Source organism: Acipenser ruthenus, chromosome 14 (assembly GCF_902713425.1).
Source record: "Acipenser ruthenus chromosome 14, fAciRut3.2 maternal haplotype, whole genome shotgun sequence".
Lineage (NCBI taxonomy): Eukaryota > Metazoa > Chordata > Actinopteri > Acipenseriformes > Acipenseridae > Acipenser > Acipenser ruthenus.
In genome coordinates, this window is record NC_081202.1 from 7,324,064 (window position 1) to 7,396,152 (window position 72,089).

Here is a 72,089-nt window from a genome sequence, read left to right on the forward strand (position 1 = left end):
ACAGGCGAGATTTATGGAAGTATTTCACTGTCTATAAAAATACAGTGAAGAGCGATCTGCAATCCAGCAGGTTTACAGGTTTTAGGTTGATGTTATTTAAGCAGTACTCAGTAATGGCATGGTTGAGTGCTTGATGTCTAATAGTAGCAGCATCTCATTATACAAACATGCTCCAGCAAGTAGACATGTATTACTGAGCGTGCAGAGCATTACATTGCTTAGATAAATCATAAGAATCACAATAGAGCAGTATGGCTTGGTGTAAACATGTAAAACTGTCATTTGAAGGTCCTTTTTCATTTGGACGGTACAGCATTGAAAGGCACACATGTGCAGGACAATGTGATGATGAAACTACTTTGTAAGAAATTGAAGGCCTTGCAGTTATGTTTTTTTTCATAGTTCCTTTTTTGAGATGCAGACTTTGTCAAATGATTGGAAGGGCGTGGAGACGATGTTGTGTATAGTCACAAGAAAGAAAGCAAGATGTGTTTCCCTGCCACATTTATTTCAGTTCCACCACCTCAAACCTGCTTGCCGCTATCACGATAACATTTTAATTCTAGCTGCTGTCCATAGATAGGCTTTTAAAAAATACCAATTAGCTAAGACAAAGTGCTTATGCTTAAGGGAAACCCAGTTTGTGGTAGCAGACCATTCAAACTGTTTTTTAGAGATCGACAATGAGACACATGGCTAGCTTCACAAAACTCTACACAAGAACACAAGTAAAATAACACTGAATAGGCAAAATGACCTGCTCATACAGTTCTCTCATACAGGCTCTGGCAAAGAAAGCAACATATGCAGACTGATATGGAGTAGAGAGTTGTTCTTGTGTCAATGAAGTGCAGAAAATATATTAGGAATGGACATTTCAATTACACAAAAGCAAAAATGATACTAAAGTTAATTAATGGTGGGTAGCAATTGTAAACCTAGGCTGTTTTTTAACCAAGTCTCCATACAGAGGAATAACAGTCTCCATACAGAGGAATATAATAGTCAAATCAATAACAAAATAATTGGAAGTAAAACTAATTATTAACCCAACACATAATTAAAGGTGTGGTCCCAATGGTTTTAAAACACATTTCCCTACCTTTAATACAGGGTGATGTAAAGTAAAATAACTACAATTTCTGACTCAGTGCAATCAGTCGGGTAACCACTAATAATGTTTCAGAGTAAACAAAATAAGCACTTTACCAGAAAATCCACCCCATTTAATTTACAATTACTACGTCTCCAATCAGGAGAGGTTACCTTTCCTGATGCATTCCATTAAGAAAGACCACCACAACATTTTTAATCAACAACACCACCAAAGGGGATAGCTGAGGTGTCTGCTTTTTATTTAAATTCTTATAAACTTTACCTCAAGTTTAAAATACTTGATAATATCTGGGGGCTCAAGGAGTAGGTTTTTTTAACTCCTCCAAAATGTTACAACACCACCAAAAAAATAATAATATATGTGAATCAGAAATACTTAAGAGCTAAACCCATATGTTCTATACTTTTTTGGAATGGTTATTTCGTCTGAGAGAGTTTTAATGATTTTTTTCCTGATACATGTAGCTGTGTTATCAGAGGGGCTCCAGGGAGATCAGCCTACACCAGTTCATGGTGTTCAGTTGTTGGTTAATGTTATGTAAAATACTAGAGCTGGGAGTGTAGCTTTGGGTATATTTGGTAGGTGGATGTCAAAAGGGCACCGGTAAGTTAGACCAATGTGGGTGTAGAATCATTAAGTTCTATTGGCAAGTGTTAGACTATTGCTGCCCTGTTTTCTGTTGAAGAGACCATTTGTGCTCTTCAAATATAAATCTGTGATATTGCGAAAACAGTCATGATTCAGAGTGTACCTAAATGTTATTCGTTGACCCTTAATTAACAATGCTTTGTAGAGTACCAGTAAACATTTCATGTAAACATTTCATTTCACCTATTTCTGCGAAAGAAAAAAAAGCTGTTAAAAAAACAGAGAAACAATTCAGAAATTTAATTTATTCGTAGTTGTTGTATAGTGTGTTTTATGTTTTTTCTCTTGACCCACTAGCATTTTTGTTGTTGTTGTAGATAACTATGTTTTTCTGAGTTTATTTTTTACTTTGCCTCATGGACATTTTTATTTATCTTCCCACAACAAAATAGGATTGAAGGTTTATACAGTACTTGGGGACCATTAAATCTGTCTTCTATCTGTTTCATTCTTTGAAGTGCTAGTTGTGTCTTAATTTGGTGTTGGTTTGCCTTATAATTGATATTAATGACAACTTTACCTTATTCATTTCATATTCACTTGCTATTCACAGACATTTAAAGCAGCGTTAATAAGACAAACAGGATGAACTGGTACTAACGCCTTTCACTCTACAATAAAAGGTTGCTCCAAAACTATTGTTTAATGTGTCTGTCAGTGAGAAACATGCTTGTGGCAAATCAAAAAGCAGATGTCTACTGATGAGCAATATTTGTATATTACTGTTATATATATATATATATATATATATATATATATATATATATATATATATACTGTATATACTGTATATTGATGAGTGGATCTTTTTGTGTGATTACCCTCGGGAATAGCATTATGATTTTTATTTTACTAGACTTGCACAAGCTGTGTGAGAGTTGTGTGCAACTGTTCAGCAACATGGGAAAGCAGACGGATCTCAGTGACCTCTCAGTGGGCATGATAGCACTTGCCTGTGCAACCATCTCATCTCTCAGCCATTGCCAATCAAGGAATTTTTTTTTTTAATACACAAGGATTTTTATAGATATTTATCAGATTTAGTAAAAATGGCAAAGCTGAATGAAGCAAGAGAATGATGCAGTGTGAAGGTGCCTTTTTAACATTTTTACACTTAAACAGTGGACGTTATAGAGATATGGATAAAACGCTTTAGAAATATATATAAATTGGGGGGATAAACTTTAAAAGCACTTCAGAGAACAGGAGATTGAATTGGATGAGTAATGTGATTATGTGATGATTATGCATGGATGAGTCCAATAGGATCCCAGGGTCTGTTCTCTTTCTCCACGATTGTTTCAGCTTTCTTTACCTTTGTCTGCCTGCCTGTCTGTCTGGGAGAATTTCAACAGTGAAAGGATTAATGGAAACAAAAGATGGTTATAAACTAATGGGAATACAAAGAAATGTGTCAGACAGAGTGAGGACACCACCACAAAAGGGGGATCTACAGTTCTATAGGAACTATAGGAACTTTGTAATGTATTTAGAACACTGCAATAATAATAATAATAATAATAATAATAATAATAATAATAATAATAATAATAATAATAACTGCATAGTTTTGTATTATGTATTTTAAATTGATTTTTATCCATAGCTTTCACTTCTTTATACAGTAGTTTGTTTTAAAAATGATTCATTGTAATGAGAAACAAACCCCTGCTTGCAATAAAAGACACTGTAAGTCTTTCACAACCAGGGAGACTGTGTACAGAATTAATGGTGGTGCAGTGGGCTAATTCACAAGCTTTCTTAATGCCGTTTAACTATGGGGCCTAACTTCACAACCAGCTCAAGTAATAAGTGAGTTTGGGTGTCATACCTAAGTCCCCATTGGTCCTTAGTCCACACCACAAAGCTATATCACAGTTCGGCAGAGTTGGGTATAGCCAGAGGTCTGGCTTGAGATGTGTTCAGGGTTAAATAGGAGTGGGAGTTCTGGGTAGGAGGTACGCTCACAGAGGAGAGTGTGCCAATTTTACAAGAAAAATAACGCAATAACAAGTCACTATGGTTACTACTTCTGTTATACCAAGACATGCTTCAGGATATGAAAAAAATATAATTTAGTGTTATTGAACATAAACAAGATTAACATTAAATAAGATAATCACAGCTACAATGAATGATTATGTCAAAATATTAATCTGTACTTAAACAGAAACTTGTTGTGCTGTGTATTCTTTGCTCATTTTAGCTCCTTTGAGAAACTTCAACATGGTTATTAAACATATTCTCAATACCTATCACTGTGCAGAACCGTCGACTGCTCACCAGAGTTCAGCTGGTAATATTGTCTTAAAGGGCACATAGCTAGCAAAATATTTCCAGAAAATCTTACATAATATGACTTATAGCCAATTCGAAGGACTCACACAAGTGTTACTTTATTATTATTTTTTGTGTACCAAATGTTGAATAAAACATTGTCCAATGGTCTTGTACATTTTGTAGTTCTGCACTGAAAACACACGAGGAATAGGAAAATCAGCTATTGGTTACTGTGATGGGGTGCCAGCTCGCCCCTATAAATTTGTGTTTTGTTATTGTTGTTATTTTTACTGTTTTCATTATGTTTTTATGATTCTTGGTTTGTTTTGGATTGGCAGGGAGGGGGTTAAATTCCTCCCTGTAAAAATACATGTGAGAATGTGGCTGGATGTGGCCTTAAGTGTTTAATTGTTAATTATTAGTTAATTGGGCTCCAGCCACAGACTAAAAGACAGCTGAAACCCTTTGTTAGGGAGAAGAGTTTTGGGGTGTGTTGGTGTGTTGGTGTGTTGGTGTGGTAGTGTGGTAGTGAAGGCGAATGCCCAGCCTACATTTCTGTATTTTGTTTAAACCTTTTGTTTGGGCCCTTGTCCCTATTTATTTGATTATTTTTGTTTAATAAAGATCATTATTTTGCCCCTTCCACTGTCTCTGAGCCTCAAACCTCTGTCATCCTGCCACAGTTACTAAAAAGAAAGTGACATCCAGCATTGAATTTAGAATTGCATTTAACCCAATCTATGACAGATAGACACACACATATATTTGCAGAATCTGACATTATCAATAACTTAATCATTACAAATTGGATAAGCGGCTCTCCAGATAGATGGAAAAAGTGAAGTATAACCGCCTCCACTATATTCCCTTCCTAGGTGAACCTCCACAATAAACACTGCATGCTACATTAAGTAAGAGATGGAAGGAGCAATTTATCAAGAGACGAAAAGTTCAGCAAGGGGGATAGGAAGAAGCTTTACCTGCAATGAAACAAGCAATCTGTTACACAGGCACCTAAGAAAAATGTGAATGATTAAGAAAACAGACAGACTATCAAACAAACACGAAGAAAGAACTAGGGGAAAAAAAACTATTTACATTGTAGGACTATATAAAATACCTCCATTAGAAAAATGTAGGACACCCTGAAGAAGTTTTCTACTGGTCCCTGAAGGACAAGGTCCAGCTGTGCAGGTGTTTGCTTGAGCTCATGGGGAGCCTGGCCAGTAAGGGTGCACTATAGCAGGGTGAGGTCTCTGGTGATTCAGTCAGAGCTACTGCGGTGCTCCCTGTGGAATATCTGGTGAAGGTTGTGAACTCTGCATAGCCAGGATGCAAACCTGTGCTTCCCTGACTATCGCACTGTGCACACCATCCTGTCAGGCCTTTACCAGGAAAACTACTGGGGAAACTGAGAATAATCTTTTGATATTTAAACCTAGCCCCTCCCATTATAAAACTATTATTATGATTTTTTTCTTTATTATTATTAAGAAGTTGGGCAAATATTTACTGGTTTCTTACTGGATAAGCAGTCGGTATAACATTCACAAGGGATTTTAAATTCACTGTGAGCAAGCATAACCAGCTCTTCAACTATGTCACAGGAACCAGCAGGACTAGTTACAAACAGGAAATTACCAGCTGTGACTGGCAAGAACCAGTGCTGGCCATCTATAGAATTTCAAACAGCACAAGTAGAGTTATATTTGAACTAAAATTCCTGGAAGATGTAGACTTTGAATATTATAAAACTGAGACCCATTTGAAGGAAAGGCAAAAACATCCCCCACCTATTTATTAAGAGAACCTCATTGATCCCTCTTCACACTGATGATGGTTTCCAATGACAGCTCTGTGATTTACTATACCTTAGAAACACTGTAGGTCTTTCAAATCTGGATTTTTTATTTAACATTTTTTGGATAAAAGCTTGAAGCTCTGCAAAAGTCCAAATGTTTGGCTCTAATTGCATATATCCGTCTTCTCTCAAAGCAGTAATGGGTTTCATCATTTTGGTAGAATTTGATTTCCACACAGGTAACCAGGGAGTCAAAATCATGAATCTTCTATTGAGATCAGAACCTATGAATAATGCTTTGTGCTCCACAAAATATTTTTATTACCAGAACTACTGTGCAGATAAAGTATTTAGATTTTCATATTCAATTATTTTTCATTTTTTTAGAATTAGGGTTTTCTGCTCCTAAATATATTAAGGAAACATTTTATAATCTGCATTAGCTCTGCCTTTAAAAAATTCCATATATATTGTAACACAGCAGGAAGGGGATTAAAATCCTCCCTGCATAAAAACATATGTTTATTGTTTGTTTAATTGTTTTAATATTAATTATCCCCTGCACCTGGCTATCACTGTAAATTAGAGCCAGGTGCAGGGTATTTAAAGAGAGCAGCCAGTCACTTCAGGGTTGCTGTGTGATGAGACTGACTGTGTGTTGTAGTCCTGAAAGGTACTGTATGAAGCCTTTTTGCATTCATGTTTTTGGGTAAACCTGTGTGTTTTGTTTTTCAGCCAGTAAACAGCTTACCTGCCCAGTCATTAGTTTAGGTTCTTGGTTGTGTTAGTTAGTGCTTGAAAAGAGCTAGGTGTTTATTTTTTGTTTTATTTATTTTTGTAAATATTAAAAGTGCATGAAAGTGCTTAACCTTCAGTCTGTGTTTCCTGGGTCTATTTTTAAAGGGGCAATGAATGAGGGAGTGCAGCTTGATCACACATTTTTTATATATATATATATATATATATATATATATATATATATATATATATATATAATCTCATTCAAGCTTTATGTTTTAAAATCCAATTGATAGTCTCAGTTGAGGGTTTCATTTCAACATATGCAGCTATTCATTTCTTATGAACAATTTATTGATGTGAGCTAAATTAAGCATAAGTCAACCTGTTTAGTATGTCAAACTCCAGTCTCTAGTGTCCCAAAAAATACATTAGTTAAATGAATTAAGAGTTTTGTATTTTGTGACGCATGAGACTTGAGTTAATTTGTTTCTTTTTACATTTTCTCCTTTCCCATTTAAGACCTAAGTCATAACCGCAATAATAACAGGAATAATTGTTTTATTATTAAAATGACAAACCAGTAATAAAGATTGCATTATTCAGATGAGATATTGTAATGGGGAAATGATTTTAACAAATTTAGTTTTAACTTAAGTTTGGCAATCTTTTCCATGAATCCAGTCACTATGCTCTATTACTGACTAAAAAGACTGCTTTTAATGGATCAGTGCAAAAGGTACAGGATTATAACTTGTCTTTCTTTTCATAAGGCCAGTATGACATTGTACAATATCGAATGGGATTTGATATGATTGGATTTTGGGGTGCTTGGGGTGACTTGACAGCTCAGAACTACAGGCTCAGAGGAGGGATTGGTCTATTTCCTTTTGACCTCGCAGTGACCTCAATCTCTTCACTCGGAGCCAGTGAAGCAACAAGCTGGGATCGAATGGAGCAGACATAACGGGATAAACCAAGTGCACAGCCATCATCATTCACAAACTATTTCAAATAAACACACGCTGTATTCTGGTGAGTAATCTAAAACATGCATATATCATGAGCTGAAACCATAGGGGTTTTACGTTTGCAAAACTGAAGGACCGTGTTGAATTGGACGCAAGGTGCAGTATGCGATACTACTAGTTTATCCCCTTTGACAAGTCGTTTACTGTAGAAACTTGTTTAACGTTTGCGAGAGGTCTGTCTAACGGAGCAATGTTAGAACTTTTGTCAGCTGAAGTGTGGCATTTGTCTTGCTTTCATTTAAAAAAAAAAAAAAAAAAAAATCTGTTTTAAAAGTAATTCTGAAAAATAAAAAATAAAAGCCGGTGCTTTTTGTATGATGCGGTGGCGCTCTGGAAATGAGAAGTGTGTTTTCTTGTACACAATGGTGGAGATGCAGTCAATTCCAGAGCATACTGCCTCAGCAAGTGGAAAGTAATTAATACAGCTGTGTTGTTGTTGCAGGAAAATAAACTTCATACATATTCTCGTCAGGGATTATTGCTTACTGAGTTAGTTATCGTAGGCTGTATAATGTAAATGCATGCGCATATTTTTTGTGATCCCAACAGATTGCGTTAAATAACGACACGAAGCTGGCTACACTGCATCCCGTAGGATAAAATAATAATAAAAAAAACACTAACAGACCGAAACAGACGGAGTGAATGGTACTGCTTCCTGTGCAGGACTGAAAATTGAATGACCAGGAATGTGTTATATTCTATGGTAAATTACATGTTTTGTTATGTAAAGTTTACACACAACACGGTTGCAAAAGTTTAGCTGTGCAATATCAAACACATTTTTATTGGTTTGTGATTTTTTACCCCCAAATGTTTTTTCTGAAGTGCCAAAGATTGCTGTCCCGTTGCAGAAACCTATTAGCTGGGTTAACAACAAATATCTCGCCTAGACACTGTGTACCGATAGTGAATACATTTTTGTAGGGCCAAGCCATCTTTGCACTTGCTGATTAAAATGCTTTGCATGTAACGGAACAGCTGACTATTCAGGAAACCACAATATATAGTGAACAAGAGCCACCCCCAGTTAAGCACAGATTTAACATTGGTCAGCTTGAATATGTTTAAGTGTATAGCATGTTAATAAACTAAGCTGTGTCTCAAATCAAGTTCACAGCAAAACCAAATGATGTAGTAGTGCATTCCCTGTTATTGTTCAAATGTGGCGTCACTCCTAAATAAATACATAAACATTTACCGCAGAAGCTGACAGTACCACTACAATTTAAAAAGCGGAGGGTCGATCTTTGTGATTAAGCAAAAAAAAAAAAAAAACCCTTTACGGTAATTGCTTTTCTTATTGTTGCACGGGGGATGGTGGTGTACTTATCAATGATAATCATAGAAATCACTCAAGAACTGAATTGTTTAAAAGGGCCTTCCACGTGAAACTGATTTGTGCTAGAAGTTGGTATTGACCACATTCGTTGACTTCTAAGAATCCAGCCGAAGTCATGGTGACCTACTTATTTTGTTTTGTGATCAGGCTATATGATTAACGGGGAGTCTCATTTGGGCTGTTTAACATTAATTAAAATATCCAAATACATGCTTGCCTATTCTCGTTATAGACTCAGTGTAGTTCTGACTGTTGTGCAGGTAGTCATAGCGGTGAGCAAGAACTCATTAAGGGCTGTAAATACATTTATACAATAACTGAACGCGCGACGGGAGATAGAAAAAAGGGGAGCAACATTGTGGTAAGAGAAAACGTTATACACTAGACTGCCTCGTTAAGTACTGTACAAGCCTTTTTATTAGTGCTGGGACAACGTTACCTTTTAAAGAAAAAATATTTAAAGAAAAATCCTTTTGATAAATTGCTATATGAACTAATACATTTCAAGCAGTATTCGAATATTCAAATATTTGCCCCAGCAGTACTGCACATTAGGACCCAGTCACCTCAGTTCCATGTAACTTTATTATGTCACTCTACTGAAAAAAGACACCAAGTGTATTTTACTGTAAAATCAAACATTAGGACCCACGTGTACTGTGTTGTTGTTCTTTGTCTGAATTGACACTCTGTTAAAATAAAAGATTGACTTTTGAATGTCCAAGAACTACAGTTTTAAACTGAATCAGACATGGGTCTACAACTGTATTCCAGACAATCAGCTGTTCAGGTCATCGCCACTGTGCCTCCGTTAAAGTAGCAAATGATAAAATGATTAAAAAAAGTTTGTCTGCATTAACTTGTCAGGTTGGAGCCTTATTCACAAAAACTGGAGGTGAAGATTAGAGCTGTCTATATCAAATCAATCTATGTTTGATACTTCAATGGGGAAACATCTGAGAATAGGCCAGTTGTTAATTGTGTAGCAGAAACATAGGTCACTACAGTAATAGGAGGATTAAATCCAGACACGTTTTTAAGTTAATTAGATTTTGACCCACTTTTACACCACAAAGGAATATTATAAAATGTAGCAAACTAAATATATCTTGACATTTAAAGACTTTTTAAAGTAATTGCAAGTTACTGAAAAAATTGGTCTATTTCCATATGCAATGTTCTAGTTGTTTAAGAACTAAGTGGTCACACTTGAGACTCACTTTTTTTCTTTAATATATGTGTTACGTCTTGTACAACTATCTAGAGAAACCTTCCAGTGCGTTATCCAATAGTTGTGATGAAACTATTTAAGATTTTTTTTTTTTTGCATGGATCAGGAATGTCTGCCCAATCTATTTCACACTTCTGTTTTTTTTCTTATCAATAATCCAGTTTTTTGTTGTTTATTATTTTAAATGGTTTTTTTAAATAAATTTTAGATCTATTTTTTACCCATATTTGTGATGCCCAATGTTGCCTCACTGCTGCAACCTTTTGGCCTGTAATGTGTGTGTTGTTTTTTTTTTTTTTTTTCCTTTTTAGGAGAAAACATGTCACAATTGTATAGAGGTGACCAATATGACTGGGTGGTGGTCTGCTTGAAGTATCTTCTCTTTATATTCAACTTCCTCTTCTGGGTAAGTTTTGATTATTCCTTTTCTAAAACATGTATGTATTGTTTTAAATGAAGTGCTTATGAACAAGTGAAGGTGAGTGAACTATGGCCCTGCTATTGCATCTCACAAATTACCTAGATGTTTTGTTATGTGGACAAATTTCCACTGGGGACTAATCTGAGATGACAAACCTCATTTATGACCCAAGCCAGATCCAAATACTGGTCTCCTGAGGTCTAAGGGACTGTAAAGTTTACTGAACTAAGCCACTGCGCTGCCTATTTTAATTGTAACAATGAAAACTCTTGAATGTATTTTTGTATTACTAAATATTCTACCATTGAATGGTTATGGTTGATGTACATAATTTGTAAAACGCACCCTTCAGCCATGCATGAGGCAGGCTAATGTGATGATCACTGATTTCAGCACACAGCTGCTGTAAATGGAAACCTAACATACACTGTATATGGAGTATCTAGCTATCATTCTTCACTCAGCTCACATTTGCTTTTACAATACATTAGACTAAATATTGTACATACTTACTATCGGGTTTCACTTTAGCAGTGCAACATGTAACAAAAAATAATCGTTGAACCTAAATGCTACTCACTCATCAGTTATTTGTTCTATCCTGTACTTTATTATGATACATTTTTTTTGTTAAATTACGGTTCCTGGCAACCAGTTCATTTTATAGTGTAATTATTAAACAAGTTTGATGTGTGTGTTTTTTAGAAAAAACAGGGACCCTTATGCAATGATTGTGTCTTGTCTGTTGCACTCTACAAGGTAAACTCCAACTGCTTTGATTTTACACTCATTTTCATAAAAATGTTGCCATTCCCAGTCAACATGCAAACTAAAACACACCTACAGTAAACCTGTGCAGGGCCTCAGCCCTGCCTCAACCATGCCATTCATATCATCTGAGAATGTCAACGCGAGATTTTCGTTCTTGAGAAGGCCCAAGACAATGGCAACATTGATAAAAGAATAACAGGCGAGTGTGAAAATACATCTATAGACCCTAAGTGTTATTACTGGTCCTGAATTCTAAGTGAAAGAGAATACATCCATAGACCCTAAGTGTTATTACTGGTCCTGAATTCTAAGTGAAAGAGAATACATCCATAGACCCTAAGTGTTATTACTGGTCCTGAATTCTAAGTGAAAGAGAATACATCTATAGACCCTAAGTGTTATTACTGGTCCTGAATTCTAAGTGAAAGAGAATACATCCATAGACCCTAAGTGTTATTACTGGTCCTGAATTCTAAGTGAAAGAGAATACATCCATAGACCCTAAGTGTTATTACTGGTCCTGAATTCTAAGTGAAAGTCATCATCCTCTTTGGGATTACAATGAATTGTCTGCTTGGTTTCAGATCTTGCCTTACTCTTCATAGTTATTGATCTGTTACTTTTCTCTTTGTTCCATGGATAGAAATGGGGATCTGTAGTACAGTACAGTGTCTAGTATGACATGTTTAGTATTGCTAACATTTAGATTCTGCATTTCATTGAATTCTTTAACTGATCCCATGTCTGTCTGTCACATTCTATGTGGTGAACATAACTGCCTTGATTTTGCTCCAATCTACACCAAATGTGTACTTAATTATATGCTCCTGGCTCCTGATTGTTTTCTATTACAGAAAACAAACAAACAAAGAAACAGTTCTGTCTGATGCAGTATGCTGAGATTTACCTTACAATTTAAATCCAAATTCACATAATGAAATTGCACATTGTGACTTTTAAAGTATTTTTTAAAACATTTACAGTATACATATTAAATGCTGAAGAAAGGTAAATAAAAAAAAAAAAGCATGCACCAATCAGCAGCTACACTGACATCTGTTTCATCCAATGGAAGCACCGAATGGTTTTTTGCTCTTGTTTGATTGGGCGATTCAGATGACTCTGTCCAACCCCTCACTATCCCTGGGGGGAAAAAAGGAGGACTGACTCTCGGAGGGGGGAGGACTGACTCTCGGAGGGGTGACGACATCACAAAACCAACAGACAATTCAGCAGGCTCGGGACTGAATGGCGGGTAGGAGGTGCTGAGATCAAGACTTCCTCTCTCACATGCTGTTAGTAAATGGTTAGCAGTTTTTTGTTTTTTTTCTCAATAATACCCTGTATAATTCAATACGCTCACAGTTTAAGTATGTAGTGTCATGATTATTGGTGCATAATCATTGCTTGCCGAAAGAAATGTATCATTAAAAACAATAACCACCTCAACATTACCCATAAGGGCCAATTAAGAAAAGAAAGCTGGTGCTTAGTACTGTGTGACAGGCTGTTTTTATATTGCATTGCTGCTTATCCATCGTGCTTGATTAATAACACCTTTTTGACTCTTGAATCTCTCTTTTTGTATTCCTGTACATGGAGTTCTGTTAATGTGTGCATTTAAAATGTCGCCAGGGTCACTTTTAATTATCTGAACAGTGGCGGAACTAAATACAGATGCATTTCCCATATTAACCCCACCGGTCTCCTTGATTTGTTGATCCCCACCACATTAACATTATTATGTACAATGAAAATACAGATTCATGTTTGAATGGGTTTTCAGGAGCCAGTTGTAGGGTTCTTGGTAGGTTTAGAGCGTGAAGAAATCATTCAGTACCGTGAGCCGCCAGTTTTTCTCACAGTATGTATACTAGGAGTGTTTTTGTTTTTTATTAATAAAAAAAATACAGTACAGTCGACTCGGTGCTGCTTTATTTGGACGCCGCGGGAGATATATCCCGAATAAGCGTGTGTCCCAATTAAACAACAGGCATTTGAAATGACCTTAGTCACTTTTTTTTAATTTTTTTTATTTCTACTTGAAATAGACTGAAATCGCATATTATCACAAGGCGAGACACCTGCAATGTTGACACGCCAACTTTCTTTGCAACAGCAGACTGAGAAACCACAGGGGACTCAAACTCCTTCAGGGGTTCAGTGTGGTTTACGCAATTTACACAAGTCACAGTGTAATCACATACTCACTGCGCTACGCGAACCTGTCTTGCACAGAAAAGCAATCTCCGTTCATCATTCGAAAATACTGTATCCCAATTAAACAAAGTGACGTCCCAATTAAACTACATAAATAACACTGGGAAGAACAGTCTCCCAGAGTTGTATCCTATTTAAGCAGACATTCTGATTTACCAGTATCCTGATTTTAGTACTGTATATCGTGGTGTCAGAGTAATCTGACACCATGATATACAGTCATTTCTCGGACGTTTGATAAACACTTGTCGGTCATTTGGGAGAGGATTTTTGGAATGTGCAACAGCCCCCCTGAAACCATTTTGCGGCCCCCCCAGGGGTCCCTGGACACCAGTTTGGTAACCCCTATTTTAGTGGACTTGACCTTACTTAGTGGTCTTGCTTTTGCTGTAGAGTATCTCAGGTAATATGATTTTAAATCGAGCTGTCATTCTCCTGTAGATGCCTTCCAAGCTTTAGAACCTTGATACTCTCACTGCAAAGGTAACTTAGTTGATGCAGCCTAATCGTCCTGTACAAAAAAAATCCTGAGAAACATTTTCTGTTCATAGCTTTAATATCCTCCGGCAATAATTAAGTAGCAGGAATGCCCACGCCATAGTATATTCATGCCTAATTGATTGTACTTTAGGTATGGGTTTTAAAAAAAAATGTTACAGCAATGTCATATGCCAGCATTATGTAGTTAAATACTGTCTATCCGTATGCCACAGCTATGGAAACCAAACCTATTCAAAATACGCACAGCTACTGTGGAGAGAAGTGGTAGACAATAGCAATTTGTCCAGTTTTACACAGTATGACCTAAAAGTGTGTTATAAATGACACTGCTTTGAAGATTAATGGGTACAGTAACACAATATGGTGCGTATTTCACGAGTATTGTCAAACTTTATAGATTACATGTTTTTTGGGGCCCTAGTTACAAAGTTTATTTAAAGTGTTCTCAAAGTCACTTCATCAATAGCAAACTTGCCAAAACTGTGTTTATTTTAGCCTGTGCTTAGCTAGCAGTAGAGAGATGGAGCTTTGAGTTGCTTCTGTAATCTATAAGTGCCCTGATATTGTAGCTGAGAACACGGTGTAGTTGATGGTATAGTATATGGTGGCAACTAATGAGAGTATAGCATGATGAACAACAAAGTCATATGGATTCAAGATGGCTGTGGCTAATGTTTAATTCAAAAACCTGAACTGAAAAGTTTAAGGGACTTTCTGGCATAACTTTGTGGTCGCTGGCTCCATAGCTTCAGCACCCGGGTTGATACAAGTCTGCAACACATGAAACAAAATACAGCATTCTTTCGCTCCGCGCGCGTCTGTATGGCTATGGCTGTGCAGTAGCCTCGCGCTGTAGCGCAGATGTTTTTTGAGCTCCACGCAGCTTACCAGGGCACGCCCTCCAGCCAATCTACACCTCCCGATCAACTCCGCACCGGGCGAGTTTACCTGCTCAATTACTTCCCCAGCAACTCGTCTCCTACTGCACATCCCAGCTGACAGGGATGTTTAGTCATTGTGAGAGGTTTATAGGCAGTTTGATGCTGGGGTTTTGTATTTTGAAGTGCCGATGTATAATAAAAATAGACCCTGCTCTTATTGTCTTGTGACTACAGTTTAAATGTGGTGTTCTTGTCTGGAACATAAACAAGTAACACAGTAGCCAAACCTTTTGTTGATGATTAAATGAATGCAACTCTCTATACAAGACCACATTTTATGGGCAAACTTTGGTATTGCCACAACTATCCCAATTATTTGAATGCCATTCCACTAGATAATGTAGGGCAGATTTGTCAACATCTTTGCACTGAAAAATCTAACTATTGGGATATATATATATATATATATATATATATATATATATATATATATTATTTTTTTTTGTCTATACATATTCTCATACTGTATAAACACTGAGACGAACTACTGTATTTGAACCGGAATATTTTACCAACTTGTATAAGGTTTAAACAGGTCATATGTAAACTATGAACCCCTCCCGTGTTTGTTTCAGGTCGGCGGCGCTGCAGTCATGGCTGTAGGGATATGGACACTGATTGACAAAAGTGACTATCTGAGTCTGTTGGCATCCAGCACATTCGCTGTTTCAGCCTACATTCTCATCTTTGCTGGAGGTCTGGTAATGATAACAGGCTTCCTGGGCTGCTGTGCTGTCATCAGAGAACAGAGAAGCTGTCTCTCAGCAGTAAGTACCTTTCGCTCAGACCCAGACATAGGCATTGGGTTACATTAATGTGGTGTCCTGACAGGATTGCTAAGGTGTTCAGAAGCAGAACTGTCTCATTGGAACTGCTCAAGCACTGACTATTTAGTTACTTTTAACTTTAGTGAAAAAAATAGGTATCGATAAAATTATGACCTAAAATCACCACATAAGACAAAAGCCATAAGACCAAGCCACATATTAAAGAAGTGCAGGCGAGGTTGGAGAAACCACAACCAGCTGTCTAATACAACTGATCATAAATGCGCTTAGGATCTTTCTCATTTAGTTCTACTCTAATTTTTTTTTGGTCTTTGGCTTACAAACTCATATTTAACTTAAAAAAAAAAAAAATGTTCCTCTCAACTACAATCCAAGAAAACCCGCCCTTTCTTGAGGCTCAAGGGTCAGGGCTTCATTTTATGTCAAGTCAGTACACTCCCAAAACCTGGGGGTGGCTTTTGTGTTGTTGAAGATGATTAAAAATGTCTTTCATATGAGTATTTATTTAAAGTGATGGATTCCCTTTAATTTCTGAAGCATCCTATGTGGTTAATAAAGCATATTTGTTGTAGCTTCTCTTCAAAATTGGGTATAATGTAAGTCGGATGAACAGACAGCTTTCAAAGCTTTTCTGGGTAAAGCAGTGTTAAAAGAAAGGCTTGAATGAGATGAATGGTATTCTTTCTCAGTTCTTTTTTTCGGCACAGCATAAAAACACTGGTTTTGATCCCAATTGTCATTTAGAAAGTAACTGTGTCTGTGCTCTAACAGGAGGATCAAGGAAGAGTCATTTTTCAGGCTCTATCTTGTAAAGTAAGATACATATTAACACCAGCTGTAGGAGGCAAGGACGCCTGGCCTGCAAGCTAAAAATAACTCGCTCAGGTCCTAATATCTTCCATCACAGCATTTCACAAGAGGCATTCTCAGCAACCAGTGAAAGAATCATTCTACCGTTAACTCACTGAGCATGGATATTGCTATAGATTTCTCTCTGATTTCCCTGAAGGTTCTGCTGATTGTTTAACCCTTTTCTCTCTGGCCCTGTTTTAGACACCAGTAACCTGGCAGTTGTAGAATTGGCACTGGTCTTGCATTATAGGTGAACCTGCAAGACCAAAAGCCCGAGTCCCTGGTGAAGCAGGATCAATGGGGCTGAGATAGAAGGATTAGCATTCCAGGCTATGTTCTCAATATACTTCAGTGGTGTCTAGCACACACAACAGACCACATGATCTGAAGCTTTGAATAGGAGAGCAATATATCAGACCACACACATAACTATTAAATACTCAATTGTGCTGAATTTAGAAATACTACAAGAGACTTAAATGAAATAACAAACGTGTCAACGGGAATTCAGTGGCAAACTTGTCAACTAGAATTGAATACATTGAAAAAGACTGCTGGTCGAAATGTTTGTCATTGAATTAAAGTTTATTTTAGTATTTCTACATAAGACCACAACACAAGTCAATTTTAACACAGTTTTTATCTTTGTTTGCTTTGCGTGTGTCCTGGGTTTATTGTCATCTCTATTACTGTACATGCTGGCTCACGTGGTGTTTTCTTTTTTCTAATTACATTGGAAAAGAACAGCCTCGCTGTCTGGAGCAGTGCAATATAAAAGCTGAAGTCAAATATAGAAGATTTCCAAGATGAATAGCCTGAGCAGCTTTATAACCAAGGTCGATTTTTTTTTTTCCCCCCCATCTGTCGTTTCATGACACTTATTTGTAGTCATGACTGTGACATCTTACCTAGTGTGTTATGGTTTTCCATATCCAGGTTTCTTTTACCAAGCGTACATTCTATCACATATAATTTTTTGTAAATACAAACTTCTATGCTTACAGTCTCTGTAACTGTTTATATTTAGTAGGTATGTTAAAATACTGGAGCCTATGTGCGCTTCAGTTTTTACACAGTTTTTGTTTTGCATACTGTGCTGAAGACATATTTAGACTGATTTGTACCCCAAAAAACATTGAATTTACATTCAGTTGATATGTATTTAATGTTTGTCATGTAGTACTTCACCAGCTTTAAATTGTCACTTAGTTATTAGCATTCACATCAAATAGGAGCAGTTCTCCCTCGATTTTATTTACCTTCAAAGTAATTGGCACGATATTCACCCTTTTTTTTTTTTTTTTTTTTTAAATAAAGGCTTAATTCTTGGTAGATTTTTATATAGAAAAAATGGGAACACGTCTGTTCATTATTCTACATATAACTGTCAATACAGGGCAATATCTTTGGGATTTTCTTTCTGTAGAACTGTCTGCTGCTAATATTACCTGCTCTGTGCTTAATCTTCTTGTAATTTCCTAGCTAACATTGAATTGGCGTGCGTCTGACAAGAGCTATAATAAGATGATGTCTTAAGGGATGTCATTTTGGTTAAATTTAATTTGTAATATCCGGCAGTATTCACCAGGATACATTTCTTTTCATTTTTTATTTATTTGCAGATCTAAACTATTTCCGAATGGATCGTGTAGTGCCTGACATGTTCTCTAGACTCTGTTGTGGCATGCCAATGTGTATAAAGTAATGATGAGGATCTGTATGGGTCCCCGTTCCTTGAAATCTGCACTTGAAACTAAAGATTTAATCTTATTTATTTTTTCCTCCTTTCATTTTTCTACCTTGAATGTTTGCTCTTGAGAGGTGAAGGATGAACAGCTCTGGAGGCTGATTCTTTCAGTTAATGCAAAGAAATTACATAGCTGACCAACATACACCCCCCTCCACGGCTGTAAATTCAAAATACAGCTCTCAGGATGACTACAATGTAAATGACTGTGATGTATATCAACAGTCTGTACAGCATAGTGTAGAATTAGAACGTTTCATTATTCAGTGTCGGGATCATGACTGCTTGAATGGTATGGTTAAAGTAGTGACTGGACTGTTTGGCCGCTGGTCCCGCCTGTTAAGGGGAGGAAGAAGCCGCCACGCTCTCTGGAAGAGGCACTGATCTGGCGATGCCAGGTAGCAGGGTAGACCGTGACGAAGCCACGCCCATCCCTCCCACCTCAAGAGGACTGCCTGTGGAGCGTAGAATTACAACTGGGATTCCGATGGCAACGCCTAGATGAGCTTACCTGAGATTGATATAGCATACAAGGATGATCTAATGAGAGCAATTATTCAGTAATCCTAATGAGAGAGCAATCATTCAATAATCCCTCCCCCGAGTATCAGCCTAAACTTCTAGCAGTTTATTAAGCGGTTTTCCAGGTGCTGTGTATGCTACAATGTTAGTGTGACGTATCGATTGGGAGGGATTACTAGTACACCTCAGTGATCATTTTTCTTTAGGTGTGCTCAGAGAGTGCCCCAAAGATAAAATAAGCTGGTGACTTACTAAACATGCCAAATTTATTAAGAGCAGCTATCACAAGTACGTAAAGCAATTGTAGCCAGAGATTCTGTCACATATATCTAATTATGCTCCAGAACTGCACTTCAATTCACCACAACAGCTCAGGAGAACTGAAGATCAGTGGGCATCTTTTGATCCCAAGATCAAGGCAAAGAATGAACTAATAAAAATAGGCCTCAGAAGATAGAACTGTGCTGCATTACACAGTAGAGGCGAGTGACGGTCTTTGACTTGAGTGTTTTTTTTTTTGTTGTTGTTTTTTTTTTTTTAAATACATTTATTCAAAGATTAACAGGTATAGGTGTCTGGTGCCTTCAACAGTTGCTGCAACATAGTGACCAGTGACCTCTAATGAATCCTGTTTCTGTTTGTGACTGCTATGCAGTTCTGCATTAATGTCACAGTGGTGCGATCTGCCTTCGGCTCAGGGGGAAAAAAAGAATCTGTGTGTCTGTTTCCGCGGCCTTGGTGCATTGGCCCAGATAATTTGCAACACGCTGCCTTCAAGCTGATAAATGAGCTGACAAGTTCCTTCCTGTCCTCATTTGCTTCCACGGGGAGTTAAATAGGAAGAAAAAAATGAACTGCCATTACAGCAGGTTTATTTTTAGAACACTGTTACTGTAATGTGTTTGCTCTGAAACTGAATGAGAAGAGGAGGAGGGAGTGCTGAAGAAAGGTGCAAGGAGGTGGAGGTTTATGCAATTTCTGCAACTGTTCTTAAAATAGTGAAACCAGCCACAGGTGCATATCAGGTGTTGTAATCAATACCTAACTCGGGATGATTCATTCCTGCTCCAGTTCTCAGCTACATTCTTTGTATGTTAATGACTTTTTAAAAGGTGGCAAGTCCTCTTAATAATAGTACCAAGTCATAAAGGTAATAAAATAAAACAAGCAAGAAACGACTCTGAACAATTAACTGCTTCTTCATGCAACTAAGTTGTTTCTTGCTAGTTTTATACCTATACAGTTATTTTAAAGTTGGTTTCCTCCCAGAAAACTGCTCCCAAATATGGCCTATTGTCATTGGTTGAGTATAGCTCTGTCTGTGACTCTGCAGTGTGCAATTCACAAATAAAATAGGCGATGTGACAATGTATGCAATGTGTTTTTTTCTGTAGTGTAAGTCACAGGTTTAAGTATCAAAATACTTACATTTGATACTGATCTTTTTTTTTTGTTGTTGTTATTAATAAATAATAATAATAAATAATAAGTCATCATCATAACACATCTTGCCATTTATTTTGGAAAAAGAAAAAAATGCAGTTTTCCAGTGCACCAATAAATAATATAGGCAAATACCTGAAAATCACATTTATAATAAATATTCATATACCTGTCACTGGTATAAGTACTGCAGTGTAAGTAATGCACACATTTCTTGAAAAGAATACAAAAACATGCTACATTCTGCAATATTACGCCTAAGTAACAACAAAGAAAATATAAAAAGACTCAACAAATGCATCTATATGAATAGAATCAATTATTGTAATATTTGCTGAAACATAATCTAATGAGTGTTAATATTTATTCAGACAGGTCTCATTAACACTGTTGTAGTGTAAAACGTGGGCCACTGTCTTTTCCTTAGCAGTAAAGCAGGGAGATGGGGACTTTTGATGTGGATTTCAAGGGCAGGCATTCACCCCTGTATTCACAGGATTGGCATTGCCAAGCTGTTGACAGTAAATACACATCGCCAAGACAGGTTTAATTATCCTGTTCACTGATGAAGGCTCTAGAACAGTGCCAGTGCATTTCAGGCATTCCAGCACAACTGAGCATTCCTCACTTCTGCTGCCCAGTGTGTCATTTTAAAGTCCCTGAGATATTTTCATCTCGTGATGGAGTTGTAACATGTTTTAAACATGGCGAACATAAACATGTACTTGTCCTGTCTCGAGCTAGTATTGTAAATCTCGCTTTTCTGTCATTTGAAAAACTGTTGTTTCTTTGCTTGAATTTGAAATATGCAGCTATTTCCAAGACAACACCAGTACAGAAGTAAATGTTACTGCTTGTGTGCCAATTAACTTCCTGTGCTGTAGCTCAGCTTCACTCTAATCCAACCCACCACACAGAAAGTGATTAGACACCAGGAAGTAACAGTTTGATTTGCTTTGATCTATAGCTTTATACTTTGAAAACCTCTACGTCCTGTTAAAGTCTAGGCTGTGACATCCCAGCGAGACACATTACATCCCCTACAATTGGGACAGCTTAACACATGACAATGGGTGGCCCAATCGAATTGAATAGGAATGGAAAATCATGTGTGTAATGCGGTCAGGGTTACATGTGGTCAGAGCTGACAAACTCATGACTTTTTTATTTTGTTTATGTTAGCTTTATTTGTCAAGTACCATCTAACGCCAAATTGTCACACAAACACAAAAACAGATTTAAGGGCAGGGTTGCTCACTTTTAGGAGTACACTGCAATGTACCTGTTATGTTTTATAATCCCATCCCTGCAAAACTACACAATCTATACATCTCCTATGTGAAAAGAAACAAAAGCTATTCAACTCAAGCAATGGGGGAGCAGTGACAATGCTGATATTGCTTATACGGTGAGGTAAGAAAATGGAAGCGATTGAATAACCATTTAGCATCACTGTTTGTCATTTGGGAAAAGGACTTCCTGCTGTACGTTTGAGAATCAATGAGAGGCAACAGAATCAACTTGACTATCTGAAATAATAGTCTGGCAGAAATACTACAATCTAATATTTTTGACATTTCTGATTGAATAAATTAACATCAGTCACTTATACAGGGTTTTAGTGCTTTGAACAATTGACATGGACAGGGAATATTGTTTAACAAAATACATTTTAATTTTTTTTTTCTTGGTACAAGACAAAATATTGTGATCACAGTGAAAGAATTAACAAAATAGTTTATTATTATATATTTCTTAGCAGACACCCTTATCCAGAGTGACTTACAATTGTTACAAGATATCACATTATTTTGTACAGACAATTATATTAGTTTTTACACATTATTTTTACATACAATTACCCATTTATACAGTTTTATTTTATTTTTTTACTGGAGCAATCTAGGTAAAGTACCTTGCTCAAGGGTACAGCAGCAGTGTCCCCCTTCTGGGATTGAACCCACAATCCTCTGGTCAGGAGTCCAGAGCCCTAACCACTACTCCACACTGCTGATCACTAGCCTGGTCCCCATCTCCTGCCCAAGCTCCTTGCAAGACAGAGTGTGGTGATTTAGCTTATGGTATGCTGTGTATTTTTTTAGTTCCAATTTTAATTTTAGTAGCCAAGCAAAAATAGCAGGTGTTACTTAAAACAATCCCAGTAACCTACCGAGAACCAGAAACTCAATCAGAAGCCAAAGTAATTGCATCTACAGTACTGAGGCAATAGATCTCTAGCTTCATGGGTTTCTCTAAAATATTTATACAATGTAAGTAGACAGTGTTTACTTTTCTTGGCCGTTGCTGTATCATAATTCACACCTAAGTCCCACATTAGCATAATGGTCATAATGGACTCTTAACTGCGTCATGAGCTAGGCAAACACTAAGCTTTAACATTTCTTAAAGCAAATTGAATCCTTTTAGTCCTGTGTGGTCTAAATGGTATATAGAATTTCTTCTACTCTGGTATTGCATTCAGCTTGGTGATTAGGAAACACCATAACTTTAAAGTGAGTGATGCAGTGTTTCTCAGGCATCAAAAATGTTATCTCAATGGTGGAGACTACCCATCCTTGATGAAATAATTGAAACAAGTAAAAAAACACATTTGTAATGTGATTAATAGCTGTGAAGGTATTTGTGACAAGGAGAACCCTGTCACTTGTTGTCCGGATGATCGGCCTCAGCTCAAGGTGACTGCACTGCCATGCTACACAGAGGTGTGCTTTGTTTACATCCAGGAGGAGAGCGTCCACTCTGCAGAATTACTATGGAACCCTTCAACTGCAAGACGGTGCCTGTGAGGCTGTGCTCAGCCTGGACCATCGCAATGACCCCGAGTTGCTGGGAGGCTGGGACTTCAGGAGCAACAGCAGTAGGTTAGTTTAGGGGATGTTGATCCCAAACAGTATACAGAGGGTTTTCGTAGTGTAGTAGGTTCCTGGAGCAGGACGTCTCTTAGTGAGACTAGTGCTCACCTTGTTCTTTTTGAAAAGCAACACCATCCTTCCACACATCTCTGACATCTTCTCTGATTAGTGAATGTTACAACGTCACGCCCTATCTGTTCAGGCCACTGTGTTTTTATAGCTCCACTGGTTCAGTACATGTGACCTAGTTTCTCATCGATGGTTATTTCCCCTGGGCACCAGTGTCATGCTCCTCATTCTTCGAAAAAAAAGAAACTTAACAGGCGTGAAAAGCGTAATCGGAAAGTGACAAGTTAATAATGCATGGTTGTAATCTCTTCCCTTAAGCACCCCTAATTATCAGAGCCACTGTTATTAAAGTCCATCAAGTGTGTTGTTTTGCAGCTATACCTCCACCTCCACAATCACAAAATTGCTGTGCTTGAAAAACAGACAGGGCTGAATGGTCCTTTTAAAGCTTTTTCCACCCTCAGTTTGAGAGGTTTTAGTGACAGTCATTTAAATAGTCTAAGTATATGACTGAATTACATGCTTGGAATTGATAAGCGAGTAATATCATATATGAAGTAATAACTTGCATTAAATCATCCAGTACAAAGACAGGGAAGAAAATGGAACACTATCCAAGTATTCCTCCCTGCACTCTGTAACTGTGTATTTGTACTAACTGTATCGGAACACTGTCCAAGTATTCATCCCTGCACTGTAACTGTGTATTTGTACTAACTGTATCGGAACACTGTCCAAGTATTCATCCCTGCACTGTAACTGTGTATTTGTACTAACTGTATCCCTGTCTGGTAAACGGGCCCCATTGACAAATGGATATGGTATATTTACAATGATATATCTTCAAATTTCAGTGACTTTTTTTTTTTTTTTTAACATTTCCTTTACTATTCTATGGTGTTTTCAATAGGTGTTGGTTCTGTTGCTTCCATATTGTTATCATTTTCTCTAAATGTGCCTTTGCCTGTTTTGTAGCTGCTTTGAGCTTGTCTGGGGTATCCTTAGTGCTGGACCTAAAAACTCTTCCTTATTACACAATGTGAGTTTTCAACTCTGCTAACCACACCGACTTATAGAGGACATACTGAGGGACATACAGAGAATGTTCTCCAGGGCTGCCAAGCCACACACAACCTTTATGGAGGGCTGCATTTATCAAAACAATCACGGTCTATTCATAAGCACAGACATTGAATATAATTAGGGGTATACTGTCACAGTGGAAACCAGAGGGGGTGACATTTTACCTTTTAATTAGGTTGCACTTGTTATTTTCGAGTTTAATACTGGGCTAGACATTCTCCAGTTTTATTTAGGCTGCATTTTTTTTTAAACCAAGTAAAGTACTGTATGCTTTTATTTCACACAGTGATAGCAGCTGGGGTGGAAATCAGTTGCATCACTTTAAAAAATATGACTGCTAGTAATCAGGTGATAATAACTGATGTAATCACAAGCTCGTCCCCATTGACTCCTATTCTGTTCTGGCCATAACACTTCTATGTGGTGATAATAAGGTGTGTGTGGTGATATTGAACGGACTTGCCTGTATTGCTTTCTGTTAAAATATGTAAAATGCAATGGAAGGGTCCTATTTTGATGATTTACATGATTCATGTCCCAGTTTGTATTTCACAGGTGCATCCTTGCCATAGAAATTCTATCTTTCAACTTCTTCTCCAGAAACAGTTCAACAGTACTGCCCTTCAGCTGTCACTCACCTCAAATTCTTCTCTCTTCCCAGTATTTTTCCTGTCTGCTGCTGATCTTCTTGATTGAGCTGGTGGCTGGCATTCTCGCTTATGTCTATTACCAAAAAGTAAGAATTGAATTATGTTACTGGTGTTTTGCAGTTGTACCATAAGAAGTATCCATTCTTTCAAACAACGGCCTTTGCATACAGCCCACTTGAATATGTTAAATCAGACTGCACATATTCCATTCAGATTATCTAAATGGTGATGTAAATAGATGTCTATGTTAAGTTAGACAAACATTGGTTTTGGTGCTTTTACAGTGATTCTTCTTATAAGTTTTAAATAATACAAATGGAGGTTAGCACACAGTCTTGACATATATTAGTGAACTAAACAGTGGCAGATAAATTGAATAAACAACATAGCCTTGATCATTTCATTCAGTCTACAGGGCCAAATAATATTGACTTAGCATTCAAGATCATTTTAGGACAGGGGTAGGTGCGTTGGCCCTTCCAGTCCAGGTCTTTGTTTCAACCATGTCCTTTTTAAATTGAGCCAACTTCTACCCTGAGCAAATCCACTTAATCAGGTAATTATACCTATTAAAGCTGTTCTGTAACAGCACTCATTTAAATGTTTTCTTTTTCCTTCTATTTGGTGCACTGCACAGCTGAGTGAGGAACTGAAGCAGCATCTCAACCACACCATGACTGAAAACTACGCACAGCCAGGAAAGAATCACATCACACATGCCGTTGACAGACTTCAGCAGGACGTAAGGGAGACCTCTGTGTTTTTATCCTTTCACTGAGACTGGAAACCCATTACCTGTCCCATGCACGAGCCATGGCCCTACCGTGGAAACTGTACCAGGCTCTATGATGCTGTAGCAGGCCAGCCTCTCTTAGCCCCGGCCTGGCTCGGATTTGTGCAAGCAACCCTAGTTGGGAAGTTAAAATCTTGTCACATAGAGTAACCAGCCACGTGTAATTGAGGCTGGTTAAAAACACAGATGTGCAAGGTAAATGCAATGGCTCAGAGATTTTCCAACGGTCTTCTCAGCCAAAAGCCTGGTACAGATTTCCAATTTCCTGTCTGAGCCGATATGTTGTTACCATGTTGAATAATATTAACAATTTGATAATGTATGTTTGTAAAACGATTTAAGAAAAAAGCAGTTTACAGCACTGCACAGCAGGAACACACAGGGGTAATCTGGTCATAATTATTAAAACATATTTTATCCTCAACATGTGTTTTTTTTTTTGTTTTTTTTTAACAAATTTTAAATAACATTTATCTAAAATAACATTTTTTTTGTATCAAAATCCAATAATTAAAGTCGTAAGGGAGTCTTGCCGTCCCCAAAAGAGTTAAAGGTGCAGCACGTGTGCTTTAGATAGCTAAGGTGGCTCACCCCTGTCTAAACCATTAAAAGGCAACTGGTTGAAACACAAACCAAGACTGGAGGTGAGAACCACATGGATAAATGTGTCTTGTTTTAAAATAAGATGTACTTTTTTCCTGTAATCATTTACATAAGTTGTTTTTTTATTCTGGCAATGAGTAAACATTTCTAGAGGAATTTATTGAGAATTGGGTTTAATAATTCAAGGCATGTACTGTACAGTACATATGTTTTTATTAATAATAATAATAATAGTAATAATAATAGTAATAATAATAATAATGTTGTTGTTGTTGTCAGACATATTTGCTTTTAACACGAATACTGTCCCTGGAACAATGCTGAAGTGGATGCTCACTTGTTATTTGAAAACACCCCTGATGATGCAAACCACCTTGCAGTTGCACCTTTTGAAGGATTTGCAAACAAGTAAATATATATTGTAGTTTCAGCTGCAGTGTAATGAATGTGGGATATATTGTCATTTGCATCCATTTGCTTACTGGCTTGTCAAAATGACATATTCAATGTATACACAATGTCCTTGTCTAATCATTTTTTTATTAGTATATTATATATCCATGCTGCATTGCAATGTGTAAGTTCCATTTTTATAAAGCACTCATCATAGTTAATATTGTACTCGCCTGTTTTAAGACAAATCTGCTAATTGAGATCAGGAGCATTTTATTCAAGAGTGATTGCTATCTCTGTAGCAGTGAGGAAAATACAAAACTCGCTGGTTTGTAGGACTTGATTAGAAAAACAAACCTTGCCCATGAAAGTTTACCTTGACCATTTAATTGTAACAAAATGGAAAGCTTGGTAGTGTGCACTAGTTTACATGCTTATGTATTTAACTATTGCATCTGATTTGAAAATGTTGAACTTTTCAGTAAAGCACACTACTGGGTTGTTTTTCCTTTCAAAAATCTAAATCTGCATGTGAAAATTTCAAATTCTTTAAGATGTTTTGGAAAGCTGAAGGCTTCCGAATCGTGACCCTTTCTGATGGCTGCCAGAGTAACTGGTTAGAATTCCTGTAGGTTGTCACCTATGATACACACGTAAACTGCAAGTATCTTGTATAGCTCACATATAACGCTTCTAAAAATTGTAAACGGGTGAATGTAATAATTTGAAATATTTATACTGTGTGTGTGTGTGTGTGTGTTTTTAAAGCAGTTCCCAAATGTTTCTGTTGACAGCTATTTGCTTGAATGCAGCTGAAACAGCTGTTACTCAGAAAGAAAGCATATTTTTCGTGGGTGACAGTTGTGCATACATTTGTAAATGTGCATACATTTTTACATTTTTTATATTTTAATAAATAAAATTTTGTATATAATAAAATTTGATGCAAAGGGCTTCTTGTGGAAACATTTGTCAATGTAATAATGCATTTATTTTAGCGTTATTATAGAGTTCATCTTATTGAGTGTCTTAATTGTAAGACTAACCGTATATATACTATATATTAGTGCTGGGACAAACACTGGATTTTCATGTTCAAATATTCGTTCATAATTTAAATATTTGTTTGTTTTGAAAAAGTAATAAAACCCATTATATTGCTCAAGACAGCATAGCGGCGGGGGGGGGGGGGGGCGTGGCCCGAGTGTGCCAGAATAATACGTTGTGTAGGCCTTACTTTACCCCAGTGAATTAACTACAAAACAAAGGATGCCAAATAGCAGTTCAAGTTAAACGTTGTTTTGTTTATTCCTGAAATAAATAGTACATAAAGTTGACACCGGAATTTTTTTTTTTTCGTTTCTTCGCAGTAAACAGTGGCCGTTTTCATAAAGTAATAACATGAGGTTAACTTGTGCATTTTTATAGCTGAAGAAGCAAATGAAAACTGAAATTTAACTTTAAACCCTTCAAATAAAACAATTGTGGAAATTACGTTGTTAAACGAAGAGGGAAAAAACTCACCATTTTGGTTGTCATTTATTACATTCCACATAACAGAAAGTCGCAACATAAAATACCCAACATATCCAGCAAGTTGGGCACTGTTTAAGCAAGGCTTTTCAAATGACGTGCTTGCCGTTTTTTTGTCCCATGAGATTCTGACTCGCTCTAAAACAGCACAAAGCATTTTTAACCCAGATGGCGTTCCATAGAGATCACTATGCGTGCGCGCGCATAATCTGGTTTGTTTACTTTTTGCTGTCTAAAACTTTTAAAAAGAGGCTCAAGAGCTGCTGTGGTGATTTCTTTTTTATATATATTAAATTCACATATCACACGGAGCTCTTTTTCATTTGCCATTTTTTAAACTGTCGCACAACTGGTGAGGTGGTAAATAAGTGCAAGGTATCTGTCATTTCTAGCGAATATGAACATCTGATTTTTGTATCCGAATACATGTGTGGCAAAGTTGCTTGCCGTGTGCAGGTGTAGTTGGTGCAGTGTTCAGGAATAACACACACAAGACCGTGGAAGTTCAATAAAACAGCTCCTTTATTTGGCTGGGTTGTGTGTCAACAACACTTAAATAATAAACACGGGCACTACACAGCAATGTGTATAGCTCCGTGCAAAACAAGGGTTTCAGTCCTGAAACAATAAGACACGGTCACTTCTCCAGATAGTGAGTGCTCTTGTGCATGTGTGGTGAGACAAAAAGTTTGTGAAACAGTGATGTAGTGTAGTGCGGGTTTAGTGCTGGCTTGTAGCGACAGCTCCCGGCTAGTGCTTAGCTGTCTAACAAAGACGAATGACAAACAGTACATCAAACACACAAAACACTCACAATAATTACGTCAGTTTCCTTTTTGGTCAAATCTCGTAACCACATCAAAGGAACAGATTACATTGTCACATTCCCAATTATACCCTTAGTCCCGCCCCCTGCGATAGCTAGTCCAGTCACGTCTCCTCCAATCCATGACTGACACATCGCGTACCGCTTTAGGGCGATGATGTCGGGCATTGTGACTCCGCCCCCTTCCTGGCTGGCTTCTGACTGACCCTGAAATGAACTGCCAGACCAACCAGTGCGAGACACTCTGTTCTTGTTAAACAGCGCCCTCACAGATCGGGAGGGAGATTGTTGACTAGGATTCATTCGCTCTCTGTCACAACATGTCAAATATTTGTTAGAATATTCTGATATTTGTCCCAGCACTACTACATATAAGGAAGAGTGAACCCTTATCAAATGTCTTCTATTATCTCAAACCTAGTCAGATCTATAAAGCCTGCATTGTCACTGAGAATAAAGCTGTGTTCTACACTAGAAACCTGGTGAAAGCTTTTCAAACTTGTTTGTCAAGTGCTCCATTATATCTAATGGATGCAGCTAAAAGCCTGGTATGTTTTTTTTTTTTTTTTTTTAATCTGCTATAATGGTCTGAGTGTCTTAAAGGCAGTGTATTAGTGCATGCTTTGGCTGTGCTGTGTTGAGCTATATGGCTAACAGGCAGAACCTTTTAAACATGCATCCTGTAGACACACGGATAATGCATTGGTGATCAGAAATTGTATTGTTTTTCAGCTAGGTAAAGCCGGTGTGTCTATATTACCAGTGAGCTTTGCACACATATTACTTACTGCCATGACTAAGTCATTTGTACTGTGCGACATTAAGGAAAACACAATATATTATAGATAGAGAGATAGATAGATATTTGTGTGTAAATACTCGGGAATGGGTAAAAGCCAGACCAAGTTAAACCCTGCTGGACGGGGCATTTAACCTGCTCCGATCATCTTAACCAATATCAATCGAGTCCTCCTTGCCAGCTTACATAAAAAAAAACACATCTTTTAGCACTTATAGGCTAGTTTATTATTATCATTATTATTAATTAAAATGCGTAACACAGTCTATTATATATATATATATATAAACCCTACATGAGAGAAAGGACAAAGTGCTGGGAAATTAAATACAGTTCTGTGGCACAGTGATTGACAGGTTGTTCCTCCTATCAGTGATGTGGAACCCCTTTTCCTATGTACCTACCCATTCCGGTTTGAAGTTAATGTTGCAGCGTTTTCCTTAATGTTGTTGTGTTCCTTAATGTTGTGTTTTTCTTAATGTCGCAGCGTTTTCCTTAATGTTGTTGTGTTTTCCTTAATGTTGTTGTGTTTTGCACTTCAGGGCCACCGTACATTTGCAATGTAAACAGGTGCACACAGTAGATGAGACAGATTGAATGCATGATGAAAATGTAGGTTGTAGATTTATACAAGAAATTAAAGAGGAACTTGGTATGGTTAAGAAATATCACAGTTAATTTAAAGTCCTATAATCTCTTCACTTGTACAGTATGTCATTTTCTGTTTCAGTCATCACATCCTGTTTTTTGTTAGGTTTAAAGCACCCCTACTATATATTCTACAGTATACAGCTGTTACATCCAGTGGAGGCATTATAGTGCAGTTAACGGTTATGCTCTGGTGTGCCGGCTGCACTTTGAGAGTGGATGTGCTTGAGAGCTGTATAGAGGCCACAAGGATGCTTTAAACTTCTGAAACTGTGTTAGCTACAGTCACTTTAAGATAACTCTGATATTTCATTCCCATACCATGTTGACCTTTTAAGGTGCATGTTATACACCAAGAATCATGTCTTGTATAGGCTTTCAAACCAATGCTGAAAGATACCACCTGTATAGGACTGGCTGTGGACAGCAGACTCCTTCTCCCCTGTAAAGAGGTACAGTAGTTCTCCAGAACAGTGATGAGACAAGACTGGTAAAGCTTTAGTGCCTGTGGCCTTACTGCCCTTTGAAACAAGGCTGCCCGTCTCCAGTCCTGCCAGCAGATCAATATTTCACAAGCTCTACATTCATCACTAATTAAATTTGGAAAAAAGGATGTCTGCCATCATTTATCCTTGCTCATTAAGTTGGATTGTTCAACAGCTGTGTTTTTGCAGTGCTGTTCTCTTGTTTTTGTTCCCAAAACTCCCACTTCCAGTTTATTCCTTTATTTAATTGTTGTTCTTACTCTTCTACTCAAGTTCAAATGCTGTGGCAGCAACCACTCGTCTGACTGGCAGTACAGCGTTTACATCCGCTCACAGGAGGCTGGTGATCGAGTGGTGCCTGACAGCTGCTGCAAAACAATAACACTTCAGTGTGGACAGAGAGACCATCCGTCCAACATCTACAAGGTGGAGGTAAGCTAGTCGCTGGCGTGTGTCTGACAGTGATCTGGAGGAGAGGCCCAGGGGAAAGTGTGCACAGGAGTGGTTTCTCTCAGAAAGAAAAAACCTTGGATGCTTGATTATATGGGACTTTCTTGTCATTAAGATAATAGCTCAGATTTGGAGGAACAGAACCCATGACTACTCAGAATGTGAGAATGAGTTCAAGCACCATAAAACAGAACGGGAAACTGTTGTATATTTTTACTGTTCCTAACCAGCCGTTATTTAGTCCATTGTCATTTTCATTGCAAAGCAGGGAATTACGACTGGTGCTTCTGGTAGGGTTTTTTAAAGCAGGTAACAGAGTCCACAGTACTGACATTGAGAATAAAACACAATTGATGTGTCGTGGCCTAGAGCAGGCGAAATTGGCTTTCTGATCAGGTAAAAAAAAAAAGCCTTAATCCGTATATAATAAATCTGTATAGAATTAGTTTGGATTTTTTATTTCGCTGTGAATCCCAGGGGCTGGGTTGTAGTAACGTTATCTATCGACCTGTGCTCATGAGTGTTCGACAGAACTTAAAACTAAGCCATCAGCAGAAGTTCTCTCTTGTAGTTCACTAGTTCTTGGACCTTCAGTTCTTTGACTTCCATTTTTAAGCCGTACCTACAAGGCAATACAATAAAAATGCAAGACTTGCCCAGATGGCGTTAAATGCATGAAATAAGTCTTGAGCTGTACAAAGTGTACCCTCGATGTTCTGTGCAATGTGCACGTCTCAGATCACCACTGAACAATCTCTAAACGCTGTATGAATACAGATGCTCCTTTCTTGTAGTATGTAAGATGTCAGAAATGTGGTTTTAATAACACTGTGTAACAATTTTTTTTTTTTTTGGTTCCTGGGTAGTAAGTGTTATTTCCTAATTGCTTATGCCTCAAAAGTATAGAAAATGGCTATTATTCCCCACAAACTTTGCTTTTGTGACCGGGACAGTGATATTTTGAAATTTACCTATTTTCCAGAACATTCCAGATAGATTCAGTGCTGAGTAAACTTGGAGTAACTTCTAGAACTTTCTAGAACTTTCCAGTAATATAAATAGTAGTATAAATACGGGGGCCTTAAGCCCACCAGTTCAGTTTAGTTCCAGCTGCCTAAGTGGATACATATTTGCATTTTTCTGAGATGGCATCAAGAGGCTGCAAGCATCCGGCAGACGCATTTTGCTATGTCTGCGGCCAATTTATCAAGACAAGAGCGAAAAAATACTCCGTGGAAGCATCTGCTAAGATGTGTGAGGCCTACAAGGCATATTTCGGCATGCCTGTCGGGGATCAAGACAAACCCTGGGCACCTCATTTCACCTGCGAGCACTGCAAAAAAACTCTGGAAGGTAAGATGGATAATTGTTGCTCGGAATTTTATGTTATAAAATTTGTTAAAATTTTTAAAATTGTAAAAGTTTTTAATTTTAAAATGTTTTACAATTTTCAATGTTATTGAAAAAATATATCATATATGAAAAATGTTGCGAGAATCTCTTACACATTAGTCATGGGTGAAATAAATGTATTTTTGTAGGATGGTACAGAGGGGAAAAGAGAGCCATGAAGTTCGCTATCCCAAGAATTTGGCGGGAACCCACTGACCACTCAAGCAACTGCTACTTCTGCATGGTGGACCCTTCCAAACGGACCAAGTTCTCTGTGGGGAGGAACAACGTCAAGTGGGAGCCACTAGTGGACCCCCGGAAGGTGCTGATGCCACCACTGCACATCAAATTGGGCCTTATGAAACAATTTGTCAGAGCTCTAGATAAGGAGTCGGCAGCCTTCAAGTACCTTCAAGACTTCTTCCCTAAGCTGTCTGAGGCAAAGGTCAAAGCCGGTGTCTTCGTCGGACCACAGATAAAGAAGATCCTGGAGTGCAATGAATTCCCCAAGAAGCTCACTAGTAAGGAGAAAGCAGCTTGGAACAGCTTTGTCGCAGTGGTTCGGGGCTTCCTGGGCAATCACAAGGCCGAAAACTATGTGGAGCTGGTTGAGACTCTGGTGAAGAACTACGGCACAATGGGCTGTAGGATGTCCCTCAAAGTCCATATCCTTGATGCTCATCTTGGTAAATTCAAGGAGAACATGGGAGCGTACTCGGAGGAGCAAGGCGAGCGCTTCCACCAGGATATACTGGACTTTGAACGCCGCTACCAAGGACAGTATAACGAGAACATGATGGGAGACTACATTTGGGGGCTGATTCGTGAAAGTGATTTTCAGTATAATCGTAAATCTTGAAAAACTACTCACTTCTAAATCTTTTGTAGTCATTTTTGTATTACTTTAGTATAAATACATGTTAATTTGGATTCATATGTTGTTTTTTTCTGACTTTGTGTTAATGAAAAGACACAAATTCGCCCGTTTTCTCATTCTCTTTGCTAAATCTGGATAGCGACAGTAGCTGGATTAGCTAAACAATTTGCTCATTAAGTTTTGCTATCAGTTTTAAGTGACTAATCCTGGTTGCCTATTTATAGTAGTCACATATTGACATTGTTTAATAATTAAGCACAATATTTTTTTTTTTTTTTTTTTTTTTGGGTTGGTGCTGTCTGTCAACAACAGCTGTCATAAACTGCTGAAGGAACTAGTTAGCAACAAACAAAAAATAATCTTTTTAAACTTTGTGGATGTATAGAACTTGCTTCAAAACATATGTTCCATTATATGTTTTTTATTTTAACTTATGGTCTGTCAGGTGTCATTAACCCATTATGTAAATCTGCTTTCTGTTGGCTTTTAAACCAGCCGAAGATTATATTCTACAGTATTGTATAAACTGTCTTAAAGGTTTTTTTTTTCTTTTTGGTAATGTGGCACTGTTCCTTTGCAGGGGGGCTGTATAACCAAACTGGAACAATTTCTAGCCAATCACCTTCTGATTATTGGGGCTGTGGGAATCGGAGTAGCTTGTCTCCAGGTGAGTCTGATAGTAACCCTGACATAAATGTTTTGTTGGAAATGATGAACATTATGGGTCACGGATGGGGGGACTAAAACATGACAGTCTAGGCTTAAAGGCAGATTGTAATACTGTAAGTATCTCCTCCTGGTACAATATACTGTTGTTAACGGTTGTTTCAAGGTAATAAACTTCATGTACCTTGTTACTGCTGTGTATTGGAAAGCATTTGGCAAGGAAATAAGGTGCACATGTTAAACCAGAATAGTTCTTGAAGAAAACCCTCGGGTAGAAGGAAATTAGCCAGACCAGAATTTATGTAGCCTGGACACGGAAATAAGGACGTAAAGAGTTAATGATGAATATGCCTTTACCAGGGTAACATGTAGTCATGTGATCAATTATAAAGAAAAACAAGTGAGACAAAATGTCTAACGTCTCGTCAATCCAGGAAAAAACGAAATAAGCAAATATATTTCACTTTAATTAAAATGCAGATGGTTGGTCCTTGCCTTAATTGTGACAGAAAAGACGAGTCATTTACAATTTATCCTGAATGCCTCCACCGCTCCAATTATTTATTTAACTCAAGGATGTTTCTCACCAGATGGTTCGCATCAGGTCCAGTCTATTCGAATGTGATGGAAGGAAGTGCATTAAAAAGAGACTTTTTACAGTAAGCCAGAAACGGAAACAGCAGAACCAATTCACTTCAAGTAATAAGTTAAACAAACACAAATACTAGCCAGTGCCCTGCATAATACTATCATTTTGAATGAAACCGAACCAAATTACTATACCAAATTAACTATCACCACTGAACTACAGTACTGCCCGTGCATTTTGCAACTGAAATCTCATAGACATTACTTAAACTTTGCCCTGGCTAAATTCCCTTTACCCAGATGGATTCTCTAAATAAGATTTTCTTCTCAGTTACCTGATAATAAAAAAAGGCTGAAACAAAACCTGGTTTCTTATTAGGTAAAGTTAATAAATATTGGAGACTGCAGCTTACAGCTACATGATACTGTACATTCATAAGGCCCACAAGGGGTTAATTATCTGTCTGGGTTTTTTGCTGACGTTTATAAATCAGACTCAGACGTTGTTCCTTTGGTTCATTGACATTACTAGAAGCCCTGGAGCGAGAAACTGTCTTGTATCTCCCTTGCAGTCATGTATTATTCTCTTTGTAAACATAGCAGTGTGGCAGGATGGAAGCCCTGCCAGTGTGTGTTTGTGTGGGGACTATTGGGTTGGCAGGGAGGGGTTAAGTTTCTCTGTGTCCAAAACACGTGCGAATGTGGCTGGAGCTGACAATTGAGTACATGATTAAATAATTACAGGTATATAAAATAGGTGTTCACGGGTGTAAAGAATTAGAGAATTAATGTTGGTGATAGAGGTGGAGGTCCGTGTTTGTGTTCCGTGCTGTGCTGTCCCGTCTAATGTTTACATTTGTGACTTTTTGTAAACTCTTTTGTTTTGGCCCTTGTGTCGTTTGTTTTGTCAAGTGTGTTTTGTTTAGTGTTTTGTCGGTGTTATTTTTATGAATAAAGTGCGCATTAGTGCATTTAACTCTTCCTGCAAATACCATCTGGGCTGTGATGCTACCGCACCACAAGCTGTCTTAAGAAAAAAAAAAAGTTAGATAACTAAACCAGAATAGTTCTTGAAGAAAACCCTCAGGGTAGAAGGAAATTAGCCAGACCAGAATTTATGTAGCCTGGACACGGAAATAAGGACGTAAAGAGTTAATGATGAATATGCCTTTACCAGGGTAACATGTAGTCATGTGATCAATTATAAAGAAAAACAAGTGAAACAAAATGTCTAACGTCTCGTCAATCCAGGAAAAAACTAAATAAGCAAATATATTTCACTTTAATTAAAATGCAGATGGTTGGTCCTTGCCTTAATTGTGACAGAAAAGACGAGTCATTTACAATTTATCCTGAATGCCTCCACCGCTCCAATTATTTATTTAACTCAAGGATGTTTCTCACCAGATGGTTCGCATCAGGTCCAGTCTATTCGAATGTGATGGAAGGAAGTGCATTAAAAAGAGACTTTTTACAGTAAGCCAGAAACGGAAACAGCAGAACCAATTCACTTCAAGTAATAAGTTAAACAAACACAAATACTAGCCAGTGCTCTGCATAATACTATCATTTTAATCATGAATACATGATTAAATAATTACAGGTATATAAAATAGGTGTTCACGGGTGTAAAGAATTAGAGAATTAATGTTGGTGATAGAGGTGGAGGTCCGTGTTTGTGTTCCGTGCTGTGCTGTCCCGTCTAATGTTTACATTTGTGACTTTTTGTAAACCCTTTTGTTTTGGCCCTTGTGTCGTTTGTTTTGTCAAGTGTGTTTTGTTTAGTGTTTTGTCTGTGTTATTTTTATGAATAAAGTGCGCATTAGTGCATTTAACTCTTCCTGCAAATACCATCTGGGCTGTGATGCTACCGCACGACAAGCTGTCTTAAGAAAAAAAAAAAAGTTAGATAACTCTCACCACAGCTGGTAAAGCCGGGTGTAAACTGTTTAAGTCCCTCTGAAACAGAGATAACAAAATCAGTCATATATTTGTTTATTTAATTTACATCAAAATAATAATTGACCTTTTTTTCCTTTCATGAAAGAGTTTAAAGTTCAAACAAGCAGATATTATTTTTATTTATTTTATTTTTTAAAATTATTTCCCACTGCATATGTGCCTTGTGTAAACAGAAAATGTCATGCTAGATGGACTTGTGCCTCCTCTTTTTACAGGGTAGGAACAGTACAACAGTGTTCAACAGGAGGCAATAAGAGTTCAAGCTGAGGGCAGGAAGGTAACGGAAAGCAGCACTTAGCTTAGCTGTCAAATATTTACCCTTAACTCATAATCAGTAATGTTGCTCACCTGCTATCCACACGTAAACTGTAAACTTGCTCTTATCCATAGTTTTAAATCCGGAATAATTCTCATCACTCTTCTTTGCACTCTTTCTAGAGCTGCAATATCCTTTTTGTAGCAAGGTGACCAGAACTGAACACAATATTCTAGATGAGGTCTTACTAATGCATTGTAAAGTTCTAACATTACTTCCCTTGATTTAAATTCAGCACTTTTCACTATATATCCAAGCATCTTGTTTGGCCTTTTTTTATAGCTTCCCCACATTGTCTAGATGAAGACATTTCTGAGTCAACATAAAGTCCTAGGTCTTTTCCATAGTTCCCTTCTTCAATTTCAGTATGTCCCATGTGATATTTATGATGCGCATTTTTATTGCCTGCATGCAGTACCTTACACTTTTCTCTGTTAAATATCATTTGCCATGTGTCTGCCCAGTTCTGAATGCTGTCTAGATCATTTTGAATGACCTTTGCTGCTGCAACGGAGTTTTGCCACTCCTCCTATTTTTGTGTCGTCTGCAGATTTAACAAGTTTGCTTACTATACCAAAATCTAAGTCATTAATGTAGATTAAGAATAGAAGAGGACCTAATACACCACTGGTTACTTCGCTCCATTTTGAGGTTTCTCCTAAAAGAGCGGTTTGAGTCAAGATTATAACAGGAAAGTGTGAAAAAGTGTGTCATTTTAAATAGCTGTGGAATAAAAGCGATTTAGGGTGTCGCCCTGTGGCCCATTTCGATTGTGTAGTTAATAAAGTGGCCCGACACAAATATTTAGCAAAGACCACTGCTCAGACGCAGAAAACAGCCGCAATGCATGTTTCTCTTCTACTAGTATCCCAGCACACCCAGCTCCATAAGATCAAGTCCAGTGCTGTGCTGTTTTATGTTGTTCTCAAGCTCCCCCACTGCATCTTGCTGCACTTAAAATAACTCTTACATTAGCTTGAAGATGGTGCCAAGTTAGTTAGTTCATTTTATTCCTCTAGGATTAGAGAATTAAGTTGCTAAATTTAAGTTTAAAGACTTTTAATGACTGAAATGTGTTCATCATTAGTGTTGAATCAACTGAAGCTGTTTAGAAATTCTTGCCTCATGATAAGTATAATTCATTTTTGTGTCATGTTTTGTGAGAGGAATTAGAGGCAAAATCTGGCTATTTTTTATACACTCTTGATGGTATTTGTTATATTAGTTTGACTACATAAGAGTCATTTTTGTGTGCATTAACAGTCCCTTTCAGCATACTGTAGTCATTTAAATCCCTAGAAAACAAGTTAACAGAATACTTATTCAAACTACTGAAACATTTTCAATATTTTGAGATTAAATACCAACAGTAAATTATGTAAACCAATATAGCTGAATGTTGTTTTCAGGCAATATTGTTGTTTATTTTTTTAACTTTGAAAATAATGTCTAAGCAACCACTAAAGCAAAGGTAAAATTGTATTGACCAGTGAAATAAGGCTCTTCACAAAGAAAGCTGTAGTCAAAGGAATATTACAGAAAAGCTCTTGTGAAAATGTGTTATTTGAGCTCTTATTTCAATGGTCAATACAGGTATTTTGTTTTAGTGCTTGCTTAGACATCAGCAGGAAAATGGCTTCAATCCCAATTTCTACCAGATTTCCAACAAATACCTGATACATTTAAAAAAATGCATTAGATATAGGAATTCCTAAATTATGAACAGTAAATATCTCTAACTCAGAAGAGCTCAAAAAATAGTACATCTGGCAATTTCGCGCCTAAATTTAATTTCTTCCCAATTCCTTTCCTTGGTTGCGAATGATAAAATGCCAAAAAAAAAAATTACTACATATTTTTGGAAAATTTGTAGTGTTTTAAGCAAGAAATGTCTGCATTTCTTCACAATCTAGGCAGTTAAAAAAACGTACATGCACATGTATACAGTAGCTAGCTAGTGTTCATACATTGCTGAGCCAGAATGATATACTGTAGAGATGTGTAGGATCTTGTTAAGGTGACAGCCCACCAGTCTGTGTAAACTCTGTAATTGATAAATCTCTGTATTTATTTATTTTTACTTGTCCGTACGGTTCTCAATTACCTGGTTAATGACATTACCCATTAGCTGGATTTCTAATGTAAATATGTGCTTGATTTCACTAAAAGATGCGTTAAATCTTGGTAATCAGTGGGTACTTAGATTAATAAACAGCACTCATAATAAAGTGTTACAGGTATCTGTGTTTATTCTTCTGGGGCATTTCATAATGACTCACTATTAGTCTTTCTTTCCTAATCTCCTTAATAAATATAGTTTGGAAGTGTAATACAGTATGATTGTATATGGAAAGAAAGGCAATGTGTGCTGCTTAAGAGAAAAAGGAGTAAAGAAAATGCCTTGTAGCTTGTTATGCTTGGGGATCGGAGTAGAGTGGGTGTAGATGGGTATTTAATATTGATAAAAGAATCTCTCTGGATTGGCATTCCCTTTATGCTGCGGGTAGTAGTTTATGAGCAACATTTCATATTGAGTTAAATCCCCTTTACTATATCAAGTGAAGCAATGCCACTGTGATCTTGTAATTTGTTTGATTTGATGAAGTTTTTGAAAACCTTACACTGTACCGGTAGATTTCAATATTAATGACACAATACTAAAGCAGTGGTGTGGCACTAAAATTCATTTTGGTGCAACAATTATATTTATTATTGTGTCCTAAAATGGGCAAACGTGTTCCAGAAGAAGAAAACGACTGCCAAGCGTGACTCAGTCAGACAACCCGCACTTAAGGTTAGAGCTATGAAAAAAAAAGTGTTTCCAGGAATTCATGTGCTTTCATTTGGCGTGAGTTCATTTATTAAATGTGTTGCCCTGTGTTCGAAGTATTCTAGTATTAAGCCTCTTGCTTTGTTGTTTTTAGTTTTTTTTGACTGATGTTTTATGTTTTAAAAGCTTTTTTCTTTTTTTTTTGTGAATTCTGGGTGGCCCAGGGGTGGTTGTCCTTAAGTCTTTGTAGAGTTCACAGTGATCTGCAGTGTAAGCTGTTCAGAGTTCCTCAGTGCAGCCAGCCATGCTGGTGCTGTTTTGTTGTATATTTAGTTAAGTGGATTTACAGCACTGGCTTTGCCTCTCCTTTGATGTATTATTCCCATTAGCCAATATGTGTTGTTGCTTGTTTGTCTATTTTTGTGTCTTTTTTCCTGTTTCCAGGAGCGTGTAGATCCCCAAACCTATTTGATGCCACAGTACATAAAACGCTATACCCCCTAATGGGTAAAAAAAAAAAAGTTTCAGAAGACAAATAACTGTTAATAATAATAATAATAATAATAATAATAATAATAATAATAATAATAATAATAATTATTATTATTATTATTATTATTATTATTGTTGTTGTTGTTGTTGTTGTTGTTGTTGTTGTTGTTGTTGTTGTTGTTGTTGTTGTTGTTGTTGTTGTTGTTGTTGTTGTTTTTATACATTTAAAATGTATGTTTGTCCTGCCATGAATGAAATACATTAGAGAATTCACCAGGGTTTTTATCATGCACACTAATAACAGGGTTGAAAACTGTGTCCTGCGCCCTGGGGTTAAGAGCGCCCCTTGTTTAGGTACATTATTAAACTGCCCAGGAGCGAGCAATTTGAGCTGTCAGGATCCTACTAAATCTGATCACAGAAAGAATACAAGAATACAAGTACACACATGTCCGAGGAGCATGACAGAGACATTTCACATCTCCCATGACCACTACAATCCCCATTTCTCAGTCTAATTGTTTGTGGTGAACAATATATTCATCATTACAGTCCTGCACAAGCTGTGTGACATATTAATGACTGAACAGATTAACATCCCTTGCGACACCTTCCAGCACCTTGTAGAGTCTGTGCCACATCATGTCAAGGCTATGATCAGGGCAAACGGTGACTAAACGCAATATTAGGTACAGGTCTATAGAGTGGACAGACAGTTAGGCGTCTATGGCAATAACAGTTCTGCATTATATCTGTACCCCGAGCAAAAAAAGAAAATATTTTTCAAGACCGCTTATGTACAGCAGATCTCTTCAACATGAGCTTAATGAAATACATAGAAAACCTCTTGAAGTGGTTTTATCTAACAAGTAATTCCATGAATCATACCGGTCAAGCACTTCTATTCACTATATATCTTACTGTAAAAGTCAGAATATTGGGGAATCTTAAGAGTTACTGGTAAATGTCGATATTTACCAAGCAAAACAGTAACTGTCCAAAATAAACATGATAATGCTATACTTTGGACATTTACCGGTAAATCTCAGGTTTACAGAAATAAATATATTTATGCTTGGCAGAATTTGATTTTTATTCGAGTTTCTCTTTTCCCAAGGGCTGTTATGCTGTTATCACAGGGCATTTCACATGCCATGTACAAAAAAAAAAACTATTGTTACAGTGCAGTTTAATCACCGGCGACAAACGTGAGTGTGAGGTGAAATCGACGTTTATCAACGTTTACTGATATCAGTGTGTTTTTTAATGGAAAATGTGTATGCAGAAATAAATGTATTCTTTAACATTAATGATTATGTTGTTAATTGACCGTTTTTATATGCAGGAATGAATTCTTCAATACCTGCATTTATCAATAAGCCTTGGTAAATCTTAAGATTAACCGGTAAATGTCTGAAAAGCCATCTATTTCTTCATAATTTCTGACATTTACCACCTTATTTGGGTACCGGTGAAACGTAAGATTGACAAAATTCAGACTTTTACCATAACTTGTACAGTACATTTCAAATATTCTGTTTTGAAAGAAAAAAAGCATGTTTAAAGCAAGCAAACAAACAAACAAAAAGATACAACACTACAAAACTGGTACAACACTAGGATAAATAATTCTCTGTTTGCATGTCTTGCTTTTAGTCTTCAGTGGTCATTTCACCTGAAGAGTAAATTGGCCCCACCCCTTCAACAATGCTTCAGATGCTTCACTGATAGACCTTTTCTCAGTTGCCTCATCCCTGGCCCGGCAGGGTTCTGGTTTAAAGGTGCTATGGAATAATTACAGAAGTCACCGCGGAAATCTAAATCAAGTGGAGATTATTGTTTTGATCCAAGTTTTAACAGGGAGACAGGAGTGTTGCTTGTTTAATTTACACCCTGTGTCATCTGAAAATACAGTATCCTGCTTGGGTTTGCTGTTGAATGAATGGCATAACAATGTATCCTGAGCACCTCCTCCCTAGGTGGAGGATTTCGAGATGTGTAGCTCACTAATTAACTGATAAAGAAGCACGTGCAAAATGATTGCAACATTCAAAAAGGTGAGGTAATGACATTTGGAGAGCTTCATGTGGAGTTACAGAAAGCTGAAGCAGTTTCCACACTGTGTTTTTGTAATATGCATTTCTCTTTAAACAGCGAAGTAACCCCTGTGTCTGTCTGTGTGCACACTAAACTGGTTTCACTTGTCCTGTGCTAGCTGGCGGGAGCAGCCCTGACTGCCTGTTTTATCTATCTGCTCTATAAAGAAGAGGAAGAAGATTTCTCTGACATGTGATTGGTTAGCCTCTCTCTCATTCTGATCCGCAGTGCATGCTGCTTGTCTTGGCTGTACATGCTGTTTCCTGCTGCAGCTCAATTAGGCTAATGGCATTGTGAGGCTAACTGGCTTTGCAGCTTATATGTATGAATAATGTGTGAAATGCAAACTGCTTTCAATTAAAAATGTGAGTAGAGATATGCTCTCATACATGCTGAATGATGCATGACTGAAAAGATTTGTGTTTGTTTATCAGCCACTAGAGATTTGTAACAACTGAACTAAACAGATACATTTTTTACATAAAGCAGAGTGGTATTTCTTAATATTATTATTATCATCATCGTCATTTTGCAAAAAGCATGGAAGAATCACTGCTACAAGTTACAGTCATTGGATCAGGTTCCTAAAACGCTTAGGAAATTTAGTACTAAAGGTTGACGACACCTTCCCAGATTTTCCACTATAGTCAACAAAAATGATTTTAAATTTAATGACAATTACATAGGTGAAACATTTGTCAAATAATTTGGCTAACTTTATATTACTACATAGAATTTCTGATTAAAAAGTTAGTTTTAATTTATTTTACTACTTAACAATTTAATGAATAGTTAATAAATTTAACTATTGTTACATGTTATTACATTTTAGTTTTCTAATTTACTGTTTTAGTTTGCGTACAGGGGGGGGGGGGGGGGGGGACCTTAAAATGAAAGGTGCCTTTATACCTCAGTCAGTGGTAGCAAATCAGGACTGTAAAAAAGTGGCATAAATTGTGAGGAGACCGTTTTACTGAGGAGGCTTTAAGGCAAGGTTTCACTGTATTTGTTGAATGTCATTTCTACATTTTGCAAGTGGCTTATTAGTGTTGTATACCATTGACTAATCCCTGTGACCACTCCTTTTCATGTTCTGTTCTTATAAATCTTTACCACTAGCATATAAATATATCCAGTAATTATAAAGATGTTCTTGCTAGTATCATAACAATAAATAATATGTTCTGTGGCCTTTTTTCTACTCGTGTTATATCTATTAGACGATTCTACCACTCATAAAAAACCTAATTTGAAGGATGCCATCCATAAAGAGGTGTTGTGTGTATTAGAATCTTGTTTTTATTTGCCTTCACCTGCCAAGTTCCACAGAGATTTTTTTTCTTCTCACAAACAGCAGACATACTGAACTACCAAGGCGAAATTCACAGATGTTTTACTCCAAAATGTCATTTGCACCATTTTTTTGAAAACAGAACAATGTTGGTTAATTTTACAAAACCAGAAATAAAGGAAGTTTTCTTAAGAATACCTAAGAGCCTTTACATTAAATCACTGATTTTTTATTTCATTTTTTGTTACTTACAATGGGGGGGTGGGGGGGTGGGGTCTCCTTTGAGGGGAAACAATTGTGCTAATGACACTTTGGAGTTATAGGTTTGATCTCTAATTTGAGGTGGCTGTTATAAATCTTGTCCTGTGCTTAAAAGTCATGGTTTATTAACCATCTTAAGCCTGCCATTGAATAATTCTGTTCTTTCTCACTCCAGACCATCTACTTTCCTATATTCGATTAAATTGTTTGAATAGTGAGTGAGATATGCTGTAACCTTCATAATGTGTGTAGGTGGTATCCTGTAATAGAAAAAGGGTATTGGAACAATGTAGTTTGCACAATATTGCCAACGACAGTCCAGAACAGTTTAATAAATATAAACTTTATTTAAGGCTGTTCACAAAAATGTGTTTGATTTGAACACATTTGAATTATTATCAAAGGCTGTTTTTCTGTGTTACTTGCTTTACATAAGTTTATTTAACTGGAGTTCATTACTTAAGAACAGGTGCTGTCTATACTGTTCTTAAATATTCAATTGCGCTGCTTGGCTTTTTGGTATGTGACGAGCAATATGTGACTGTGCATGTATGTTAATGTGATGACGTTTGTTTAGTTTTTTTCTCTACTGATAACATTATATGTTATCAAACAATGTACATCTTTCTTGCATATTATAATCCAGTTCTGGCAATGAAACATGAAACAAGCAATGTGATTGGTCGAGCAAGGTTCCAGCTGTCCGTATATTTGATTGGTACGAATAGTTGGAACATTATTACATATTTAAAATAACTGTGTTGCCCCACAGAATTTAAAGAAGTGTTAGCCATATTGTTTACAGTTACAGATGTACAGTAACTATAAAACAGAGTGACCAATTACCAGCAAAAAAAATACCAAAAGTAGTAAGTAGACATGCCGATTTGGATGAAGAACAATTCAAAGAACTGGAAGATAACAAAATGGAAATACATACCACATTGTTTATGTTTAAATCACTGTCTTTCAGGACTGGCTGAAAAAAATAATTGGTCTCATCTCTGGAAAATGCACGTCTTAAGAAAATCTTTGTCAAATACTAAGGGATTTCTATAGAAATGTAAAAAATGCCCAAGGAGTAGAATATAACATTTCAAGCTACATTGGTCTCTTTGAGCTGGAGTAAACCACTGTCTAAATTAAAACAAACCTAAACTGGGGAATCTGTCAATATACACACCCCGACTTCAACAGTGTCTTGCACTGACAGGATTTGAACTCAGTGTCATCTCAACTCCGCCACCTGGTGGATCTTTTCAGTGGCAATGTACAATTCATCACAATATCAAAAATAAAGATGTACTTACTTTTGCATGTTTCAATTAAATTAATTTACTCAGTTTAACAGTATGTACTTCAAAGTTGTAAATGGGACTACTTTATTAGCGTAAGTAAATATTTAATTTAAAAAAAAAGCCCTAAACATGATTATGCTTTTTTTCAAATCCACTGTTTCACATGGATTATAAATTCAATAAGGCCCTTCAGGGTGTCCGTATATGTCCAATATACTGACTTCTCGGGGGTTGGAGCCACTCGACTTCGTCTTGTGTGCACAACACCCCGCGGCGTCTGTATTTCAGAGAAGTACTGGGCATGTTGCATTCTGACAACTAGTACCAAGTCTTGATCAGATCTATGAGCTTAGATTTTTGTGGACATTCATGCTCTGTAAATGTTGGTGAAGCCAGAGAGTTGGTCATGTTCAACTTTTCTAGGATTCTAGCCAGTGACCACAAGGTCAAGATGTCCATTATTTAACAGAGACTGAAGCAATTTACACTAGTCTCCTCAGTTACTTTATATTCTTGACTAATCTGGGTGTCCTTATGTTAACACACCACTCAAGATTGATAGAACCAACTCATTACTTTGCTGTTTTCTGTGCTGTGTGTATCCCTGCACAATATTTTTTAACATTAAGGGGATTGTTTTGAGGCTTTTCTTATGTTCTGGATCAGGTTTGGAGTAAAAGGGATACCTTTTGTCAGCTGAAAAACCAGGGTAGTATAACAAACAGAAATCAAATATCAAATCCAGTGAAATTGCTGCTGTTTTTGTGTTTACTGTGTAGACATACTCATTGTTTGAAAGCGTTGGATACTCACAATTATTTTGAAAGACATTGCATGGATATACAACACAGGAGACAGTTGTAGTAAGTGTAAACAACACAATAACCTTGAAAAGACAAAGTCAGACTTCAGTGCAAAAATATATAATTACTTTAGATGCATTTCTCAAGAGTGCTCTTTTTGAAGCAAAGACAACATCTCAGAAATAATTGAGCTTCATGATACCAGCAAAAAAAAAAAAAAAAAGTGTTTTATTCTCAGAAAATGTATCTCTGCTTTGCACTTCAAATTCCCAGACAAATGCTAAATCAATCTGAACTGCTTCTCAGAGCTTGGCTACTTTCATCATTTCAATAGAAAAAGAAAGATGACCGAATTAACGTTAAGTTTTATGTTGTAGTTTTTAATGAGAACAATATAATTTTGCATCTTCACCAAACTTTTATTATACGCTCCGAGCCTCCTTAGACATTTTGAAATGCATTTGGCTGTAATCCGGTAAGCTCTCAATCGTATACAAATATTTGTAACATTTTATTATTGCTTGACTGTATGTACAGCTGTAAAGTTTTGCATCACCTAGAATTTTAGGATTGACATATAATTTAAAACAAAAACTATATGAACATCATATAATCAGCAGCAGCAGTGTGGAGTAGTGGTTAGGGCTCTGGACTCTTGACCAGAGGGTTGTGGGTTCAATCCCCGGTGGGTACACTGCTGCTGTACCCTTGAGCAAGGTACTTTACCTAGATTGCTCCAGTAAAAACCCAACTGTATAAATGGTTAATTGTATGTAAAAATAATGTGATATCTTGTAACAATTGTAAGTCGCCCTGGATAAGGGCGTCAGCTAAGAAATAAATAATAATAATATAATCAAAGAAACTACAAAATGATATCGCAAAAGTCTACCGGAAGCCACGATAATAGTACAGTATTTAATGTTAGATTTCGAAATGTCAAATTTTTAAATGTTTCATTCGATCGAATGAATCAAAATTAGTTCATTCTATTGGGTAATGCAAAACTTTTGGCCTTAGCTGCACATGCACCTGTTTAAGAATCTGAACTGCAGTGGGTCTAAATACAGCTGTTTCCCCCCTTGGGTGATTAATTGACCCTCTTACTAACATCACTTAATGCAATACAAAGTGGTTTGTGATAGAGCAGGTTAAAGGGTGGGGATGTTTAGATCACCCCATTGATACTCGAATGCTTTCGGTGTGACTGATACATATTTCCCATATTACTTTACAGATCTGTGGAATGATCTTTACTTTTTGCCTGTATAGAAGAATTAAAATGGACCCGTACTGAAGACTCTCCTGTACAACCACAAGCCGGGGATAAACTGATGCCTGCTTTTAATCTCAACAACACTCTTTACTCTTTGTGTTTTAGGACGTGCCTGCATGGCTGATCATGTTGAAACATTCTGCTCTAGAGCAGTTGCTTCTAAACAGTTTTTTTTTTTTTTTTAAAGCTTGGGTTTCAAAGCATCCTCCCAAGAACAAAAACAAGTATTTTTATTAAAGTGTCAAGACATCTGGAAATGTTACAGGCAGTAAGATGTCATTGAATTGAAAATATCATTGTGTAGTTTTGAAAGAAACACATGTTAAAGCGAATGTGTATTTTCATTTTAAAAATATATCTAAAAAAAGTTCTCAGTTTGAGTGCCTTACTTTCATGCAGTCTCTTCTTGTACTTCCAGGGTAATTTCACTCCAGAATTGTTAGAGATTAAACATATTAAACACTGCTCAGTGGGACTGATACATGACACTTCAGTTCTATAACTACCATTTAAGCTGTTTACTTGGAAGAATGTACGTTACCTCAAGATGGCATATACAGTGCCTATAGTAAGTATTCACCTCCCTTGGACGTTTTCACAGTTTGTTGTGTTACAACCTGAAATCTTGATGCATTTAAAAGGGATTTTTTTTTCCTTTGATTTATACAACCTACTCAACACTTTGAATGTGTGAAAAAATGATAAGTATTCACCCCCTTTGCTATGACACTCCTAAATAAGGTGCAATTTCTGAAAAAAGCCCATGTAAAATCCCGCTTGGAATTTGCAAAAAGGCACGTGGGAGACTGAAAAGATGTGGCAAAAGATTCTGTGGTCTGATGAAACAAAAATTGAACTATAAAAAAGGCCAACAAGATGCTCGGATATATTGTGAAAAGTGTTGAATTGAAATCAAGGGAAGTAATGTTAAAACTTTACAATGCCATTAGTAAGACCTCATCTAGAATACTGTGTTCAGTTCTGTTCAACTCATTACAAAAAGGATATTGCTGCTTTAGAAAGATTGCAAATTATTATTATTATTTATTATTATTTATTTCTTAGCAGACGCCCTTATCCAGGGCGACTTACAATTGTTACAAGATATCACATTATACATTTTTTTTTTACATACAATTACCCATTTATACAGTTGGGTTTTTACTAGAGCAATCTAGGTAAAGTACCTTGCTCAAGGGTAGAGCAGCAGTGCCCCCAACCTGGGACTGAACCCACAACCCTCAGGTCAAGAGTCCAGAGCCCTAACCACTACTCCACACTGCTGCAAAGAATAGCGACCAGAATTATCCCGGGTTTAAAAGGCATGTCGTATGCAGACAGGCTAAAAGAATTGAATCTATTCAGTCTTGAACAAAGAAGACTACGCGGTGATCTGATTCAAGCATTCAAAATTCTAAAAGGTATTGACAGTGTCGACCCAGGGGACTTTTTTGACCTGAAAAAAGAAACAAGGACCAGGGGGTCACAAATGGAGATTAGATAAAGGGGCATTCAGAACAGAAAATAGGAGGCACTTTTTTACACAGAGAATTGTGAGGGTCTGGAACCAACTCCCCAGTAATGTTGTTGAAGCTGACACCCTGGGATCCTTCAAGAAGCTGCTTGATGAGATTCTGGGATCAATAAGCTACTGACAACCAAAAGAGCAAGATGGCCCGAATGGCCTCCTCTCATTTGTAAACTTTCTTATGTTCTTATGTTATGTCTGGCGCAAACCCAACGGAGCACATCACCCAGGTAACACCATCCCTACTGTGAAGCATGGTGGTGGTAGCATCATGCTACAGGGGTGCTTTTCATCGACAGGGAATGGGAAGCTTGTCAGGGTAGAGGGCAAAATGGATGGAGCTAAATACAGTCAAATCCTAGAGGAAAACCTGCTTCAGTCTGCAAAAGACCTAAGACTGGGACGGAGATTCACCTTTCAGCAGGATAATGACCCCAAGCACACAGCCAAAGCGACACTAGAGTGGCTTAAAAACAAGAAAGTGAATGTCCTAGAGTGACCCAGTCAAAGCCCGAACTTGAATCCGATTGAGAATCTGTGTCAAGACATGAAGATTGATGTCCACCAACGATCCAACTTGACAGAGCTTGAACAATTTTACCAAGAAGAATGGGCGAATTTTGCCCGATCCAGATGTGCAAACCTGGTTGAGACTTACCCCAAAAGACTCACAGCTGTAATTGCTGCCAAAGGTGGTTCTACCAAGTATTGACTCAGGGGTGAATACTTATCTAACCAAGAAATTTGAGTTTTTATTGGGGTTCATGAAAACGATTCAGCTTATAAAAAATATGCTTTTTGGGGGTCATGTATCAAGCGTTTGCGAAGGCATTAAGGCCATGGTCTGAGTTTACACTGGCCTTAAAAATCATGACACTTTTGGCAAGTTAAGGCCGTGTTAGCGCCGCCAAAATGCGCTCCGCCATGGAATGCACTCCGCTGCTCATTAGCCATGCACTTTAAAGTGTGTCAAGCCTTAATTATATGCATGGGCAAATTGTAAATGATGTCTATGATTTTATTTAAAACACAGGTTAGTCCATTTTGAAGTGTCATTTCTGCCTCTCCAAATTACCTATACCTATTGTTTAATTGAGGTAGCCCATTTGGAGGGGAGGCGCTATTTTTCAGATTAGTCTGTTAATCTGTGCTACTGGTAGCCCATTTTGAGCACTGCCACATGCATTTAAGTATTTAAAAGTGCCCGCTTGCGCCGTGCCTCATTAATTTTGGGTCCGTTAATACATTCAGGATGGGGTCAAATTTGTGCCGCGACAGAGCGCTATTTTACACTGATAATGTCGGTCAATCTTGATACATGTCCCCCTTTATGGTCAGTGATGCCTTCAAGCAGATATTCCATAAGACCCAGAATAGAGATGGTCACGTGAAGTTTTTTTTATTATTTCTTATGGTGTGGTTTTGATTTTTCTTGTTTTCTTGGTAGTTAAAGTGTAGCATACAGATTGAACAATGTTCAGATTCCACAGCTGAAAGTACTTTGTCTCTTAAGGCTGAGAGCACTGCCCGCAAACCGTTTTGAAGTTTTATTTTCCTAGCTGTCACAGGGATAGACCTCATTCGCACCCTTTGGAGAGATAGATCCGTGTTGGGATTCAGTAAGATAGATCTGTGTGGGGATTCAGTTAAGTTGCCTTTCAGCCTCCAATTCAAATCCAGTTCTATTTTCAAAGCCTCATGTGGGCTATGTTCTCACTCGCTAATAATGTAATAATCATTTCTTTAAGGTGAGAAAGCTAGAAGTACTGTAATTAAGTTAATGGATATTATGAAGCCAATCGTGATTCTGCATACACATAATTAAGCAATTCCTAAATGTATTAGCTGATTGCCTCCCCAATGAGGTTTAATGTTTGCTGAAAGTGTTTCACAGGTAAGACTTTGCTGCTAAATGTGTAATGAGTTGGATTATTATATCTCTGTGTGTATATATTAAAAAATAACAACTGAAGAGCTCAGTGAAACGGCATTTCAGGTTGTTTCTTTGTGTTCATTGTTTCTTGACGATTCAAGTGTAGGTGTCATCCCCTCAGGGATGAAGACCTTGTTTAGTTTGAATTATGTTATTTATTGTTTGTTTTTTCCTGTTTTTTTGTGTTTTTTTTTATATATAGTTGATTGATATATTATTCATAGATAATGTGGTTTAAAAACCACTTGCCTCTTTCCCAGGCAATGCTGTGGATCCAGACTTTCATTTTCACATGTGAATAAGAGAAACTTCACTATAACCATTTTTTAAGCCTTGCAAATAGCTGGTCTTGGTTTATGTTTAACAGGTTTAATGTGACGGGGGGTCACCAGGGTGCACCAGAAACAAACTAAACTTTTGGAAGCTTTGAAAAGTCTTCTATTTTTAATTTAGAATAGACATTTGTCCTGAGTTTTTTCCTTCATTTATATGTAAAACCTGCAGCTTTGATCAGGTTAGAGGTCAGTGATAATGAAATACAAGCTAAACAACGAGCCCCTGCTAGAAAAGGTTTGAAATGTCAGAATGGCCAGTCTGGTATTAAGCAGTAGTTCTGCATGGTAAATGAGGGAGTTATAGAATCTTGAAACTCTTGACCTTGTCTTTCATTAACACTTGCATATTGTCTGTTGGTGTCTTGTCTGCATCTTCGACTCAGGACTCTTAAGTGCCTCAGTTGTCTAGTGGGTAATGTCCATCCGAAGTAGGAGCAAATATTTTTAAACTATTAATTTTCAAATTACATGCCAGCTTTTTTCCACCCATATTTGGAGTAGTGCAGATGGAATCTTACCCATCTCTATTAATGTTACAGTGCTCTCGCTTCATAGTACTCTTTGTTAATTATAAGGGCCTGCGGGCCTACTTTTGGAGAGTATTCTCTTGTAGTTGGTTCAATATCATTGAGAAAAAGATGTTTGCAGTTATTTTATTTCTCTGTTCTTTGAAACATCCACAAGATGAGCTGACAGGTTAATAAACTCCTCATATAACAGCATTTGATTGGCTGCCGCTCTTGATCACCTTATTGGTTTTAGTTGATTTAATGATTTCATTTCTCTTGCATGCTTTTCTTTATCATTTTCTGGGGTGTGGGGCTGAGGGGGGTCTGACGTTCATGATACACAGTAAGTATATAAGCATTTGTCTGGCATTTTCAAGATTGAGGTGCTTTGGCAAGAGTGGTACACCACCTCATTTAATCAAGCTCTAAATATACAATCACAATCAGTAATTTAATATGTAGTTACTTTAGCCACTAACTAAGGAAAACATGCTGTCAATCCCTGGACCTGTTTCATGTTAGAAAAATATCAGCATACATTCTAATTATTGATTCTGCTTGAGGTGGTATATCTCATTATTTGCAGAAGCTAATGGATATACTAGAGAAACAGTGATGTTAAGTGTTCAATTGGGATCACAATGTTCTCTGTGCAGGTTTGTGCACAATTAGGAAAACTATTATCTCAACAGCTGCTGTGTTAGTAGACCCCCCCTAACCTGCCATAGTCAATAATTTGATCATTTAAAGCAAAACACAACATATTTCTTGTAAGAACAGTAATACCTATTTTTAGCAATAATTGTTGGATTTCCAAGGTCTAAGTGAATCCAGTTGTTACTTTTCTCAAGAGAATCCTGATATGTACATCTATAACTCTGCATAGAATGTTAATTGTGTTGCTTGTTAGGTATGACTAAGATCTGTCATAGAACATGCTATACCAATACAGGTTATATATTAACACTTGAATTGTGTAAGACTGATCTAAATACTGCCACTGTTTAAATTTAGAAAATAGGACCAATACCAGTGTTTTACCTACTTTTAAAGTACATTGAAGACTAACAGATATGGCTGATTTTCAAAAACTACCCTTCCATTTAAGATGTAAATGGTGACGTAATTTAGATCTGCCATCATTTAGATCAATTGAATAGACCACTGTATGTTTTCATAGTTAATGTATTTCATGATGTCAGTGTGATCAGTCTTACGTTTCTATATAGGAATAAAGACAAATCACACACCAAGTTAAGTGGCCTCCACCTGTGTTAAATTGTAGTGATTCACATGATTTCAGGATAAATTCAGCAGTTCCTGTAGGTCCTCTCTGCTGGGTAGTGCATTTCAAAGCAAAGACTTAACCATGAGCACCAAGGCGCTTTCAAAAGAACTCCTGGACAAAGTTGTTGAAAGGCACAGATCAGGGGATGGGTATAAAAAATATCAAAGGCTTTGAATATCCCTTGGAGCATGGTCAAGACGATTTTTAAGAAGTGGAAGGTGTATGGCACCACCAAGACCCTGCCTAGATCAGGCCGTCCCTCCAAACTGGATGACCGAGCAAGAAGGAGACTGATCAGAGAGGCTACCAAGAGGCCAATGGCAACTTTGCAAGAGTTACAGGCTTTTATGGCCAAGACTGGTCAAAGTGTGCATGTGACAACAATATCCCAAGCACTCCACAAATCTGGCCTATATGGTAGGGTGGCAAGAAGTAAGCCATTACTCAAGAAAGCCCACCTTGAATCCCGTTTGAAGTATGCAAATAAACACTCAGGAGATTCTGTGGCGATGTGGCAAAAAATTTGTGGTCTGACGAAACTAAAATGGAACTTTTTGGCCTAAATGCAAAGTGTTATGTTTGGCACAAACCCAACACAGCGTATAACCCAAAGAACACCATCCCTACTGTGAAGCATGGTGGTGGCAGCATCATGTTATGGGGATGTTTCTCATCGGCAGGGACTGGGGCACTTGTCAGGATAGAAGGGAAAATGAATGGAGCAAAGTACAGAGAAGTCCTTTAGGAAAACCTGCTGCCCTCTTCAAGAAAGCTGAAACTCGGACAAAAGTTCACCTTTCAGCATGACAACGACCCAAAGCACACAGCCAAAGCTACACTGGAGTGGCTAAGGAACAAAAAGGTAAATGTCCTTGAGTGGCCCAGTCAGAGCCCCGACCTAAAAATTTGTGGCATGACTTAAATATTGCTGTCCATCAACGCTCCCCAAGGAACTTGACAGAGCTTGAACAGTTTTGTAAAGAAGAATGGTCAAATATTGCCAAATCTAGGTGTGCAAAGTTGGTAGAGACCTATCCCAACAGACACACAGCTGTAATTGCTGCCAAAGGTGCTTCCACCAAGTATTAACTCAGGGGGGTGTAGACTTATCCAATTATGATCTTTCAGTTTTGTATTTTTTATATATAATTCTTTTCTCAATAAAAACTTTTTCCCCTTAACAGTGTGGAGTATGGTGTGTAGATAAGTGGGAAAAAAATCCTCATTTAAATGCATGAAACTCTGAGACACTGACACAACAAAATGTGAAAAAAGTTCAAGGGGGTGTAGACTTTCTATAGGCACTGTACAGTCATGGGACCATTAAAAAGGTAAGGGGTCAATAGAAAATGAATGTGATTTGAAGCTAATCTTTAAACTGATTCAAGGTTTTCAAGGTTACTTTATCATATTCTGTTTAACTCAGGTAGACTCTATAATCAATTACCAGACAGTGTAAGCTAACTTGTGCAAACTGTTCTGGATAGATTTATCACTTCCTAGATTGCTTATGTTACCAGTCACACTACCAGTCATCTGCAGTGCAGAAACAGTTTGCTGTTTAGTCTGCGTTTCTCTGAAAAGAAAGGAAATGTATCTTCTAGTGTGTTATCGTCTAAAGATTTAAGAGGACCTCCCACTTCCCAAATCCCAGAAAAAGTAGCACCATTTATCAGGGGGCTGGGATTCAAGCTGATGTTTGACCTTATGTAGAACCAGAGGTATCGAAATGAGTGGAGTTTATCTTTCTGGTGCACACTACTGTAAATCAACCATCCATTAATCCACACTGCTGTCTAATGTGAACTGGACCCCTAACATCTCCCACCAGTGTTTGAATGTCTGTTTATATGAACTTGTCCCCTGAGCAGTACGGGGGCAGGGGATGATTATATTGTGCATTGAGTATTATAAACCATCTATGATATTAATTTTTTTCAAAGCCTCCATGTCTTCAGAGCTTAAGAAGACATCCGAATGTCCAGTACCCAGCTTCGGGATGCCTGTGCCAGTGGAGTAATGTCAGCCCAGTAAAGACAATCAGTCTGACAATGTCACTGTGGCATGTGTGGTCTCTCAGTGACTGTACTAAGGCTGGCTTGAATAAACCTGGCTCTTGGTGGGTGGCCTGAAGAAGATAAGTGTTTGTCCAGATTCTGAATTACAATCCCAGGCCTGGTGCTACAGTACTGCTGAAAATACACTGACAATCATGTTTGCTGGCTTCACTGGTTTCACTAGTCGAACAGAAAAGTGACAGTCGACATCAGAAACTGGGAGTCGACTCATCGCAAGTTGCGATGGTAAAATAATCGTGAAGAATGCGGTTGATGTTGCAATCCATTAACATAAAAAATTACATTTTTGAACAATAATAGACTGTTTTGAAAAATGACAAGCAGCTTTAAAATATAGTTGTACGAAACAGAACGTTCTGAAATAGAGCACCAGACGTATCCATGATTTAGAAATATTTTTATCGGAGTGGTGACTAGTCGACCTGTTCAACTACTTTTACCTCAACTATTCGACTAGGTTGAAACACAATTAACTGCAGTTATGGGCTGTATAATTTGAATAAACCAGATGCTTGGACTCAAAAGGTTCTTAAATCGTGTTTTTTTATTATTTTTTTTTAAGTTGTGTCATGTAAGTGTTAGACAAAAAATGAACACCTGCCGTAACCATTGTTCCAATTGGGGGGGGGGGCACTCTGCAGTTAAAGCTGTTCTCCAGAATGGCTCATTAGAAATGTATTTGTAATTCGAGTAACAGTGTTGACTTGCATCATACAGTGTGCACACATAGTTTACTTTTGACAAAAACAAATACAACTAACAATGCACATGTTTAAAGCACATAGGAAAGGATCTATACCAGGCTACACTGCAGCACACACAGCCTTTATATCTGTTATTGTTTTTTTAATTGCACTGGTAGCACAGCAAGTGCTTCTCCTCTGCTTTGAAATATGAACATACTCATCAAGAATGCAATTTGTAATATTTGACTTTGGGTCAAATATAGGGTGACAACATAACCACATGGTGTAACAATTCTCCTTGCATTATGCACGCTCCAGGAGGGAAATTGCATGGCTTAATGTAGGGAGGAACAACTGCCTTATTGGTGGCTTAATGGAATTAGGATTCAGTTCAGAAATATGCCAGCTAGAGCACGCTCCGGTGATAAAGCAATCAGACACAACCCTGCCGCCTTTGTGCGCTTTAAAAATAGCAAAACCACATTTATAATTGTAAACTGTGAGGTCAATCGGGCTGTTTTTCCTAATGTGACCAGGCAATTATGTTTGCAATGGTATATGAACCATCAAATAAGCATTCAGATGTGATTTGGGGATATAGTTAATGTCTTCTATCAGGTGTCTCAGCCTTCATCCTAAGGGCCTCATTTACGAAAGGGCACTAAACATTATGGTGCACCAAAATTGCAGTTAGTGTGCACGTTCATGATTTCCGTACTTACTATTACTATCGCACGAAATAGTTGGCCACACTATGGTAATCAGAATGACTATGCGATGTGTATAGTAATGCATGATAATATATTTAAATGAGGCACCCCTCTCTGAATAATGAGATGCGCTTTATTCACATTGTATTTGCTAAAGGGCGATAATCGTAGTGTGCACCTTAAAGTGAGCAAAAATGTGATAGTTTGGAAACCAGGCTTTAACCACTGATAGACCCACTATTTAACCTACTTTTCTGGGCTGAAATATATCTGGTATCGTGGAGGCATTACTTGCATTAAAGTTTTCTATCTAGAGCAGTGAAATGTACCTATAAATAACTTATATTACGTGTGAATAAGCTTTATAATTTTTACATTTTATTTTATAGTTCATTACATTGGTACAAATAATAGAGAGGTTAAATAAAACACTGGACCAAACAAGGTATTATAATTTAAAACAACTTCCTCCACTAGAATTTCTAACTCCTCTGCGTGCAGTTTTAGTTTGCATTGCCTCTGTCTGTCCCCTGCGGAGGGCTGCGTCTGTCAATCGCTCATTTTCGGTCAATGTAAGCCACCTCCACCTTTCACAATAAGCCACTGACCAAAAAAAACGCCTGGACTGCTGGGGCTATAGTATGTAAATTAACCAAATAATGTGCATGTAAATGAATGCGTTCTCTGTTAGTAAATGGGACAGTACATTTAGATTTATGATGCATGTTAGGCTCCCTACTTAATGTGCATGTTACAGCTACATGTAGTGGCCTTTCTTAATGAGGTCCTAAATTCCCTGTGGCAGGGTGAGGTCCCCCTGTCACATTGTCAGTGTATATTATATTTTGTTGCAGTTTGGCAGGGATAGTGTTAAAATGCCCTATCCCTCCATTCCTGGTATGTGAGAATGTAACCACGCTGCACCAAAGAGTGTATGCACCTGAGTACAAGGTCACCTTTGTTTTGTATTTTGTTTATTTTCTTTGATTATTAGTAAATAAGTGTGCCACCTGACACTTAACTGCATTTAATTTGTGCGACTCCTAAATTGTCTACATTGCCATCAGACAGCCTGTCACATGCTCCTAATGCAAATATACGTGTAATTGCTCTTTACCAGAGGTGGTCTAGCCTATTATTGAAATCTAGTTGTTTCTATAGTGTCCATAGGGCCACTTATTACATTAAAAGTGAAGAAAAGTTTAATAATTGCCAAACCAGTCTGTAACCTCAGGTAAATGCAAGGGTGCTATTGTGATTAAGTCAATGAAAATACTGAATGTTAGTACAGTGTAGGTACCTTCGTTTTTTGGGGGGTGATGCAGTCTTTCATCACCAGAGGTTAACAATGATTATCTTGCAGGATTCTCACCCATTGACCTGTAAGTATGCCAGTTGACCTTCACAGAACATTTGCAAAGTGGATTTGTCATTCAAGGCCCTCGTGCAAAGACACATGAGACATTTTCTGAGAGGAACAGAACAACTGTAACAACAAACAAAAAGCGAGAAGCAGCTTAGTTGCTGGAAGGAGCAGTTGAGTATGTCTTGCCAGTCTTACACCATTACAGTTTATTCATCTTTACGCTTCCTTGAAAACAGGGCCCTCGGGGTGAAAGTGGCATAGTTTCCCTATGTGGTTTGAAGACTAGGTGTAAACAAGATGACATTCTCTAGGTACTGTAGCACTGATCACATGAAGACATATACTGTGTTTCTGTAAAAGTGAATTATAGTCTGTCAGCACAAAGCTGACCAACAGAACGTGTGGACAAGCATTTGTATATCATTTTCAGTGATGGTAATGTACCCAACCTAATGTTCCTATACTTTATACTTTTCCAGAACTCATAGTTTTTACTCAAGAGGAGCAATGAGGGTTGACCCCAACATCAATATATATATATATATATATATATATTTTTTTTTTTTTAAACGATACTAACATTATTTGTCTGGGTCATCTATAATATGAGAAAAGTTTGGTTAAAAGTCAGCAAACTGGGGAATTTTGACTACGTTCAACAACATTGTCACCTTGTGGAGCTGGAGTGTCACAGCTCTTCTTTTACCTGTGCATGACACACCTACCTTGGAACCCTTTTCTTTTCTACATCACAAGTCGATTATGTATTGTCATAAACCACAAATGGTGGAAACACTTCCCCAGAATTTGGTCCACTTGAGCTGGAATGACCCAATACCCCTTCCAGACATCCACCCTTTATCAATGAATGAATATGCGAGGGTGGTGTGTTGCAGTGCCCTGTGTAGTTCTTTGAACAGAGGATCTTCAGTATGTAGTAATAATAACTTTTGTAACATCTGTTTCTGTTATGTAATGGCTTCAGCTTCTCTTAACTGCGCCTATCAATAGCATAAGCCCCCAGGTGAAGCAAATGCAAGGATCACATACCTGAGCTTTGCTTTAACAAGGTGCCTTAATATATGTTTCCATCCTTGCAGCCTGGTATATTTTTAAACAGGGATAGCTACAGGGAGACAATAGATCTTTTGTTTGCAGAAGTTCTTGTGCCTCACAGAGAAAAGAAAGATAATGTAAAAAGAACATGTGGCCACTAGAGCATACGGTATAAACTGGTTTCCAGCATTTAATGTTTCACAGCAAATCCTGTAATTTGGCATAGATTCTTACTGGTATTCAGTAACTGAGATCTCAACTCAATGGCCCTGAATATCAAAGCTTTTCCAGCCGTCGGGGAGGGCTTTTTATGGCAGGGTTTTAACTTTCCAACTATTTTTCATGTTCCGAGCAAAAATCAAAAATGGTCAGGAATGATGAAAACAGTCGCAAAACCCCAATTCAGACAGTATGAGGAATGTTATGCAAATGAAGTGGGTACCTAGCACCCTGGGTGGTCATGCACCAGTATCACTCACAGCCGTGTCGTTCTTTGCCACGGTTGTTTGTATGATACAGTAAAGCCATATATATTTTCAAGCTTTTTATTATGTGTTTTTCGCGTATGAAAAAAAACCTGCAAACATTTTTGGCACGAAATCAAATTCCACTAACAATACATACTTCGTATATTGCAACAGGTCGACAACATTTCTGGAGCAAAATAGGTTTTATGGGTGTGATTCGCCAAATATTTTGGTCGCAAAATGTATGGCTTTACAGTATCCTATTATATACTCACATATTATTAATTTTCATAAAGTGCAACCGGGTATGGAGGATCTTTTATGCCAAAATGAAAATAAAAAAATTAAAAAATAAACATGTCTATATATGTTTATTTATGTATTTCTATATGTATTTTATGTATTCTTTTATTTTTCATTTTGGCATAAAATGTCTTCCAAAACCAGGTACATGAAACTATAATTTAATTCATACCGAAGATACTTTCAGAATTTGGCTACATTAAAAAGACGTCTCTAAGTTAACTTTTTTTTCTCTGCCCTGACTTGCTTTATTATTATGTTCTATTAAATGTATCTTCTCTTGTTTCTCCATTATGGGGTGCCATGTGTAAAAAAAAAAAAAAAAAACGATAATATTTTTTTCCAGACTTAACTTAAGTCTTGTATTTTTTTCCCCAGATGTATAAATGTTGTGAAAATAAATAAATATTTTTTAAATGTGTACATTCAGATATCATTTATAAATCTAGGTACAAGATTTAACATTTAGTTAAATATTTAACTACATCTTAAATCTCTTAACTAGATTTAAAATTCAGCTAAATATTTAACTAAATCTTAAATCTCTTAACAAGAATTAACATTTAGCTAAATATAACTGGCCAGCTAAATCTGGAGTTTGTATGCAGATGAGCTCCGCCCGCTTTGTGCTTTCACGCGACTTTGATTGGCTATTGTAATGCTAATCGGGAAATATGCAAATTTCATCATGACAAGAGCCAATCAAATCGTGTTTTAACTAAATATAATTTTAACGCCCGGAGCGGGTAGGAGTGCCATTTTGATATGATTAACATCGTTCCATCGTTTAAAACGCTTGACATTCCGGCGACAAATTGAGGAAGCATCATTTTTCTGATACAGGAATACACTTCATTGTGTGCTGTAATCTCGTTGCAAATCTCTAAAACTGCTTATCGCACAGCTTCAGATTAATTAATGCAAGAGACAATGAAACTCGGTAAAATAAATAAATAAATAAATGTCAGCCAGGGAAAAGGCACAGAGCTACATCAAACCATTCTTAGAAATTTCACAACAGACTTTTCTGAATAATCTCAAAACAGGTTCATCTTCTCATACTGTTTTTTTTTTTTTACAAATACAAATGACAAATACAGTATATACAAGTCGCGATATGCAAACCTCCTGACTGTCGCTGATAAAAAAAAAAAACTGAAATTATTATTATTATTATTATTATTATTTATTTCTTAGCAGACGCCCTTATCCAGGGGCAGCAACCCATATGAAATTTTTCTACAGAATTCTATAGTACAATTACTATAGAATACTATAGTAAAAGTCCTATAGGATTTTTGACAGATTCTATAGAATTCTATAGTACAATTGCTTAAGCCAATCAATAGTAAGTTGTAACTTACAGTCGTTAAAATCACAGGATCCAACCCTGCTATTGGAAAGTATTTCAATAAAAAGTACTTCGCTGATAATAATTGTAGTAATTGGAGTTAAGAATCATATACATTGTGTTTTACCTTGAATGAAGTTCATATTTACAGTGACGCTATTCTGATGGTCACAAAAAACAAAGCACATATTAACTGTACATAGTTCAAAGAAATGACTGCTTTAGCACATCACATTAACAGCTCTTTTTATGTATGACGGAATCTTTTTTGGAAACATTTAACAAATTACACTTAACTATCCTTGCAGATGGTTAAAAAAAAACAGTAAAACGCTGCAGTTACATCTGCGGTAAACTTGGATGATCACATCACGATTAGGTAAGTGAAACTGGAACGTTTCTGTAATATCATTCTAAAATCATACAAAGTCGTTACAAACGCTCTTTGGTAGGTTGTCATGATACGTGATATCCAACGCAATTTGCAACAAACTGAACAATGCTCGTTCACAGTTTGTTGTAAACCCACGTTAGAATAAAAAGGACATCGCCAAATAGAGTTTTTTTTTAAGGAATAATTGCGTTACTAGCACGTTACCTCTATTTTTGTTGTGCAGCGATTATTTTATCAAATATGAATGTGCCATTTCCGCAAAATACATTATATAACACTACTGTAAACATGAAACAAAACAAAAAGGTAGTGTGAACATATTAACTGCTGATCAGTACATGCTGTAACTTACTACACTATAAAGACCGATCAAAAGCAGGGGGAAACATTCTCTATCTCCATTAGTTATAATCCTGCCTATTGTCAGCTGGACAGCACTGAAACACAAAGGACAAAACAATAACCAAAGGCATTCTAGCAAAGCAAATTCAGATTAATTGTGTTAATGTTGTCCTTCTCTAGTGAATAAGGTTGCAGTTTTTGGCAGAAAACTGGAGAGGACTGACTGAGACAATCTGAGGTTTTTAACCAGTTACATATCATAACATATGGTTTGCATTTTCTAGTCCACTGTTTGCTTCCGACTCTAAGTGATCCCACAGTAAGGCACAGAATCCACCTACAGTATTCATTTTAAATAACTATTTAAAACAGAACACTCCCACTCAAAAGTACTAGTGTAATTGCAGGTAGGTGGAAGAGATCACTTCGAGTTGTCAGTCATTTTTTTTTGCACTCGATTAAGCTTTTATAGCCCCTAACTAGCTATTGTTCTGCTTGCAAAGTGAGATGCAAAGTAACAAATTCACAGCATGCCCCTTTATTTTACAATCTAAAATAATTCAATGCAATCACAGAACATTAAAAATGCACATACATGTGCCTGCCTGCTCACTGTCAAAATGATGTATTACTTTTGAAAAAGAAAAGAAAATGACTGAAATGAGGTGTGAGGTTTGGGCATGTCTTTGTCACCATTTCCCATGCATCCTATAATAACATTTAAAAAGCAAATAAAATAAACACTGCTGCATAGACATTCTACTGCCTGTCAGTCGTGAATCATGGCTCTATTCCCTGACTACTTTTTGATCCTTGTTAAAGCCTGTTTGATCCTGGCACCAGTCTCCTGACCTATTTTGGCTTGCCTTTACCTGTCTGAATGTAAAACATCTTTGTGTTGCTTTAACTGTACCTGCTTTAGTTCAAGTCAACTCTTAGAACCTAAGCAAGGTTGAAAATGGCCCGTACATAGATATGAAATATCACTGGTACTGTTAGTGGCTCAATAAGGGGATCTTTCCGCAGCCAGAGCTGGATTAATGCTCCAGCCTGGGGATCCAGTCTTTTCTAGTTTAATTCCCCCCAACTCATGTTCTCCACATCACCACAGTAAATGAGGTCTAGCTCCTTTCTCATTTTTCTTGTGGTTTAATAAGGGGTTTGATTGATTGATTCTTTGCATGGTTACAGACAATATTGAGAACCTCTGTTCATGCTTGTTTATTAATTCTTCTAAATCTCTGGGGGGACTGTAAATGGTCTTTCTCCACCATGGTGGTTTGCTGACTTGATTTTTTTTTTTTAATCTTGTTGCCTTTAAACCAGTTAAATATTTTGCAATAAGCATGTACAATGTATGTTAGCCTTGACATACAAAATGCTATTGAGCTACCTTTCCAACAGCACTATACCTTAACACAATAATTGAGCGAGGATGTAGAAAGAGCTGCAAAGAGAGCATTACAGTTATGTAATCACATAGGAACCATGATGCATGGTGCAACCATGGTGATACCACTGGTATGTCCAAATATGAATGTTTTACAGATGTGCTACATTTTCAGTGCTCATGTGCATCCGGTGCAAAATCTTTACATTCCTATTCCATCATGCATTTCCATTCATTGTGTATTTCAGTTTTGAAACAAACTTGTTATTGTAAACACGAAATCTCAATTTGATATCAGTGCTTTCAGATAGGGTTGCACTTGCTTGGTCATTTCACCTACTAGAGGAAATGGTCGCCACCCCGTCAATGGCTTCTTTCGTTAATAAGCAATGAGCTGCTTCCCCTATTGATTGACATGTTTTTCAGCCAATAACATGCTACGATCTAGAATACCCTGCTGAGGTGAAATGACCCTGGAAATGCAAGTGCAGTATAACATATTTTCAGTGAAAATTGAAACTTCCTTTAAACTTACGCTGTAACAGATATCATTTAAAATGAAAAATGTTTGCTATAATATGTGTTTCTTTCGAAATTGCACATGGGAGGACACTATGGCTAATGGAAGTAAAACATGGGTATGTTTTATAGAATTCTTTTGTTAGCTACAATTACTGTAGGGGTGGGCTTTTATAGTTTGGTTACAGCAGTAGATATATCCTTCATAAATATTCAGTAGTGCTGAATTTAGAAATACTAAAATAAACTAAAATTCAGTATTTCTATATTTACAGTAGATATAAGGACAAGCTATTTGAACAAGAGATCATACACAAATCAGATGCTTTCTGAACTGGCGAATGTGTGAAATTAAAACTACTCTAATTATGTTTACAGCACATTGGATACTTAGGCCTAATATTAATATGGGACACTATGTATTGGAATATTCAGAGGGACTGAGAAAACATTACATTTTACACTTTGTAGAGAAAAGTGTAAGGTACTGCACGCAGGCAATAAAAAATGTGCATTATAAATATCATATGGGAGATACTGAAATTGAAGAAGGAATCTGTGAAAATGACCTAGGAGTTTATGTTGACTTGGAAATGTCTTCATCTAGACAATGTGGGGAACCATAAAGAAGGCCAACAAGATGCTCGGATATATTGTGAAAAGTGTTGAATTTAAATCAAGGGAAGTAATGCATTAGTAAGACCTCACCTAGAATATTGTGTTCAGTTCTGGTCACCTCGTTACAAAAAGGATATTGCTGCTCTAGAAAGAGTGCAAAGAAGAGCAACCAGAATTATCCTGAGTTTAAAAGGCATGTCGTATGCAGACAGGCTAAAAGAATTGAATCTGTTCAGTCTTGAACAAAGAAGACTACGCGGTGATCTGATTCAAGCATTCAAAATTCTAAAAGGTATTGTCAATGTCGACCCAGGGGACTTTTTTGACCTGAAAAAAGAAACAAGGACCAGGGGTCACAAATGGAGATTAGATAAAGGGGCATTCAGAACAGAAAATAGGAGGCACTTTTTACACAGAGAATTGTGAGGGTCTGGAACCAACTCCCCAGTAATGTTGTTGAAGGTGACACCCTGGGATCCTTCAAGAAGCTGCTTGATGAGATTCTGGGATCAATAAGCTACTAACAACCAAACGAGCAAGATGGGCTGAATGGCCTCCTCTCATTTGTAAACGTTCTTATGTTCTTATGTTCTTATGAAAGTTTTGTAGTTTTTGTTAATATTTTGCTTTGGAGTTGAACTGCCATTTTTACATAATGAACTATATAACTGTACTTTTAACTGTAATAAGATTTGCTCTACTTGCAAGCTTAGAGGCCTTAAGAAAATCTCTGTTTTTGCTTTTCTATGGTGCCAATTTTTTTATACCTTGGACAAAAAACAAACAAAATAACAACAATAATATGTGCTAATCTGTTGTTGAAGAAAAAAGTTGGACGGAAGAATTCTCATTTTAAAACAAACAGAAAACAAAGTAAAATGTTGCAATGTTCTCTAAAACCCTAAGGTATTTACCAACATCTGGCTTTAATTAGATTTTTTTAATGTACATCTTTTCTAGATAACTTACATAAGCTTGTAAAAAGAATGCTACATTTATCTTCCAATGGGGAAACAGGGTTCTGTGTTTGTTTAAATTGAAAACATTGGGGGCCCATCTTACACATACAGTACATATACTACTGTTTACTTAACTCTAATTCTTATGGTTGTTTGCTTTTAAATGTGCATGTCTGAAATGAAGTCTGAGCTTTTTAAGTACATTTATAGTACCAATTTTGATTTCCTGTTTATCCTTGCATATTTCAAATCTGCATTTTATATTTCCCTTAAAAGGTTTCCCACCCTTAGCTTCAATAACATACCGTGACTACCTATACTGGACTGAACTTTATGGGAATTCTCTATTGCAGCAGCAATCCTAGCTGTTTGAGCATTATTTTTCTGGATAGCTTTAAACACTCAGACATAACATACAGAACAATATTTGAATATCTGTGGATATATTAGGAGTGATAGGCCATCAACAAGTGTCTTCTTGTTGAAAAGGTGAAACAGCAAACAAAGGTGGATCTTCATGCATGAGACTATACTGGTAGGGACTGTGATGATTCTTTTGATGGAATTCACATATGTAATAACCTCCTGTGGCTACAGGGCCTGCAAAGAGTAACACATTTCTAACTCAAGTCAAGTTTGAATATATAAAATAAAACAGAAATTTAAGAAGACAGCGTGGGCTACTGCTTTATGCACTGTGATCAAGTATAATATATTAGACACATCTGTATACATGGGTTCAAATCCCAGAAGAAAAAAAAGTAGTATCTATCTAAATATGTTCAAAAAATGGCCCAAGTTAATAACCAGAATAAAGGGAGAAGCCATTTAAATACAGATGTGCTAAAATTTGTTGGTACCCTTACAGCTCATTGAAATAATGCTTCATTCCTCCTGAAAAGTGATGAAATTAAAAGCTATTTTATCATGTATACTTGCATGCCTTTGGTATGTCATAGAATAAAGCAAAGAAGCTGTGAAAAGAGATGAATTATTGCTTATTCTACAAAGATATTCTAAAATGGCCTGGACACATTTGTTGGTACCCCTTAGAAAAGATAATAAATAATTGGATTATAGCGATATTTCAAACTAATTGGTTTCTTTGATTAGTATCACACATGTCTCCAATCTTGTAATCAGTCATTCAGCCTATTTAAATGGAGAAAAGTAGTCACTGTGCTGTTTGGTATCATTGTGTGCACCACACTGAACATGGACCAGAGAAAGCAAAGGAGAGAGTTGTCTGAGGAGATCAGAAAGAAAATAATAGACAAGCATGGTAAAGGTAAAGGCTACAAGAACATCTCCAAGCAGCTTGATGTTCCTGTGACAACAGTTGCAAATATTATTAAGAAGTTTAAGGTCCATGGAACTGTAGCCAACATACCTGGGCGCGGCCGCAAGAGGAAAATCGACCCCAGAGTGAACAGAAGGATAGTGCGAATGGTAGAAAAAGAACCAAGGATAACTGCCAAAGAGATACAAGCTGAACTCCAAGGTGAAGGTACGTCAGTTTCTGATTGCACCATCCGTCGCTTTTTGAGCGAAAGTGGGCTCCATGGAAGAAGACCCAGGAGGACTCCACTTTTGAAAGAAAAACATAAAAAAGCCAGACTGGAATTTGTTAAAATGCATATTGACAAGCCTCAATCCTTCTGGGAGAATGTCCTTTGGACAGATGAGTCAAAACTGGAGCTTTTTGGCAAGTCACATCAGCTCTATGTTCACAGACGAAAAAATGAAGCTTTCAAAGAAAAGAACACCATACCTACAGTGAAACATGGAGGAGGCTCGGTTATGTTTTGGGACTGCTTCGCTGCGCCTGGCACAGGGTGCCTTGAATCTGTGCAGGGCACAATGAAATCTCAAGACTATCAAGGCATTCTGGAGCGAAACGTACTGCCCAGTGTCAGAAAGCTCTGTCTCAGTCGCAGGTCATGGGTCCTCCAACAGGATAATGACCCAAAACACACAGCTAAAAGCACCCAAGAATGGATAAGAACAAAACATTGGACTATTCTGAAGTGGCCTTCTATGAGTCCTGATCTGAATCCTATCGAACATCTATGGAAAGAGCTGAAACTTGCAGTCTGGAGAGGGCACCCATCAAACCTGAGATAGCTGGAGCAGTTTGCTCAGGAAGAGTGGGCCAAAAGGTGCAGAAGTCTCATTGAGAGCTACAGAAAACGTTTGATTGCAGTGATTGCCTCTAAAGGTTGTGCAACAAAATATTAGGTTAGCGGTCCCATCATTTTTGTCCATGCCATTTTCATTTGTTTTCTTATTTACAATATTATGTTGAATAAAAAATCAAAAGCAAAGTCTGATTTCTATTAAATATGGAATAAACAATGGTGGATGCCAATTACTTTTGTCAGTTTCAAGTTATTTCAGAGAAAATTGTGCAGTCTTCGTTTTTTGTGGAGGGGTACCAACAAATTTGAGCACGTCTGTATATGATGACAGCAAAAAGGGCAGAGTTATATACCAGAAAGTCTTAGTCCTGTAAATAAATATACCATGTAAAGGTTCAACAAGACACAGTTGGGGCAAACGTGGCCCTCCCTTTTTTTTTTTAACCATTTACATTGTGTATAACATGGCCCCGTTTGTTGATATCACATCTTTACGTGGCTGGTCTGTTTATTCTACCAGTTTATTCACGCTTTTTTGAGTAGATATAGAATTGATAAATCCTGACACTCTCAAAAAACGATATTCTCTTGAGCAGAGAGTATTGGGGGTCTCCCATGCATACATTCAGAACAACATGCAAGTTAAGGAAACATGCTAAAAATGTAACTAAATAATAGGGGGCAGTAAAGTTATAAAAAATAAAAAAAACGGGATAAAAACGTCCTAAAGATATACATTCAGGAAAGTGATTATCTTTTTTTATTTCATCAGTTCTATTCTAAATGGTTTGTTTTATGAGTTATCAAACGTTAGAAATATATTTTCAACTATTTTGAGAAACACATTACACTTTTCTATAGAAAATGTTTCCAGTTCCCATATTTGCTGCAATGAAATAGTTAATGGTTCACATGTGAGGTTAACGTCAAGGTGTCATTAAAAATCCTTTGCATGTAATACAGTATTTGTTTTGGCAACTAATGAGTTACATGGAGCGTGTCTAAAATTCTCATATTTACTTTTGTACAAAAAGTTCCACAACAATTCTAATGGGAGAATCATTTTCTGAACATCTGGCTCTCCATCAGGGGGAGATTGCACGAGCACTAGCATAATTAAAGCAATCAGTCACAAAGTCCAATTCCATCTGTTGTGTGATGCCAAGTCCCTTTTTGATGGGTGACATTTGAAAACGCATATTGTGGGATTGAAACGTGGACTTTACATATTTGTTTTTATAATCATGCGTATGGATTTAATTTGAAAACAGATTTAGATTTTAGATATAATTTGTTTTTTTTTTCTACTGTACCAGAGATATGTATACACTGTTATAGATAGATAGATAGATAGATTGATAGATTGATAGATTAACATTCTATACTAATATGTATATTGTTTAGAATATAGGCAGATTGAGAATGATTAATGATTATTAGTTCTTTGTCACCTATGCCAAAAATATCGCCTTTTGTACTGATAATAATGACTCTACAATGACTAACAGTTGTATAAAGCACTCACTTTTAGAACCCATGGGTTTCACAAGCTGTTGATGTGATGTGACGCCTGCAGGAGTCAGTACGCCTCTCTCCTTAATTTTTCTATTCCATTTCCGCTTCCAGCAAAAAATCTGAAGAGCCACAAAATGTTCAACAAGTAGTGGGAACTACTAGAACACGGACTCTGTTTAGGACCGGTGTTTACATCTGTTTACACACACTTTGCACATAGTTGGAAATCACAATTATTAAATTAGTCATTATATATATATAAAATGAAATTTAAAAAAAGTATTTGATTTACGCGATCAGGGAAATCCCTTTAAAGCAAACGGGATAAAAAGTTACGTTAAAGTTTTATAGATTTGATTTGTGGCCTCGCCGACGTAATCGATTCCGACTCAAACTGGAAGGTAAGTTTTTCTTTTTTTTTTTTCTTTCAAATAGTTACTCTTGCATACGTTAAGGTTTTAAACAAACGTGTTTAGGATAAACAAAAATAAAGAGCTGACGTTTTGTGCTGTTTGTTGTTTGATAGTAGTGCTCTTTGACAGAACAGACAGTTATTTTGTTTGCCTGTCTCATCATAGAAAAGATTGCAAAATGTAACAATACGGGTCGTGATTGAATCAAAACATGTAACACGTTTAAAGAATCAGAAATAAACAAATAGGGTGTTTTGAACTTTTGTTTCTACACAGCGAAAGTATAAAATGCATTATTAAAATATCCCGTTAGCTGCCTCCGTTCATTTCAAGTATTTGTTTAAAAACAACTTTGTTAAAAAGTTGTTAACATGTTTGCAGAATCTTACCAACCTTTGAAAGAAAAAAGAAGACATTCCACTTAAAAGTACTGTTAAAATAATGTGGGATTGTGTTGGCTTTACTGCAGTGGATTTATTTTAGCTTGGCTAAGGATCTCCCTTTCCTGGATACCATGTGAACGTTCCTTGTTTTTTTTTCTGTTATCTTAACCAGATGTATTTTTTTCTCCTCCTCATGCCGATATATTATTGCTTGTCAGTTCTGTTGACTTATTTGCCAGGGTACACACAGACTCCTACACCAGCCACGACAGTGGAAAACGTTATTAGTCTATAAAGTTTGTTTTGTTTAGAGAAGAATGGGGCTGTCAACGGTTCTGGCATTTCAGTCATTTAATGTTACACCAAAAATGTCTCAACACGTAATTAGTTTGTTCTTCTTGATTTTCAGTTGGGCACTATAATGCTATTTTTTATTTAATATTTTTGTGTATCCCTTACAAGAAAAGTGACGTATTCATTAATTTCGCAGTATTACTGCAACATAGAAAAATAAGGATGCGGTACAGTAATTAAAAGTTACTGTTTCCAAAATACTGTTGTATCACTGGATTATACTGTAGGATGTTAAGGGGTCTTATAATTTTTTAAGACTTTTTGTTACAACAGTTATAAATTAGTAAATAAATTAATCCAGGAATACCTACTCTGCCATACATACATACATACATACATACATACATATATACAATGCAATACTGAATCAGCATTTGTGTAATACCTACACGGTGACTCCTTCCGGCGAATCATATTTTAAATGAAGGCGAACAAAACCAGCGTTTTGTATTTTTTAAAATTGTGTAGTCAGACAGTTTAATATGCTGTGCATTAGCGCCACAAAGAAAACAATATGTATTGCGTTATTACTAGATACTGTTGCGTTATTTCACAATAATGATTGCGTTATAATGAGAAAATATTGTGGTGTTTTCGCAATAAATAGTTTTGGTAATTCACACCACTCATGTCACTATTCCCATTCAGTCTCTTCATTTTGGTTTAACATGGGTCGTATGATAAACTAATACAAAGTATTTATTGTATAGGTAAGACATTAGAGTGGTTGAGTAGATGCAGAATGGTGAAGAATGTGAGGAATTGAAACACAAGTGCCTGCTTTTCTAAGGCGTAACAGCTGACCAGTGATTGCTTAATCTCAGAGGGACAGTGGGGCAAGATGTCTTGGTGGATGGCTGGCCTGCTGGGCGTCACAGTGCGGATAAAGCCTGTCCAGCATTAGAGTGCATGCTTTTGTTCAGAAATAGACTTGATTCCCTGCAGCCCCCCTCCTGAATTCTCCTGCTCATTGTCACTTCAGGACTGTCGCTGTCTCCACCTGTCTGCTCCATAGACTGTACTAAATACTCTGTGTACAGACTTCGATTCCCCTCCATCTGGTTACTTTATAAATAACTGCAAGAATACAAGGACCATTTCAATTAGCCCCTGTTATTTTGTTGCCATCAGGCCTTTTGAATTCAAATACATCACAGTGTATTTCTTTGTCAGAATACAGTACACTGAAACTATTATTAATTTGTTAGGGTCGTCTTTAGAGCTTAACAATAAAATGTACCACATAGCAGTACACTATACTAACACACAGACTAAAAACACCAGTTGTGAACTGAGTCCTGTGCAGCACGAGCAAAGTCTAGTAGCCCACACTGTGGCCCAGTGTAGTTGATATTCCAGTCTATTTCTTACTTAAAAGTATAGTGAAGTCACTATTTTATGACTTACTACCAAAATGGTTTGAGGGAAACCATTAGATTCTCCAGATTGAAATGGGCTGCATAGAGCTGGTTTAAAAGTGAGCTGATTGGAAGGAGGGGAGTTCTATTGCATTCTATTGCTTTTGTGGTCTGGGAGCTGCTTGCGTCTTTAATTGGGGCATTATGTTAGGGGAATTCATACACCCCCCCTATTTAAACATAGCTGATTGATCTACAGTGCCTTGCGAAAGTATTCGGCCCCCTTGAACTTTGCGACCTTTTGCCACATTTCAGGCTTCAAACATAAAGATATGAAACTGTAATTTTTTGTGAAGAATCAACAACAAGTGGGACACAATCATGAAGTGGAACGAAATTTATTGGATA

General features: G+C 37.0%; 2 protein-coding genes across 11 annotated transcripts in view; both read left to right on the plus strand.

Annotated features, from left to right (window-relative positions):
- Positions 1-6,486: 6,486 nt before the first annotated feature.
- Positions 6,487-48,058, plus strand: LOC117419556 (tetraspanin-11-like). 5 transcript variants are annotated; one of them, XM_034032412.3, is made up of 10 exons: positions 6,487-6,519; positions 7,487-7,619; positions 10,500-10,594; positions 15,618-15,809; positions 25,081-25,155; positions 25,707-25,811; positions 31,423-31,581; positions 34,449-34,535; positions 42,878-42,958; positions 47,650-48,058. In XM_034032412.3, the coding sequence occupies exons 3-9, from the start codon at positions 10,508-10,510 to the stop codon at positions 42,953-42,955; spliced, it is 783 nt and encodes a 260-aa protein (XP_033888303.3). In that variant the 5' UTR covers positions 6,487-6,519; positions 7,487-7,619; positions 10,500-10,507; the 3' UTR covers positions 42,956-42,958; positions 47,650-48,058. The 5 variants fall into 5 exon arrangements, with proteins under 5 accessions (XP_033888303.3, XP_058841668.1, XP_033888305.3 ...); XM_058985685.1 differs by having other exon boundaries at positions 6,497-6,519; positions 7,433-7,619; XM_034032414.3 differs by lacking the exon at positions 42,878-42,958 and having other exon boundaries at positions 6,501-6,519; positions 7,433-7,619.
- A 21,146-nt stretch (positions 48,059-69,204) lies between these two features.
- LOC117419383 (tetraspanin-9) overlaps positions 69,205-72,089 on the plus strand; it is a 128,040-nt gene continuing 125,155 nt past the window's right edge. For all 6 annotated transcript variants that reach the window (XM_034032089.3, XM_034032086.3, XM_034032088.3 and 3 more), the window contains exon 1: positions 69,205-69,574. The gene's annotated coding sequence lies outside the window, so the exon portion shown is untranslated. The remainder of the gene's footprint in view (positions 69,575-72,089) is intronic.

Excerpts from the sequence above, each read along its gene's own strand:
- LOC117419556 (XM_034032412.3), top strand. The coding sequence starts at position 10,508 with ATGTCACAATTGTATAGAGGTGACCAATATGACTGGGTGGTGGTCTGC. Across the intron at positions 25,812-31,422 it reads TTGACAGACTTCAGCAGGAC|TTCAAATGCTGTGGCAGCAA; the intron begins GTAAGGGAGACC and ends CTTCTACTCAAG. Across the intron at positions 31,582-34,448 it reads CCAACATCTACAAGGTGGAG|GGGGGCTGTATAACCAAACT; the intron begins GTAAGCTAGTCG and ends GTTCCTTTGCAG.